Source organism: Primulina tabacum, chromosome 15, assembly GCF_025594145.1.
Source record: "Primulina tabacum isolate GXHZ01 chromosome 15, ASM2559414v2, whole genome shotgun sequence".
Classification (NCBI taxonomy): domain Eukaryota; kingdom Viridiplantae; phylum Streptophyta; class Magnoliopsida; order Lamiales; family Gesneriaceae; genus Primulina; species Primulina tabacum.
Window position 1 is genome coordinate 23,945,596 of NC_134564.1, and position 72,089 is coordinate 24,017,684.

The window sequence follows — 72,089 nt, forward strand, 5'->3', positions numbered from 1 at the left end:
CTCAGTTCGAAGAAAACGATAGGTGGCTCGATGGGTAATGCTAGGGTCCGGTTCTAGGGTTTTCTATGGCTAAAGGGTCCGAACGTGGTTCACGGGGGTCGAATCATGGTTCACGAGGGTAATTTAAATATAAAAAGTCTATGTTTAAAATTTGGGAAATTTATATTAAAGTTTGAATTAAATCCGAATTAAAATGCTCTACGAATTAATAATTAAGAAATAATTTGAAAGCCTCGAACTTAAGCTAAATAAAAATATGAGAAATTTAATTTAAGCTTAAATAATTATTTGGGATGATCTAGAGTCAATGAAATTAAGAAAAAGTCAAAATCGAGGAATTTTACGTCTATGGGTAAAACGGTCATTTTACACCTGAAGAATAGTAAATGTCATGGCAGTGCCCCAAATGATGTAATATATGTTAAATTGTCTATTTTAAATGTTTATGAAATTTTATGATATAACGTTAATGCTAAAAGATTTGTTGCATGCTTGGTTTAAAATAAAAATGATTTATGCATGTTTAATTTTTATAAAGTGATGAAAATATTAAATGTTGAAGGAAGTGAAGTAATTGTGACTAATACAATGATACGATTATGATGATACGATAATATGTAAGGCCAAGACTCAGTTGATGGGTGAGAGTGTCGCTAATGTCCTCGCCGCCCAGTACTGTGGTAATACGTAGATGGATCCATCGACCTTCAGCTAATACGAAAGACACAATTAACGATCTGAATTCAACGAAAGGAAAACGTATATGTATATGATGAAAATGAATATGTTTATGATGATATGAAAAATGTTTAAGTTTATGCATGTTTATGAAATGTTATTTTAAGTAAAAGTATTTTCACTGTTGTATGTGATTGTATACGTATTACTTGCTATTATGGTTATAGTTTGCTGAGTCAATAGACTCACTATGTGTGATCGATGCAGGTGAGCATGATTTTGATGTTGTTTAGGGTCTTGATAGTTGATCTTATTGACTGAAGGTACACATAACCCGAGAACCAGCGCTAGTTTTTCCGCAGTTATGATTTTTAGTTTATGTTAAAGATTTTTACGACTTTTATTATGCTTTTGAGTGATTTTGAGAGGTTGTTAGAGTTAGCTTTATTTTGAAATATTGCTAAGTTAGGGTTGGCAAACGTTTGACGATTTTGATGTTTAAACTCTTTCCTTTGAATTTTCAAATATAGTTCGTTGGTTTATTTTTAAAATGGTGTCAAAAATATTTTAAGTACATGTGCATGTATTCGGCCGAGATCTAGTATAGGAGAAAAAAAAATTTTCTAGTACTTTTAAGAAAAATGAGTAGTGGACGTTTCAGATAGAGTTCAAATTATTTTACGAGACGATCACAATTTTATCGCGAATGTCGGTTTTGGGCAAACGAGGGACTTTTAAAATATCAAAGGCATTATTTTTGAAAACTAATTTTTATGAACTTTTATTTTTCAATTAAATAGGTGTTATTGGGCCTAATTTACCTAGGATGTGTAGGCCCAATCGCTCATAAACATAAAGGCCCAAAACCCAAGCCTATTATCATGCAAATTAAAATCTATAAAATAAAAAACATTGGCTTCTAAACCCTTCAATCAGCCGATCCTCACACACAACACGCACTGAAATTTTGTAAATCTTGAAGAGGAGAAAACTAGGAGTCTTCGTCGCCCGTTCATTCTTCTTCGCACCCCACGCTAACGATCACATATTCGAGCGTTCTAAAACGTAAAGGCACGTTTCTAAATTCTTTTGACGCATCATTCAAACTATATTATGCATGTTTTGATTATTTTTGCATGGAAAATATTTACGCTCGATTGGTTTAATGATAGAACGATTATTTTCAAAGTTTTGACGATTGTACGCTTGTTTATTAAACGTTATGATTTTCAAGGGATAGACTGCAAACTTGGGATTTTTTATGGATAGAATGAGGACAATTTAGGAGTGAAACGAGGGCTGGACATGAGCTGGAAGGGGCTGTGCACGTGGGAGAGTAGAACCCTAGGGTTTGTGGGACTTTCCTTGTGCACTACTGTGGTTTTAGCCTCGGCTAGGTGGAAGCACGGGGTGTGGCTTGATCAGGGCTCGTGCTGGTCATGGCTTGGACTTAGGAAGAGTCCTAGCATGGCTAGGACTCTTGGACGGCAGCCAAGGAAGAGTCTCATAGGGCTAGGAATCTTCCCATGTGCGTGCGGCTTGAAATTCTAAAGGTAGGGCGCATGGCGCGGCGAAGGCTGGTTCGTGGGGGGTCTAAGAGGGTGTCTCAGGGATGGATAGGTGCTGGAAGGGCGTGGCTCGAAGGAGAGAAGCCGCTGGGCCAGGGATATTTGCGCAAAGGCTGAGCGGTTGCAGCGAGAGTCGATCGGGGCTGGGGGCTTGTGTCTGGTTCAGTTCAGGGGTGGTCCAAGAGGGTCTAGGCAGGGTGTGGTCCATGCTGGCTCGAGGGTGACTCGGGTTTAGGGGCTATGTTTATATATATATATATATATATATATATATATATATATATATATATGCTAGGACTCCTACAAAGACTAGGAAGGAACTCGCGCGGCTATGTCTCGATCAAGGGGCTAGGTGCGTGGGTTAGGGTGAGTCCAGGGTGGTCAGTATGGTCCCTTGATGGTTTGGTCAGGGGATGGCTCAAGGTGGCTCAGGTGTGGTTCGAAAAAGACGAGAGTTGGCTCGAGGGAGATTGCATGGGTTCGAACTATGGTTAGGTAGAAGGGAATTGGTTCGAACCATGGTCCACGGGGGTCGATTCAGGGTTCACGAGGGTCCTTTAGGTATAAAAAGTCTATGTTTAAAATTTGGAAATAAAATATTAAAGGTTGAATTAATTCGGGAATTAAACGCTTCACAAATTAGTAATTAAGGAATTAAATTGAAATCCTCGAATTTACATTAAATAAAAATATTAAAAATTATATTTAAGCTTAAATAATTATTTAGGATGGTCTAGAATCAATAAAAGTAAGAAAAAGTCAAAGTCGAGAAATTTACGTCCAGGGACAAAACGGTTATTTTACAACTGGGTAGTACGAAAAGAGTTGGCAGCATCCCGTAGGATCATAACACATGTTAAATGAGGGAGTCCGACGATCGTATTTTCATTTTACGTCGGTGTCTAGTGCCCGTCCCCATATGTAATGGTGAGCTAAAACTGATCAGTCGACCAGAGGATAAAAGGCTAGTCACTTTCAATTATCAAACTTCACCCAAAATGATAAATAATTGAAAGCTTTACGATTTTACGATTTATGATTTATTTATGCTTACAAATTATTTTGAATAAAAGTATGATTTTAAATGCATGTGCTTGTATATGTGTTATTTGCTACTCATGTTTATAACGCGCTTAGTCATTATACTCACTAAGTTTGAATGTTGTAGGTGATGATGTTACTGAGGGAGATGTTGACGCTTGAGTAGATCGAATCCGGCAACACACTCCCGAGGGCCTTTATTTTTTCGCATTAAATTGATTGGCAAAGTTTAAATGATTTTTGTTAATGATTTTTTAGAGATTTTTACGATTTATTTTGAAGTAGGATGATCATCATGTTTAAAGTTGGAGTTGAATATTGGCAATTGACGATTTAGGGATTTTTATGCACTTGAGATTTTAAATGTTAAATTATTTTGATTTATAAAAATTTTAAGTTATTTTAATTATTAATTTTCGAAATAAAGTTTATAAAAAAAATTTAGTAGGATTTTAAAGTTAAAAAGTAGAGGACGTTTCAATATAATATGCATCATGCAAGCATTTAAAATTAATTATGCAAAGCAGGTAAGCAATTTAAATTGTTTGCATGCATATGGTTTACGTAGGTTGGCTTTTTGTACGTTACATAAATCATGCAATATAAACGTATGATCGTGTCATAACCATGCATTTAACGCATTAAAATAATTAAATAAGCATTTTTCTAATACCTCAGATTTGCATGCAGTCAGGTTACATCGTTTGAATTTCTAGGCCTTACATTGGATCTTTCAGAGTATCCTGTAAAATAACAAATGACCGTCCTTGAGTCCAGTTTCTTTTATTAGGTTTGTAAGGCCTTGCCTCATCTGTACATCCCCAAACGTGCAATGTTTAAGACTGGCTTTTTTCCTGTTAAAAGTTCGTAAGGGATTTTTGTCGCTGCCTTAGTTGGAACTCTGTTAAAGGATATATGTTGTGGTCTTTAGTGCATCTTCTCAGAGTGATTCTGGCAAGGTAGAATAACTAATCATACTCTTCACCATGTTCTTAAGCATTCTGTTTCGTCTTTCAGCAACACCGTTCATAGTGAGAGAACCCGACATAGTGTATTATGGGACGATACCACATTCCTCTAGGAATATTGCAAAAGGTCTTGGACGTTCTTCGCAAGAACCTTCATATCTACTATAGTATTCACCACCAGAGTTAGATATAATGTTTTAAATTTTTAAGCCAAGTTGATTTTCATCTTCAGATTTATAACTTTTGAACACATCTAATTACTGTGCTTTTTATTGATGAGATAAATGAAGTCATATCTTAAAAAATCATCTGTGCAAATTATAAAATATTGTTGACCATTCCAAGAAGCTGAACGGAATGGTCCACAGGAAATGATCCACAAATATCAATATGCATAAGTTCTAAGACGGAGGAACTCCTGTTGGCTTCAAATCTTCTTTTGTTGGTTTGTTTTCTATTTATATAAATGACACAATTACTAAAATCTGTGTAATCTAAAGGTTCAAGAATTTCATCAGATACAATTCTCTTTATTCTCTTTTCAGATATATATGACAAAATCTCTTGTGTCATAACACAGCTGAATTCTCATTAGTTAATTTTCTTTTAGAGCATTTACTTGATTGCAAGGATTCTTCATTAAATGAAGCAATATCATCCAAAGAATAAAGATTATTGTATTCTAATAAAGAATTAGAACCAATCAATTTTGAATAATGAAACAAACTGAATATTCTATTTCTAAATGAAAAAAAATAACTGAATTTTTCCAGTGCAGAAATTAAAAAAAACATTTCATCTAAAAGATAGTGCAACGAATATTTAAAAATATCCAAATATATTTCGATCTTTAACAATAAATTATATTTTCCTATTGTCTAAACTCCAACTTTGTTGTTGTCACCAACGTAGATGAATCTTTCAGCATCACTTGGTTTTCGGCAATCTAGACAACCCTGCATAGACACACTGATGTGAGTTGTTGCACCAGAGTCTATCCACCACATGTGTCTCGGCATTGAAGTAAATTAACCTCAAAACAAACTATATTTAGAAATATAACTTTCTTAGCATGCCAAGCGTATTTTGATCTTCCAGATCTACATACTCTTTTCATTGAGTGAATCATTTAGTTTTTTCTTCTGAATTATTTTCTTAATGGGAGAAAGAATAGGTAACTGATTGCGCGCGATCTGTGCACCATAACCTATATATAGATAATGTTTATCATTATCTTCTAATATTTCTGTTTTAGGTCATCATAAAAACAGAAATTAAAATTATCTATCTACACATTAAATGCTCATAACTTATTAGATATATTAAAGCCCAATTGCCAAAATTTTAATCGACCACTTAAATTCTAAACTTAACTTAATAAACAACCAGCACTTTGAGAATCATTAGGATTCTTCTGTTATTTCTTTGGATGTTTTGTATCCATAGCTTCCTTATCCTTTCTTTTCTTTCCTTTATCCTTCGAGGTAGAGACATAATGAGCACTTTCTATTTTGTCTTGCTTCAGCATTTTCTCTTCCTAAACACAAGGCGAGATCAGCTCATTCAGAGACCAAGTCTATTTTTGAAAGTTATAGTTCACCTTAAATTGATTAAAATGTGGTGAAAAAAATATCAAAACTAAATGAACCAGCAAGTCCTCAGAGATGTCAAGCTTCAGTGCTTTCAACCTTGAAGCAAGATGAAACATCCCCATGATGTACTCCCTTATGTTGCCTTTGCCTCTATATCTCATTGAGCGAGGCTTGCCTAAAGTGTACCGATTTTAGACTTTTCACTTTCAGCAAAACTTCTTTTCGAGGTCCTGAAGGAAAACCTCACCCATAGCAATGTCACTAGACATTTTCTATAATGACCCTCTTCATGATCATCTTACACATGCGATTCGACCTCTGCCACCTTTCAAACTCCTACTTCTCATGAGATGTACTCTTATCAGTAATGACAAGAGGAAATTCAACCCTTATTGTAAGGTCTAAATCTATGACTCCGAGACTATCAGTAAATTCTCTTATCACGATTTTAAGTTCGAGCCGTTTAACATAGGAATAAAATTTATGTTGGAATGATTATTTGCAAGAGTCAAATCTAAACAGAGAACAAAAAATCAAATATACATGATCAACCAAATATCCAAATAAAATAATCAATAAATTCAAATAATGTAAACAACATAAGCAGGATACCGAGCACTCCATTAATGTTTTATCTTTTAACAAAAGATTAACTCATAAATGATATTCTTGCACATCAGTCAAACACTGATAGTAATTATAATGTCAACTAACAACTTTCATTTGAGCCGATTTATTATTCACGTGAAAAATCAAACAACTACCACGTGTTTACCACCACAGGCGCATATGTAATTATATTAAATATTGAACTTCCTTTGGGCCGAAAAATATCCATACATATTACATATACCAAAATCATTTTGCATTTCAAAATAAGATTAATCTCTATAAAAGAAGTATCTTTGACTGCATTTTATTTCAATAAACCTATTTTAAAATACATATAACATTATCATTATTTGAGTAATTGAAAATTAACTTTAAACCTGAAGCGTCAAAAAATCCGGTTAAGTAAACTGCATGCATGAAAATTATTAAATTTCTAAATTATTTTATTTAAATGATTTTGTCTACATGAATGATAGATTTTGAATGACCAAATGATTAATAATGTAAATTTTCTTGATTTCATAATTTAAAAATTTTCAGTCGAATATCAGTGGTCGATTGGGGACATAGAACCGGAGATGATTAAGGTGTTAAAGATTTAAAAGTTAAATTTTTATTTTTAGTTAAGAAACTATTTATTTTAAATGATTAAAGAATTTTAGTATTTTTGGGTTCAAATATAAATAAATTAGTTGGAGCAAGGAATTTATGTAATTTATATGGGATTTTGGAAATATGTGTTTTTAAATCTTTTAATTTGAGGACTAATGATATTATTAATTTTATGGACCTAATTTATTATTTAAAAACTAGGGTTAACTTAGCTCATTAATTAAGTTCAGACAAGCCTTTTTATTTTTTTAAGCCCTAAACTGCGCGCACACACACACCCTAAACACCTAGCGCACGCACACACAAAATTCACGTACCATCAAAGGAGCCACACATCCAGATTCTTGCCAAGGGACTCTTCGATTTTTCTTCCTTGTTCTTCCTTTCAGTAATGAACATTCGACTCCCTTGCACCCTAAGGTAGGTTCTCCTGTCGGTTTTGTCGAGAAAAAAGGATAGAAATCGTCATTTATTCGTCACAACGCTCCACCACACCAATATTCGTATTTCGAGCGTTTTAAACGCGAAAGAACGTTCTAAACCCTTCTTTTTGTACCATTCAAACTATATTATGCATGTTTAATGTTTTCTCGCATGAATAACGTCTATTGTTTCGGTTTTATAAAGTTGTAATGCATTATACATCTTATCGACATTTTAATGAATGTTTTGGACGGTTATTGATGCAAATGAACGTTGCTGCCATAGGGGACGCTTGGGAGAGATGTTTAGATGCTATATGTATGGTTTTACAAGGTCTTAGTCATCTGGAAGTCGAGCCAAACTGCTGGGAGGCTGACCTCAACAGCCGCACACATGTGGTTGCCGAGGGGCTGCTCGCGCGACTTCGATTCCTTCGAGCTTCTTGTCACGGTTGGCCAATGTCTTGTGGCTAGAGAAGGTCTGCATGGGGGCTTCGTTTAGGGTTGAGGAGTGTCTAAGGTTGTGGTCAAGGGCTGGAGTCAGGAAGGGTTACGTGGAGTGCAAGGGTTCGGCGCATAAAAGCTTGGGGCGCGCGGGTTGCAGACAGCTGCTTGGGACTGGATTTAGGGACTTCCAGGAGATAAAGAGAGGTCGAGGTGCTCGTTCTAGGGCTGGTATGTGTCTTAGGAAGCTTCTTAGGGTTTGATTGTGTCTAGGTTCAAGTTGGGAGGAGTTAGAGTAAAGGATATACGCGTACAGGTCGAAACGAGGCTTAGGTAGAGTCATTTGTCGTCGAGTCGTGGGTTGTTGCAGCAAGCTTAGTCGCGTTATATGCTGTAAATTAATTTATGGGATGGCTTAGAAAGGACTCGGGTAGAGGTTGAAAGTATAAAATCGAGGAATGTAAAGTTTAGAGGTTTTGGGCAACGTTCCGAGCAAATTCGATAACCCAAAAAATATATTTTGACTCGTATGTAAAGTCTATGATTTTATAACGTATTTTCGACATAGGAAATGTTTATGGTGCAAAAATATTTTAATTATGTGTTAAAATCTCGAGGCATGCTTATTTTAGGATTTTTGAGCAAACGGTATTTATTATATAAACAGAAGAAAAAGAAAATATTTTGAAGAATGTGATTTGACTGTAACACAGAGGATATGTGAGGGATCCGTCGTAAAAGAAGGCGGCGAACTTACTTTATTTTAGGCCACAGCCTAATGACGAGAGTTGTTGACACCCCACCGCTGGGTATCATAGTTTATAGATTGATCAACCGAACAGAGCATATTTAATAAAGGATAGTTACTTTCAATTATCAATCTTCACAAAAAATAATTTATGATAATTGATGAGAAAAATATAATGTTAAGTATTTTAAATGAGTTGTGAAAATATAGATGCTAACGATTTTTAAGTTAGAAGTATTTTATTAAAAGTATTATTTTTAAATGCATGTGCTTATATAGGTATTATTTGCTATCACGATTGGGATGTGTTGAGTCATTAGACACAATAGGTTTGAACGGACTGGGCTGGACAGTACACACCCGTAAACCTCTCGTTTCCGCATTGTTTTAAAGGATTGAATGAAAGTTGATTTTTATTTTGAGGAGTTTTTGATACTTGATTTTATGGTGGTTTGAGTAATTTTTCAGGACTGTTAAATTTATTTTGATATGATATCAAATTAACTTTTTATTTAGCAATTTACCAAATTGAAATTTTTATTAATTACTTTTGGTGAACATTAATTTTCATGATTAGTATATATATAAAAAAATTCTAGTCTTATTTAATTAAAATAATAGTGAAGAACGTTTCAAAACCGAACAAACCTGAACCGTTTTAAAAAAAAATTAGAAAATTCCATACAAAATGTGTTGGGACGCCCGAAAAAAAAACACAGTAGTTTCAATTTTCTGAAGATTTTTTTTAAAGAAAAAACTGAAACGTTAAACCTAAAATATTTTCTAGGTCTGAAGTTATTTTTTCCAAATATCCAAAACTTAAACAAATCTCAATGATTCAAGCATGAATGATTATGATACCACTTGCTGGGAAAAATCCACATAAACCACAAAATCTGTCATACTAAATCATTAAAAATTTGACTAAAAACTTAAGCGTAAACGTACCTATAACCATAATCCTGAATTCTTTAAAACACGTTTTGGTTTTCCAAATCTACGTACTCTTTTCCTTAGGAGAATCATTTAGTTTTCTCTTCTGAATTATTTTCTAAATGAAAAAGAGGATATAGAACGTGATTGCACGCGATTTGCGGACCATAACCTATATATAGATAATATTTATAATTATTTTCTGATATTTCTATTTTAGGTTATCATAAAAATAGAAATTAAACTTATGTCTCTACATATTAAAAGCCTACAACATATTAGATGCATTAAAGTCAATAAGAAAAACTTTAATAAATCACTTTAATTTTGGATTTAACTTAATAAACTACCCACAACACATCCATGTAAATAAAATTGATCCAACATTTCTAACTTGCAATAACGAGAATCTGAACATAATAAAGGCTCTGATATCAAATGCAAGAATCAAGGTTGTGTGCATATTGAAAGAATTGTTTATGGCGATGGTTCAAAATAGTAATTTGAATCTGTGCAACGACCAGAACTATATATTTTGATCGGTATGACACGTAAATTACCATATCTGACAGCAGTAATAGTTATTGTCCTCCAACAATAATTACACGACATAATAAGTGAGCATAGAGTCATGCATGTGGTATAAATTTGTGAGGATAAAATCATGTAAAGACCAACCTAAGTATAAGTTCCACCTTTCGCTCAATATTGCTATTATTTACCTATACAATTCAAGCAGCAAGGACCAGCACTTTGATTGTTCCTTTACTATTGGCAGCTAACATGGTGGGGCTTTCGCTCTTCCAGCACACCGCACTGATGAAATAAGATCCCGCATCTTCGTCGTTGTCATCCAAATCAGGAGACCCAAATCTATGCCATGTCGCAGGTTTGGCGATAGCCTATGTTTTTCGAATTGTCCCGGATTTTTCACAAAGAGAAACAATAAAACTCTAGCAAGTGACAAAACAAGAGCAACTTTAAGTAGGATACCATTACCTTGTGGTAGATAAACACTTCATTTGTTTCACTGCCACAAGCTAGGAACTCATTGTTCCCTGTAAGACCAACAAAATTCTTCTCATTTGTGTGCCCTCTAAAGGTCCGGACCTGAAATACATCAATCTGTGTTTCACAAATACCATAATACAAAAGAACAATAACATGGGTGAAAACCGATCGTAGGGGGATAGGATCTGATCTCTCTTTAATGAGAAACTTACATGCAGATTGTTCTTAACATCCCATAATTGCAGAGTATTGTCCGTTGATGCAGAAGCAAGCTCGTTATTGGATAAAAATTTAACATGTGATACTGTCCTTTTGTGTCCGCCAAAAATATGGAGTGGATGGCAGGTGTTTCTCAAGTCATAATAATGGATGTGATGGTCAGCAGAACCAACCTGCACAGACAAGGTAGGTATTAGGATTGCTTCAAGCAAAAGTTATACTATGAAGGTTGTGTAGGAAATATAAAATTAGGTTGATAATTATCATATTTTTTAATTAAAAAGGTTATATCAATAACAAAAATATAAAAATAGGTTGATGGTAGCCCATCAGGGTTGACCTGACCCGAAATATTTGTTTTTTTAATTATTTGGAGGGAATAATTTGCTCTATCCAATAATTCCCATCAACTTCCATTATTTTAAAATAAATATTTATGGAAAATAAAGTAAGACGATGATCATTTTATCCTAAAGCAAAAATAGCAACATTATTGAAGCATCTGGATTATGATAATGACTCGTTTTCCTTTTCGGGATTGATATAAGACCAACGAAAAATTAATGTTTATTTATCAGAAAACGTTTGTAATTCAACTATAAATATCCTACAATAAAACATTATTTTATGAAAGAAATTCATTTTATTTTCCGCATGTTACAAATTTTCTTAAAAAGCATGATTGTAAATGTTTTGGACAATGCTTTTCTAACTGGGCTGGTGATCGAACCGGCACACATTAAAATAAAGGTTCAAACGATTGGACAAGTTTAACAGAACAGTCAAACCCAACAATGTTATATCATATAAAATAATAGTATGAACATCTTAAATGTATACATAAATAATAAAAATATATATATATATATTTTCTCAGGTTTAAAAAATCAAATAAGCTCTAATAAAACTAAAATAATATTTTTAACAAAGTTCAAAATTCAAATAATCATATAAATAACAAAAAATATATTAAAAAATTAAATCCAAAAAAATACTAAAAAAATTGTGAACTGGTCCAACCGGGTTTTGACCGGTTCAATACCTGTCCTCAAATCCTTGAACATGTTAAATAATATAATTCATGTTATCTAATACGGTGAACTGTATTCATTTCCTCCATCTTTTAATCAAAGATTGCATTTTCAAGGGCCATTGATTCAACTTGACTAAATATTTTAAAATTAGACGAATTTAATTATAAACAAAATAATGGCCGAAATGAATAAATCCAAACATTTATTTCCCCAAATTCAGAGAAATCATGGAAGGAAATCCAAATTATTCATTTTATAATGCTTAAAATTATTCAACTTTGCCAAACATTATGCAGTTCTCTCTTTGGCCCCTCCCAAAGGATGCCAAGAGCGTGTCTAAATACCATATTTTAAAAATGAGATAATATTACATATGATACAAAGTCAATCTTAATATTTATAATTCAAAATGAAAACTTTCAAACATCATTAATCCAATCATGCTCAACTAAATTTTCTTCAAACTAATTCAATGAGCATATAATTCAAAAAAAAATTGTAAGTATCCATTCAAATAGCCAAAAGTTTAAAAAAAAATTCTGAACAAGAAAATTATCCTTCCTTTTTTCATTATTTTTGTAAAAACAATTCTACTTCCGTTTTGCAACAGGACAATTACAACTCTCGATTTGGATCACATTATGTCATGACCAAAAATGGGATTCCAAATATACTATACATCAACTTCAAAATTTGTCAAGGAACTAGTAAAAAAACCTTGATCCAAGACCCTCACTTCAAATGACTATTTTTCTTATTCTTCTACTTCATAGGTTTTGGTTGTATACTATAATATATATCTGACAAACATATTCATAAGTAATCTAATCAACTAAAGTTCAAAGAGAAAAATAAACTCGATTATGAAAATGTATAAAAAAAAAATAGCAATTTTCTTAAATCAAATCAAATTTCTTTATCATATATAGAATATGAATTCATTGGATATTAAACAGGCTTTTCAAACATATATAATCATATTTTCAAAAATATGGCATGAAACGAAGCATTAATGTATTTAACATTAAGATCTAGTAGGAAATTATTGAAAAAGAAAAAATCTTCAACATGATAGACAATATAAATGTACTTCAATACATCAAAATTTAGTTAGCAATTACAGCTAGCTTTGGGAAAAAAAAATAAGAATATCAACTCACACAACCAAAGACGGAAAAATGATATGATTTTTTTGGATAAAATTATTGAATAAAAACTTATTTTGTTCTAGATTGTTATAATTAAACTATTAACCATTTTATGAACGATCATTCTTCAGTGATCTAATACGAAATGGGAAGGAACCATTTTCATAATGCATATGCTTCAATAATGGTTCTATCTTTTCTTTATGACCTCTTACTTTTATTTTCTATAACCATTTTGAAACTACTTGCTCCAAACAGTTCAAAAAGATGTATTTGAAATATTCTGGCTCAGGTCAACCCTCGTGGACGACCAATCAACCCATTTTTATATTTCCTACATAGTTTGTCTATAGATATGGCGGGTTTTGGATATTTCCACTCAATTTTGCTACTAAGCCCACCACCACATAAATAAGGATAATGGGAAGAAGTTGGAATACGCTAACAAAGAGGAGAACTTACCGCAACAAATTTACTAGACTCGGGACTATACTTTACACAGCATATATTTGCCTTCATATCAATATTGAGAACACTAGCCTCTTGATTTGTGCACCACACTTTAACCTGAAATTCCATCACTTGCTGACATCAAAAGGGACACTCAGGAATGTTTAGATCCACAGAGTTAAACGTTGACCACTAAAACAATCTCAGGCTAGAAAAACATTTAGCAGTCTATACAGTCCATATTTTTGTTAAACGCCAACGAGGTAGATATGGATTTGCACCAAAACAAATAGAGCGAGTAAAATAGTTGTTATGCACCAAATCTTTAAAAAACATGCAAACTTGTTTTTAGTATTACTACAAAGGGGATAACATGGAATTGAACTCATGACCACTCCCAACCAAGAGACTGATGGTGTCATCCAATCCATGGTTAATAAAAAAGGTTTAAAGCAAACTTGATCCTCCAGTTTTTGTTCATCCATGGTCAATATCACGCATTATTAGCATCACTATACAGGCAAAAGGCAACCATGACCAACAATATTTAAACATTAGTATGAGACATAGAACACCATTCACTTTAATTAAACATCAGCCAATATCGTGGAGGGTAGCAAACCCCTATTTGTTTATTAACAAAAAATAAACCTTACAGGAAGGGAATAAATCTGCATTTTAAGGAATATAGATGCCACTTGATAAATTACAAAAACTATTCAACATTTTTCTAGTTTAATACTCGATAAGTGAATATCGTTAGTCTCGTATCTAGACATTCTCATGTTTAAATGAGTAAAAAACTAATCATTCACATAATTTTTACGAAGATTTGACAAATATTCGAGAATTGAAAATGAAGTGCTTAACTATTTTATTATTTACTGTATATATTTGGGAGAAAATGGAAGGAATTATTGTGTTTGTGTAGAGATATTCTGTGAATATTTGCTTCTTAGGTACATAGGCTAATTAAGGATAATTATTGTCAAGTACCTAAACTTAAGGGAATGTGCCTAGATTTAAGTCAGATTATTCTGTATAAATTATCAGACCCAGTGCTATGTAAAACCAGAGAAAAACTTATCATATTTTCAGAGACATACTTCTCGCCTTTATCTGATGGATTTGATTCTTTCTTTTTCTTCTTCTAGTTCTCTCTACAATATTTTTAAATAATAAAATATCGTGAGACATGCATAAGCTGCCATGCTATATCATTCTCTAACAAAAAGGCACATGATTAACCTTCGTCGAGTTTTATTATCTCAAAGAGGTTCTTAAAGTAGTTCAGTGTGGTGGTTTGGAATTGAACTCCCAGCCATTAGATCAATTTAATTTGAAGACAAATACATTATTTCACTGATATATATCTAATGCATTTATCCAAGTCATATAGTAACTTGGACATAGGTTTATTATCATTCAATTAACTAAGTTATGCATATGAATCTTAACAATCATGAATTCCAAGGATTTTATTTGTTAACAGAAATTGGTTGGTCTATATTTTGTTACCTCGAGCACTGATGCTCTATGCCAAATCAATGTTGAATTATTTAAATGTTCTTATTTATGAGTTTCTCAGGTTACTTGTGTTGGAATATTCCAAACAGCTTTAGTAGTTACCAAGAAAACATCAAATATGAACAGAAATTTGATCAACAGGATTAGAGGTGATAAAACAACCAAACTTTGAAGCATGTGAAGGCAACTAAAACGAGAGTTCAGTCCATTTGTATAATTCTCAATCAAATTATTCATTTTCTCTCTGGCCTATAGTGTCTGCCAGAATTAGTTAACCATTACTCCAGTTAGATAATGAAAATTGTTCTTACTTCACCTTGCAGTCGTCACTACCAGAGACGAGCATCGACGGTTCAGTTCGGGAAAAATCTACACTCCATGCACGTTTTTCATGCTCCTCATATTCCACAACACTCTGGATAAAGCCAGAAATTTTAACTATTTTCCAAGTAACCAAAAAAACATCAAATAACACAAATTTGAGCACCACCATTAAGCCGATGAGGATTTTTGCTTCGTGGCAAGAAGTAATATATAATTCATGGCTCAGCTGGATACCTGTCGTGTAGTCACATCCCAAACAGTGACTATTCCTTCGTAATCACTGCTAGCTATAATGTTTTTGGCAAATTTGTTCCAGGTCAAGCAGCTAAGCTTAGATCGCGTCGACATTTCCACAACTGGGCAGTGCACGTCTGTAGTTTCATTGACAACCTGATTAAAAAGGCATGTTCTTAAGTCTCATAAGCTGCTGCAAAAAAGGTAAGATTCACTTATATGAATTAAAGTCGCGCAAGCCCGGTAGAGTGTTGTTGCTCCCCAACAATCCTTTCTTAGCAATCATATTATCGTGAAATCATGAAAATCAAACATGTGATCTTATTAGCTCTAATATCAAATGTAGAACCCTCTGTTCCAAAAATTGATTATTAAAGAGTTAGGAGGGGATTCTATAAAAACTTGAGTTGACCATTTAGTACCATTTGGAGTAGCTGTTACTGGATCTGATTGTGCAATCACACTTGCACTGGTGTGGACCTGGGCTTGACAAAAATTGTCACCTCTAGATTCCAAGTGCAAGTGGATTGATTGGGTTAATTAGCGAAATGAATGTTGCATTCTGAAAGAGGGGTGATTGTGTAACCCCTGTTCCATATTGGTTGGGAGAAGAGTTTTAATTGATTAATAAGGAGTTATAACAGACTCCTATAGAAACTTGGGCTTACCATTTTTATTACGAGAACGGATACAGAGTAGATGCTATAGGAACTCAATCTGCAATAACATCCAAGCAGGCTTGGATCTATGTCACAATAGAATTGTTGCCGTTTACTGAGATAAGAAACACTGGAAGAAATATTTTTCTCATTCAATTAATCTAAAATGAAAAGTTACAGACTGATTTATAGAAATAACAGTTTTTATTGACATCATGTAATCTTGGATTTTATTCATGTATATCAAGCTTCCAACACGAGGAACAGAATCCAATCAATTCTCCTGGATATAGTTTGGTTATTAGGGTTAAATTACTTATTTATCCTGCATCATCCTGTGTTTGGCATGATTGTTTAAGCCTGAAAAATTCCATTGGCCCGGCAGTGATTTAAGTTTTTGGATGTTTACTTAAGCCTCATGCCACTTTTGCGCAATCATTAATATTGAAGGGCAAATACCCAAAATACTCTCTTTGTTATTATTTTCTTTTCCAATTACTCCTCAAGTTCAACAAACCCCATTTGTAACGCCTCTCCTCTTTGAGTTTAGTCTTTGTACATACTCTCACTTCATTTTGTATGCGCCTGCCTAAATATACATAAAACAAACAAGGCACATGCAATGGGAAGAAGGGAAGGGATACAGGGGAGAGAAACCTACTGAAGAGAAATCAAAGACTTTAATGCGCCGTGACACCCCAGCAGTGGCAAACAGTTCATCATCTCGATCAAATTCTATACTGCAATAATTACGGAGCACTCTTACATATTCAAGCAGAAACTACAATTGATAAAAAGGCTAGGGAATCAAAATTTATAACGGATATAAAACAGAAACGGTTGAGAAAACCATGCAACATGAAAAAAGATGCACGAAAATCTCTTAAAATCAGATCAAACATAAAAGCAGGTTCAGGAGTATCCTGTTGATAATGGCAACAGAATGAGCAGGATAGTAATATCAGAATCCCATGACCAATTAGCATTAAATCTAATCCATGACAAATGCAGCTTAGGACTTGATTAGCCAGAGACAAATGAGACAAGAAACTTGTTTATCCCAAAACAAAGAATTCCTACAGTTAATTTTTTGACAAAAAATTAAGAATAATTAGCACTGAATAGTAAACTTTCTTCACAATTTTTTTGCCAGGTGGGGGTTTTCTTCAACTGACTTGACAATTAGCGATTGCCATGAAAGTCCATCTTTATTCAAGTGGATGTGGTGATTCAATCAACTTAAAATAGCAAATGTTTACACTACATCGATTATAGATTAAATTATGCAAAAGATAAGCTAACCATTTTTTACCAACATCTTCATACCTTGAAACAATATTATTGCCATGATGAAACAGATCTTCATGCCTAAGCTCAGCAAGTACTCGCAATCGACTGTTCCAAAATAAGGTCACTAAAATACATTAGAAAAATAGCTTGAAAAAATAGAAAATGAAGACCAAGCATGCTTGTATGATACTTTATGGAAAAAGACTCTAGATCTCTACCTGTACCGTGTGAAAGTACTTAGAACTGTCTGAAAATCAACTAAACCAACACTATAGCCTTCTCTATTGAATTTACTTTTGTCTTTCTTTAATTGGTTCAGCAATTGGTTGCTTGCCTGGCGTCGTGTTTGTAAATAAAAGTCTTGAAGATCATTAAACTACAAAGAAAGATAATAATTTCACAGGAAGGAGGTGAACATGAGGTACAAGAAAATTTCAGTTCAAAAGTGTTACCGGGTATCCGGTTAAAATTATCAACCTATCCATATATCTATTGTTCTTCAACTTAACAAAATAAAAGTAAAATATGTGAACAAATCCTGGACCACAAGCAAGAAAGCTATTTAGAGATAAACAAATCAAGCCCGTAGAAGACATGAAAATAACAAATGTTGTTTTCCAAGTAAAAATAATAATGCATCGTCCTCCAAATTAACTATATGGAATTCCATATGGCGAATGTAAGGTTTTGAAAGGTCAAGAAGAGCATTAGGAGGGAAAATCAAGCTTTCATTTATGGCCACTAGTCAAGTACACAACGCTATAAGAATATAGAAGTAAGAATCCATATCAAGTGCCTCTCTTGTTATAAAAAAAACAAGGAGCCCGTCATCATTCATTTCAAAATTTTCAGCAACACAAGTACAAAAACATTAACTATGTACTTATAAGAACCTAAATAAAACTTCTAAATTAAATTTGCAAATACCTTTTTCCCTAGCTAATGAACTTTCTAGTCGAAGCCATAACTACATTCTATGCTCATGTAGCAACACCGCTATCATTGATGTATTGTAGTAAAACAACTAATCAAAAAAAGATATAATAATAGCTAAAAGATAACAAGACATTTGAAAAAAAATCCTAAATGAAATTTGAGTTGAAACATATTTTAACTGTCAATTAACAAAATTAACAAATGAGATAACCCTACTGCAATCATCCCCCATTGCCAGGATAAAAGGAAAATGACACTTTAAGTTTATTTATGAGGTATGCAATCTCTTTCACAAGAAAAAATGCTACTGAAAATAACCAAAGTTCTAAATCAGATTTTACTGCCTTTACAAGATACAACAGGGAAAAATCTATATATCACACTATCTTTGTACCGGGATCCTTTCAAATAAATTCCACATCTTTGACAATATAACATAGAATTTCATTCCCCGAAAAGATAATTATGTCGGTATCAATTGAAAATTTTAAATCGAACAATTATTTAGGTAATAAAATACTTGAGTTGGATCAAAAAATTTCAATGAAATTGACAAATTATTCAAAGTTGCTTTTCCATCATTTCATTTAACCATCCAAATTCAAGCCTCTCAAATACTCAGTTACCGATAATATGACTTTCTGAGGTCCAGAATTTTAGAGTTTCATAAGAGCAATGAAAATCGCGCAATTAAATTAACTGAACAAAAAGGTATCGCAGAAGGATAATAATGACTATTATCTTTAATTAGTTGTTAAGATAGCAGATTTATATTTAAATTATTAGATTAGGCTGTTATCAGTTTATCTTTATAGGGAAGTTAGGCAGATCAGATTTTTATACAAGTGCATGATGTATCTCTTGATTTAATCACCAATGAAAACACGTTCCCCATACCGTGCAGTCTTCTACATTTACAACAGGTATATAAAGTAATTTGTGGGCAGACTGCTTAATAAATGACAAGAAATTACAACCGCAGAATGAAGAAAAAGGTTCCAAAGATACAAAATGATGGAATTTGTATGTCTTCACTCTTCATCTTTGGAAAATTATGAGCCACATCAGGTAAATTACCAAAATGTTGCATGCACTTCCACAATGAAGTATGATCAAACTATTGGAAGCAAAAATAAGAATCACAGCTGTAGAGCTAACGGACATATATCGAAATTGCCAACATCTTTTTTAAAATATTACACGCTACCCAATGCTTGTGGAAGATTCCCTTGAGATTGTAATAGATTAAAAACCAAAAATCTTAAAAAATAAAAAAAAAATTGCACAGAGAAATTATTTTGATATCTATTTTTATTTTTTTACTATTTCTTGACATTTACAATGTGCCACCAGTATGAACTGAAAGACGGATCTAAATCTTGGAAACAGAGTCTGGCCCAAATCTTAAAAAAGTAAATCACTAGCAATTCACTAAATTCGGTTTTTCTCAGAATAATCAAAGAGCACAACAAAAACATAATATTGTTTTCCCAACCTGTGCATGGACGCGCTTTTTCCGAAGTACGGCCAAGCCAGACTGACTTATATGCTGTGAAGTTGGCCCATTAAAAGAAGCATCCTTGCTCTCGGTTCCAAGGGGGTTAACTTGAGCCTTTTTCTCCTCTTTCTTGTTTTTGAAGTTAACAGAAGTTATTACTCCTTTTGCATCACAAGAGTTAATAACAATGCCGGATGTATTTCTATCAACTGAAGAAGCCTGAGATCTTGTTACCACTGGTTCATAAGAGATCATCTGTAGATTACTAGAAGACCTGTCTCTTGCTCTGTAAAGCTCTATTCTGTGCCTTTCAACAGCATTTATGTCCTCTTTGATATACCGGAGATCGTGTTGCACCTAAAAAGAAGATAGACGTTACAGTTTTTACAAAGCATTTTATAAACTATTGCTAGAAATACAATAGACTATAGAAAACTTGAAACTAAATGAGACTATTTCACAAATATAGCCACTCAATTAAAATTATTAATGGAAGTACCAAAAACTTCGAAGATAAGTGTTAACTCCCATTTGAACTCGAGATGGATAACATAATTACTTAAGAAACACATAAGAAAATACTAAAAACTGGACTCAAATTAAAAATAAGAGGTAAGATAGTAGAAGACTCCATCAATTTTGAGGGATGATAGCTCAATCTTTGAGAACTTATAGCTGTAAACCATAACATGCATATAGTTTTACAAACACATACTTACAAAAACCAATGTACCCCCCTCTAAACTATAGTATAGTCAATTTTCAGCTAGTCCACACTAGAACATCCTCGTATCTGATGCCTGCACCATTTTATTCAATTAACTTCGCCACATCAAACTCTATCTCTCAATCCAAGTCAGCAGTTCACAATGTGAATGGTTCCTTGCCTTGGCCTTATTTTCAAGCATCATTATTGTGGCTATATCTGGAATAGTCATTGTATCTCTACATTGCAACATCATTTTAGAACTCAGATTTTCAGAACTGGTGATCCTGCTCATTTCCATTCTATTCCAAGTTTATGTCTGCTATCAGGTAAGATGTTAGCTATCATCTTCTTACATATTATGTTTTAGCCTAGCACTAAAATATCTTACACATTCAGAACAAATGTGATGATATTGATTCAAACATAAACAAAATATTCTGAGGGTTACATCTGTAAACCACTCCCGCGGCTGGGTTACGCAATAAGCTCCACCATCTCATCTATGGCAATCGAATATATTCGAACTTTCCTTAAGTATGGATTCTACAGAACTTATCATTCTCATTAGCATCTTAGATGATCAATTAACAATTAAATCTATGAAATTGTCTCCAAGTGTGTTAAAAGTAATTTTTAAAAAATTGACTCAATATTCAGTTTAGATCCATTATTTTGTTACATGCATGGTCACTCACTCAGACAAGCTCCACTTAGAAAGATCCACCAAAACCTCTTGTTCTTTTAATTTTTCCTACCTGTCAACTTCTTCAATGTCAATTGAATAATCATTATATCATTCAAATATGTCCCATACCGGCATTTTATCAATTAGCCGACGTCTTATTAATTGGATTTTAATTGTCTGATCCTCCATATTTGATGCAATGGAAACAATGCCGCAAAACAAAAGGCTAACCCAGACATTTACAAGTAAAAAACAGTGTTCTAAATTGCGTCCTAGGCGGCCGCCTAAGCGCTAGGCGGAGACCAACCGCACCTTTTTCGCCCCAGGCGGAGGCCAGCCACCTAGGTGGGCCTGATTTTTTTAAAAAAAATGGGCTGTTAAAATTTAAAGATCCGCTAACAAGCCCATTTAAAAAAATAAAATTTGGCCTCACTAGTTCTGCTGGCTTTCTTTCCTTCTCGTTATTTTCCAGAGTCTCGATTCAGAGACTCCTTCTCGGCCAGGACTCCTTCTCGTTCCAAAGACTCCTTCTAAAGTTCACGCCATTCCTACAGCCTACAAGCCGGGACTCCTTCTCGTTCCATCTCTATTTTAAATTTTTAATACAGCACTTCTAATTTTTGCTTTCTGGAAATTTGATGGAACCAAAAACCAGTAGCACCAAGTAATGTTTCAAAACCAATAGTGGATGATTGTCTGGACTTTGATTTTGTGGTATAGATTCAGAGTTTAAGTGAAAAGGTTACATATCAGTTGCTTATGTATAATGGATGATTGAATGGACTTTGGTTTTGTGGTATAGATTCAGAGTTCTTGTAATTCTTCAGCTGTTACATATATATTCTTGGTGCTGGTCTATTGCTGAAAAGGTTCAAGTGTTTCGTATTCAGCAAGATTTGGAGGGTAACAATCGCAAGCAATCCATCGTCGACTGCATCCATCACTCAGCCCGAATCTCGGATTCTTAAGAGAAAAGTCAAATGAAATCGGATGGGAGTTTGGTATGTTGATTGATCCTAAGAACCTCGACAAAGTTAAATGTAAGTTGTGTGAGAAAATGATGTCCGGTAGAGCGTATAGAATCACGAGCACATAGGAAATATACCTAGAAATATATCTGATTGTCGAAACGCATCACAAGAAGATTGTAATAAGTGCAAACAGGCTATTTTGAAGGGACGAACAAAAAGAAAAACAAAATACTGGAAGAAGAAAGTTGTAGAGCACAGATGAATATTTCTCTAGACGGAGAAGAAGATGCTGAAATTGAAGGGATAGATGAAATTAAAAAACCTCATCTACTTGGCCCCATGGATAGATATGCATCGATGATTGCTCCAGAAAATGTAAGTTCAAGTAGGAGTAAAGTGCTTCGCCAAAAAAATATAATTGAGGGTCTATTCAAAAAGAGAACTCAACAAGTTCAACAATATGTTGGGAGATGGGCTTATGAAAATGGAATCACGTTCAATGCTCTTGATAATGATAACTTCAAGCAACTAATAGAGGCAGTAGGTCAATTTGGACCAGGGTTCAAGCCTCCAACTCGATATCAACTTAGAGAGCCACTTTTGAAAGCTGAAGTTGAAAGAACAAAGCAACTGTTGAAGAAGCACGAAAAAGAATGGGCAAATAATGGATGCTCAATTATGACAGATGCATGGAATGATAGAAAAAGACGAAGCATATTAAATTTGTGTGTTAATTGCAAAGAGGGTACTGTATTTTTAGAGTCTAAGGAGTCTACAGACGAGGCACATGCAGCTGGACTTATTTTTGTGTTGAACAAGTAGGAGCTCAGAACGTTGTTCAGATTGTAACAGACAATGCCACCAACAATATGGTTGCGACTAAATTGATGAAAGAAAAGTGGCCTGAGATTTTTTGGAGTTCATGTGCAACTCATATTGTTAATATCATGCTTGAAAGTATTGGTAAGCTTCCAAGATTTAAAAAGATTATCGACCAAGCCAAGTCTTTTACAATTTTCATTTATGCTCACCATAAGACTTTGTCATTGATGAGAAGTTTTACGAAGAAAAGAGACATAGTCCGGCCAGGAGTTACCAGGTTTGCATCAAACTGCCTCACATTGCAAAGTTTGATTGAGAAAAATCTAGTTTAAGGGCCATGTTTACAAGTGATATGTGAGAGAACTGTAAATGGTCAGAAACAAACAAAGGGAAATTGGCTTACTCTACTGTGATGTGCATGAGTTTTTAGAATGGTGTGACACTTTGTTTGAAAATATTTGCTCCTTTGGTAAGAGTTTTCCGATTGGTTGACGGAGCTAGAAAGCCACCCATGGGGTTTCTATATGGGGAGCTTCTTCGAGCTAAGGAAGATATCAAGGTGGCCCTGAACAATGTCGAATCAAATTATCAACCTATCGTACTGATTATTGAGTCAAAAATGAAGAATAGACTTGATACATCATTGCATGCCACATCTTTTTTGTTGAATTCCTACTTCTACTACAAAGATAGTTCTATTGCTCTTTATAGAGAGTTCGCAGCAGGGATTTTTGAATGCATGGAAGTTTTGTATGCCGATGAGTTTGAACTGCAAGATACAATTATTAATAAGGAATTTGCAAAATATAGAGATAAGACTAGGTTATTTGGGAAAGCATTGGCTGCAAAATCATGTGAAAAAAATAACGATACTTTTGATCCATGTGCATAGTGAAGTACCTACAGTGCTCACACACCTAACATACTAAGAGTGGCATTGAGGATTCTTTCATTAACTACAAGTTCACTTGTGAAAGAAATTGGAGTGCATTTAAAGGATTAAGTTTAAACTTTAATTAAAATAAATTATTAATTTTTAAAGTGTATGTTCATATTCCTAACTATACAAATTACTTTCTCGGCTTTTTTTTAGATTCATACAAAGAAAAGAAATAGGTTGGATGCCAATAGGCTGAACAATCTAGTATTTATCCAATTATATGCTAGATTGTTTAACAAGAAAAAAAGAGATAAAGAAAGGAACGTCGACGTCATTCTTGAAAAAGATGCTTCAAATGCACAAGGTTGGATTGTGGATGGTGGGGAAGAAAATGAAGTTGAACCAGGTTCGAGGCTCACTTGGCAAATAGTTGATGAAGCAACTGGGGCAGATGAAAATCTACAACCCCGAAGAAGCACTAGAGTTAGAGAATTTCACGAGCATTACACTAGACGTATAAAACTAATTTCAAATCTATGTGTTCTCAGAGTATTTAAAGATTTTTATTTGTGATGACTTTTCTTATGATGGTTTTACCCAAGCATAAATTATAGGTTAAAGCTAACATATTTTCATCGCTAATGATTAGCACCTAGAGAACTGTTTCCTTTTCTCCAACAACAAGTGCCAAGTTCAATCTTTGCATATCACCGAAGTCACACTTACACATAAAATAGATCTAGCCAGGCTTTAATTTTAATAAAAATAGGGAAAGATTGGACTTGGCACTGGTTGTTGGAGAAAAGGAAATAGTTCTCCGGAGAAAATAACATGGATATGATTAAAATATGCTTGGTTCTGTCGAGAACTGCAAACCAAATAATCTACAACTTGAGCTAAAATTCTTAACACAAGAATCAGAATCCAAATGAGCTGAACCAAGTATAACACTCTGCTTTAATTGAGTTTGACTCAATAGTATGGCTTTGGCTTCTGCTCATCCACCCTAAATCAATTTAATGCATGAATCTGATACCCAATATCTAACATCGTTTGGTTTCGCAGGAACTGGGAGGAACAAAGTTCTACTAGAGCTACCTGACATTATTAGCACAAGAGTACGACATTTAGATGAAGTAAAATACAAATGCCAAACAATTATTTTGTTATCAAGATTTCTCAATATCATGGAGCAATCCCTTCTTCAACACTGAATATTATAATGGACAAACCTCATTGAGTTCAGAAACTTTTTGCTTTCTTAAACAGTGTAAGAAATCAAGTAAAAATTGCATGTTTCTCTCAGCTTCTTCCTGTTCCATTACTCTCTTTTTCTCTGACACCAGAACCAACAGAGTGTCTAAGTCCTTTATTGTTGCTTCACAACCCTGGATAAGAACAAAAGATGTCAAGCCTCTGCACAAAACCATAGATAAGAAACACATCCTAGCACTTAGGGGTGTCGGATGCATACTTCACTGAATCAGCAGAATAAATTGAAATCAAATAGAATGTTCTGGTTTACTTCATATTAGATGTCATTAGATAGTAAGAGAAATCAAGCAGTTGCTGGATGCATGTTATTCCATAGACATTTCATACGCTTAACAAAGGTGAGCTAAGAAGACACATAAACAATGAGTTTTACAAAACTATTAAGAAACATAAACATGAAATTCAACAAAAAAAAATTCAGCATCCAAATGGCTTTACCTTTACTTCGACTTCTGATCAGATAAAGAATCACATACAAGGCTTCTTTATACTCTGAGCGATTGATTATACTAAAATTTGTTATCTCATGTTTTAATCTACAAGTTCTTTGAAAATATAGATTCAGAATTTTCAAATCCAAATTTGAAAACAATTACGATTTAGGTTTTGATAACCAAATTTCATTCAAACAAAGAAGAGGGGAGCGACAAAATATTCAAGGGTAGCCAATATCCTAGCCTTAATAATTCTGGACCTAATAATAACTACTTTCTAGGATTATATAATATTAACCAGAATTCACCTGTTCCAGTGACTGACGAAATTGTTCTAAGGGAGTTGCACTTTTCGACAACTGGTGAGCAAATGCCTTCTTCAATAGCTACAAATGTGGCACAGAGAACCTTTTAAAGATAAGCTGCGGTATTAAGTACATCATTTCAAGATGCTAATTCACCGAAAACAGGCAACAAAGGGACAAAATGCTGAATCATAAACTGTTGCATGCTCAAGTATAAAAGGGAATTGCAAGTATTGGTATAATAGATTGTAGAATAGATAATAGACTTCCAAATATTTAAGGTTTTTTTCCCTGCAAATCCAAATGATTAATTAGAACATCTTTAGTCTAACAACGTTATAGTTGTACATCTGGTAATCATGGAAGAACAGACTCAAGGAAATTGTCTTAAATGATTTATTATAATCATCACCACCAAATTTGATATTCTGATTTCACGTGAATTAAATGATTTATTATAATCATCACCACCAAATTTGATATTCTGATTTCACGTGAATTAAATGATTTATTATAATCATCACCACCAAATTTGATCTTCTGATTTCACGTGAAACTTAGCTTAAGGTAGTTAGATAAATTAATGATGGCAGTTTGAGAGAGTATTTATATGTCCCCATGAATTTAGCAAGTCTTCCAGTGGGAAACAATGCAGCTCTTGTCAATGAAGTCTGGCTTCAAATTACAGAAGTAATCTGTGACTCAATCAAGGTCCATTTATTGTTTTAAAGTAGAATGGGTGGTTAAGATAGAGAAACTGAGTCAGTGGTATTAAAGACTTAAGGATACATATTCAATACTGGTGCTTTTGTCTCCTCTGGCATCAGGCAAACAATACTATAAATGGAGTTCTGATACATGGAAAGATGATGCTTGGGCAGAACAAGCCACCGATCCATCATCATTAAGGGTCTATTTGGATTGAATTTGAAACCAGAGACTGATTTAAATCCATAATGTTTATTTTGCTTTCAATGTCATGAATTTAAAATTCGTTCTTTAAGCTTGTGACTCAATGTCATGATAAAAGTGAGTGACTTGAGACAAATTCATAAAATTTTTATCTTAATTTAGATTGAAAATTTCTGGTAGATGGATCGGTGGTTTTTGGTTTCAGTTTGTGAGTTGGTTGTCATTTTGATTTGCTTGGTTTTGTTAATTTAAATCACAAAACCAAGCAAATCAAAATGACAACCAGCACCCAAATTTAAATCACAAAACCAAGCAAATCAAAATGACAACCAGCACCCAACTCACAAACCAAAACCAAAAACCACCGATCCATCTACCAGAATTTTTCAATCTAATCTACACAAAAATCACAAAACAAATTCAAACCACAGGTAGTTTTAATCGCACCTTATCCAGTAGGAAATTGGGGAAGAGTTGAGAAGTCGTTAGAAAATGAGCGCAGCAGGGGCAGTCGCTCTTGTTCTGCAGATGAGTGATAATGCACATATAGCAGAAGCTGTGGCCACACGCCGTTAAGAAGGCGTCCTTAATCATCTGCATACATATTGGGCACAGCAGCTCTTTCTCAGACGCAGACACCGCCACAGTTTGTACATTTGGAGGCGTCTCCGCCTTGCCCACCGCCGTCTCCACCATCCCCATTAAAGTATCTCCCATAGCACCACCTCCTAGAGTAAAAACTTGGGAGAGTGAGATTGGAAATGAGAGAATTGGTGAGGATATGCGTGGGCTTCGTGCCTTGGTCTGATTCGAAAGACAAATGAAAACGTGGAAAGAATAAATTATTTATTTATTCATCTGATAATTAGATTATAAAAATATTTTTTACATTATTCTTTTTTTAGTACTTTTTACATTCACTTTAATATTATTTTTTATTTCATATATTATATATTTAATTTATGGAAAAAAAAATTATACTCATGGATATTATTATTATATGAAATATTATATATTTAATTTATGGAAAAAAAAATTATACTCATGGATATTATTATTATATGGGGGCCAATGGAGTTTGGCTTTTCAGGTCAAATGATTGTCCTTTAGTACAAGGGAATTAAATATATATGATCGATCAAATTTATTTGTTTAATAATTTTTTTAGAAATAATAAAAGATGCACATATGTGTTACATGAGAAATATATATTCTATTAAATTTGAAACACTTAGAGTAATTAATTTTAGTGTCATGGTCTATTTTAATATTTATATATATTAATAAAATGTTAAAATTTTAATATAAGATTTACGTAGTTCAGCATACAGAGTCATTGTTTCTTAGAAATTAAGTTATAGGTTCAAATCTTATTAAAATTATTTTTTTATTCTTTTATTTTTTTATTTATTTTTTAATTTATATATCAAAATTACAGTTTAGTCCTCACTATTTTTTATAATTATATTTTGATTCTCATTTAAATATAAATCACATTAATTATAAAAAATTATATTTTGATCCTCATTTAAATATAAACCAAATTAATTAAAAAAAATATTATACAAGCACGCAATGCGTTCGTCGGTGCACTAGTTATATGAATTATTGTGAGGTTGTGAAGGATTTTCAAGGGTGGTTTTATAATTTTGTTTGTAACTTGGCGTACTTTAAAATTATGTTTGGTGTGAGATATATTACTCGTCTTTTAATTTTAACTGATATTTGATCTATAAAATACATAATAAATTGATTAGTGTACAAATAGATTCTTATGAGACAAAAGATTCAATTCAAAAACCGCATGGTAAATTCAATACAAAATCTCATGATATAATAAAAAATAAACACGTTATAATTATTGTAAATATCACGAGATTTATAAATGTAATGATATTATTATTTATAAATAAGACATCCAATTAGTACTTTAGCCTTGGGTATTGGCATCTTCCGTGCATGGATGCATTCGGAGTTTTGCCAAGTTCTCGTTAACAACAACGATGAACATTATTAGTCAAAAAGATTTATTAGAACACAAATAGTTTTTATCGTTAATATTTTCATATAGGAGTACATTTATTGAGAATAATATAACAAACATGTATCATTGTTGTTTTCAATTATATTTATTTTCATATAAGAATACATATTATTGTAAATTAATTCTGAGATAAGAAAGATTCTCAATCTTAGCAGATGAGAAATCATGGAAGTCACATAGCCAAATCTCAAGAGTTAATTGAATTGTTTTTTAGCGTGTCGGAAGAAGAAGAAAATCAGTTGGTTCAAACTATTATTAATGGTGACATATTAAGTTTTTTTAAGAAATAAAAGAGTAATTGACTCGTATTTTGGGTGATGATCGACTAGAAACATTTTATATTTTTGCTCTTTGGAAATCAACAATACATTATTAAATATGTTGGTTATTTGATATTTAGTTGAACTTTATGGTTTTTATAGAGTTGAGTTTTTTTTTAAAACACACTTTGAGAATTTATTTTCTCATTTCTTAGAAGAAAAAAATCATAAAAATAAAATAGAGTGAATATACATATTATATACTTGGGTTGCGTTTGGTTGAAGGATAAAATAAACTAATGATTATTAAGTAAATGATAAAGAAAATGATTGTCGTAGAAATGTAATATATGGTGTAAAATAATATTATGTTTGGTAAGATTTTTAAGTGTAGGATAATTTTGAATTTTTTTATGAAAGGACAAAATTGCACTTTCTTTTTTTTTCTTCTTCCACTTCGGCTGCGGCGGTCCGGCGGCGTCGATGGTCCGACGGCCGATCCGGCAGCGGAGGTGTCGGCGACGGTCCGGCAACGTCGGTGCGGCCGGCAATCAGCGGCGTCGACGGCTGCCGGCCAGCGGTGGCTGCGGTATGCCGGTGTCGGCTTGTTCTCGACGGCGATCGGCCGGCAATCGACGGTGGTGGGGCCTGCAGCATCGGCGGTGGTCGTCCGGCGGTGTCGACGGCAGCAGCGGCTGCGGTCGGTGGTCGGTGGCGGCGGTCGTGGCGGGAAGTGGTGGTGAGTTTGGATATAAAAGAAGGGTAAAATTGGAAAAATAGGAAGGATTAAAAGTTGGATAAATAATCCTAGGAGGTGAGAAGTGATTATTTTAACCCACCTAATATAACCTAATCATTCATAGGAGGGATTGACTTGGTTAAATAAAAAACGTACTTGTTTGTCACGAAAATTTGCGGGCGTGCCAGGCACATGATCGTGCCAAAGTTGTGAATGATCTGACTCCGTTTACCAAGCGTTGCGAGTCTCGATTCGGTCGTAAGTTCTAACTCCTTCGAAATGGCTCAAAAACGCAAACACAAAATGAGGAATAAGACAAAATTACAGGAGGAATCCATGAACAACATCAAATTTAATTACGCTGTTATGAATTTGAACGACATTATCACAAGAAAGTTGAAGGAATATGTAAAAATCTCAAGGAACTAAAATACTGGAAATTTGAAAAAGATGAACTATTGAGAAGAATTCTGCAGAGCTTTGATGTAGATTTGTTGTGTTGATTTTCAAACTCCAACGCAGTAGAAGCTAGATATTATGATGGAGCCTTCGGACCTATCAGAATTCGTGATTACAAGGTGAATGGGCAGCAAGGAGTAGTCTACATGGACACCAAGAAAATAAGGGAAGCAGTTGAAATAATTCTCAAACCCACTGCCATGGTCTCTCCTAGACCCATGGTTCGACCTATTATCGAGGGGGTAGATGATTAAGTTCACTAAAGAAGAAATGGAAGTGGCTGCAACTTCCGAATGGAAAGCCACATTGCAGCAGCTGGTGAGTGAAGTACAATCTCAGGAATTATGGGACATTGACGGAACTGAAGTATTATTTGAAGATGAATTTGACAACGGTGAGGAAATAGAGTTACAGCAGGAAGATTTAGTCTTAGCACCGGCACAGATGGAAGATCGACAGCCGGAGACTCAGTACCCTTTGAAAGAGGTGAATCTGGGGACTGTGGAATGCCCTAAACCCACGTACATCAGTGACTTATTGGAGGAAGAGATGAAAGGGGAAATAGTGAAACTTCTCGTGGAATTCAAAGATTGTTTCGCATGGGAATATGAAGATATGCCGGGTTTAGATCGTAAATTAGTGGAACATCGACTACCAATTAAAGATGGTTTCAAACCATACCAACAGCCGGCTAGAAGGATGTCCAAGGCGATTGAAGCAAGAGTAAAAGAAGAAATTGAAAAATTACTCAAAGCAAAATTCATTCGTCCAGTAAGATACACGGAATGGCTGGCAAATATAGTCCCTGTCACGAAAAAGAATGGGAAGCTTCGAGTTTGCATAGATTTCAGAGATTTAAATTGTGCTACCCCGAAAGACGTTTATGTCATGCCAGTAGATGATATGTTAATCGATGCAGTGGCAAGAAACGAGTTGATGTCATTTATGGACGGTTTTTCAGGATACAACCAAATAAAAATAGCCGAGGAGGATGTATCCAAGACAGTCTTTAGAAGCCCTGGAGCGACCGGCACGTTCGAATGGCTTGTTATGCCACTTGGATTGAAAAACGCGGGGGCAACTTACCAAAGGGCCATGAATACCATTTTCCATGACATGATCGGTCAGTGCTTAGAGGTATACATTAATGACATTGTTGTAAAATCTAAAAAAGCAGCAGATCACCTTGGCCATCTTAAGAAAAGTTTTATAAGGATGAGGCAGCACAACTTGAAGTTGAATCCTTTGAAATGTGCTTTCGTGTACAGGCTGGGAATTTCCTAGATTTTTGGTTCACCAGCGGGGAGTAGAGGTGGACAAAAATAAGGCTAAAGCCATTATGGCAGCGATGCCACCGAAGGATAAGAAGGAGCTACAAAGATTCCTCGGTCAGGTAAATTATTTAAGAAGATTTATTTCAAACCTGGCAGGTAAAACTCGTGAATTTTCTCTATTATTAAAGTTGAAAGACTCGGAGGAATTTAAATGGGAAAAACATCACCAGGAAGCCTTTGATAAAATAAAAGAGTATTTGTCTAAACCTCTTGTTTTGATGCCCCCAAAACATTGTTTTCCCCTCAAATTGTATATATCGGCCGCTCAGGATTCTATTGGGTGTCTTTTGGCACAAAATAACCAAGAGAATCATGAGCAGGCCATTTATTATCTGAGTCGATCATTAACAGAGGTGGAGGTTAGATATTCAGTCATAGAAAAGCTGTGTTTGGCGTTGTATTATTCATGTACTAAATTGAGGCATTATCTGATTCATTCAAGAGTTTATGTGATTTCGCAGACAGATCTTGTCAAGTACCTGCTTCACAGGCCTGTCTTGACTGGGAGAATTGGCAAATGGTCGCTGGCATTGGCCGAATTCACCTTGATCTATTGCCCCCAAAAATCGGTGAAAGGCCAAGCCGTTGCTGGTTTCCTAGCAGACCATCCTATGATTGATGTGACAGGGAATGTGCCAGGAGATATACCAGTTTTCTGTATTAATCAACCTTGGATTTTGAAGTTTGATGGTTCCAGCACGGAGATGGCATCAGGGGTTGGAGTCGTGATAACATCCCCAACAGGAGTCAAGACGGCTTTGTCGTTCAATCTGGACTTTCAATGCACCAATAATCAGGCTGAATATGAAGCACTAGTGATTGGTTTGGAAATTTTACGAGATTTGGGAGCTAGAGATGTGCTGATTATTGGGGATTCCCAGTTAGTCCTCAAGCAAATGTCAGGGGAATATAAATGTTCAAGTTTGGCGTTGGCCCCTTACTTTACTGCTGCTTCACAGCTCCTTGATGATTTTGAGGATGTGACATTCCAACATGTGCCAAGGCAAGACAATTGGGAAGCTGATGAATTGGCTCAAATTGCTTCTGGTTTAAAGATGTCGTCCGAGCTCACCCACAAACTCTTGTTGATACAAAAAAGAAATCATCCTTCTATCCATCAGCGAGGAATACAAGTGGATACCTTTGACATTGATGTTGACCTCGCTGGGGATTGGAGAGATGAAATAAAAAATGCATTGAGGAATCCTGAGCAGAGGTTGCCTCATGGTTTGAAGATGAGAATTCTGCATTATGTCTTGATGGGAGATGAACTGTACAGGAAAGGATACGATGGTTTATTGTAGCGGTGTTTGGGTTTGCCAGAGTCCATGAGAGTTATGCAGCAAGTACATGAAGAAATATGTGGGGCACACCAGTCAGGAATCAAGACGAGATGGCTAATCCGCAGACATGGCCACTACTGGCCATCGATGCTAAAAGAGTGTATGAGATATTCGAGGGGTTGTCAACAATGTCAAAAACACGGAAATATTCAGAGGATACCAGCCGATGAAATGCACGCTGTCATAAAGCCGTGGCCATTTCAGGGGTGGGCCATGGATTTGATAGGTAAAATTTATCCTCCCTCGTCTAAAGGACACTCCTTTATAATTGTGGCAACCGATTTCTTCACCAAGTGGGTTGAGGCTCTCCCCATGAAAAAGGTAGAGCAGAAAGATGTTTTTCTGTTTGTAAAAGAACATATTATTCACAGATTTGGAATCCCGCAATCGATCACTACCGACCAGGGAACTATGTTCGTGGGGTCAGAAATGAAGGAATTTGCCGAAGATTACGGAATCCAGCTGATTAATTCTTCACCTCATTATCCCCAGTCCAACGGTCAAGCTGAAGCTTCAAACCAAGTATTGATCAAGATGTTGAAAAAGATGAACTATTGAGTGTCCCTTTCTTTCAATTCCTCCCTAGTGGGCAGCTTGTGGTCTGAGGGGAATGTTATAAACTTCTCCTTCACCAAGTGATCGAAAATTTTCTCCGTCTATGATGCATCAAAAGTATAGGGTGTTTGCACTGGATGAATGTTTTTCTTGGAAAGTTCTTCACTTTTGCGTTTCAAGAAAGGGACAATCCGTGATCCGGAGTTTGCTACTTCTGCCAATGCAACTTCCTCCACTTCCTGGAAATAAGAGCCCACTGTAGACTTTCTTTTATGACTCTCCTCTCGTAATAATTCCTCATACTCTGATACCTTGGCAGCAAGTTCATAAAAATCACGGAATTCCATCCCTTGGAACTTCTTTCTAAGTTCAAAATCGAGTCCTCGCTGTGCCATCTTCACGTATTCTGATTCAGAGAGGAAAACTCGGCATCTGCTCCTCACCTTCTTGAACTTACAAATGAAATCATCGGCAGATTCCCCCGGGTTTTGGACCACCCTTGACAGTTCCGCTATACTAATCTCAGGTACTGTCCGGAAGAATTGTGTATGGAATTGACGTTCCATATCGTGCCAAGTCATAATAGAATTTCGAGGTAATGTTGCATACCATGTGAAAGCAGTACTGGTCAGGGAATTGGGGAACAAACGTAACTTGTAATTAGAAAAGTTCTCCAAATTTGCCAATTCCCCACACTGAATTGTAAACCTGGCCACATGTTCCACGCTGGATTGGCCGTCTTCCCCGCAGTATAAAGTGAAGTCTGGAATGCGGTATCCTCTTGGGTAAGGGGTTTCATGATCCACAATATCAGGATACGGTTTATGGAATTCTGGTCGGTTGATTGGCCTCACCACTGGGCCATACAACTCTTGAATCACATCACGTACCATCTCAAAATCCAACGCTGGAGTTTGTCTCAAATGGTGAGGAGGATAGATTGCCCCCCCGAGTGTTATTCCCCAAACCTGGCGCTGAATATCCACGCATTCCCCCATTAACATACATCCCTGGATGTAAGTTAGGAGACGTCATAGAGAACACGTTACCAGCCATTTGTTTACTGTTGCTGCAGTTTTGGAATTTCAACCCCAACTCCTCATCCCTTTTGTGCGGAGGAGTGTATCTCCCTTCCCTGGCAGATTCAGGAATTCGTGCTTCCCCCAAGCGGCGACTTTCACCTGCCTGAGACACTCCTGAACCTTGGCCTTGATCTTTCAGCAGCTTGACGTCATTCTCTTGAAGTTTATCACTCTCTGGTATAACCACTTCGTCTTTTGCAGACTTTCTCCATTCCTTCATTTCTGCCACAAATTCCATCATGACAGTAGCGAAAGTTTGAGTCATTTCCTTGAGATCGCTGCGGATATTTTTCTCCATGGCCAACATGAAGTTCGGCGAAGACCCATCACCACCAGAAACATCAATTCCTTCCTTCATAGTCTCTTCCTCGAACTGGTGTACTAGTCTTTCAATAGTTCTTCCATCTGCATCATTTTCTTCTATCTGTGAGCGATGAACTTTCCCCTGTGATAGAGGAGAATTTCTTTTGAGACAACTCCGCTTTAATCATTTCGTTCAGGGGGCGAGGCAGATACAATGCGTTTGAAGGCACGGTTGGACACAAACCTAGCTGGGAGGGGTACAAGGTTGGATTGTAAAACTCAAAAATATGGGTACTTTGATCACGTGGGGACACCCCGTCATGTACTAGGAAACGAGGATGTAGGGTGGTAATCCGCACATTTTTAACCAAGGAAGATACGTCTATCGCTTTATTGGTAGCCATATACCCAATCCACGGGTAATCATCGGCTGTGATCGTAAGGAAAGGAGGCCGATGAACTGCTCGAGAGAAGGGCAGAGATCGCATAAATTCTTGAATGAATCAGATAATGCCTCAATTTAGTACATGAATAATACAACGCCAAACACAGCTTTTCTATGACTGAATATCTAACCTCCACCTCTGTTAATGATCGACTCAGATAATAAATGTCCTGCTCATGATTCTCTTGGTTATTTTGTGCCAAAAGACACCCAATAGAATCCTGAGCGGCCGATATATACAATTTGAGGGGAAAACCATGTTTTGGGGGCATCAAAACAGGAGGTTTAGACAAATACTCTTTTATTTTATCAAAGGCTTCCTGGTGACGTTTTTCCCATTTAAATTCCTCCGAGTCTTTCAACTTTAATAATAGAGAAAATTCACGAGTTTTACCTGCCAGGTTTGAAATAAATCTTCTTAAATAATTTACCTGACCGAGGAATCTTTGTAGCTCCTTCTTATCCATCGGTGGCATCGCTGCCATAATGGCTTTAGCCTTATTTTTGTCCACCTCTACTCCCCGCTGGTGAACCAAAAATACAAGGAAATTCCCAGCCTGTACACCGAAAGCACACTTCAAAGGATTCAATTTCAAGTTGTGCTGCCTCATCCTTATAAAACTTTTCTTAAGATGGCCAAGGTGATCTGCTGTTTTTTAGATTTTACAACAATGTCATTAATGTATACCTCTAAGCACTGACCGATCATGTCATGGAAAATGGTATTCATGGCCCTTTGGTAAGTTGCCCCCGCGTTTTTCAATCCAAATGGCATAACAAGCCATTCGAACGTGCCGATCGCTCCAGGGCATCTAAAGGCTGTCTTGGATACATCCTCCTCGACTATTTTTATTTGGTTGTCTCCTGAAAAACCGTCCATAAATGACATCAACTCGTTTCTTGCCACTGCATCGATTAACATATCATCTACTGGGCATGACATAAACGTCTTTCGGGGTAGCACAATTTAAATCTCTGAAATCTATGCAAACTCGAAGCTTCCCATTCTTTTTCGTGACAGGGACTATATTTGCCAGCCATTCCGTGTATCTTACTGGACGAATGAATTTTGCTTTGAGTAATTTTTCAATTTCTTCTTTTACTCTTGCTTCAATCGCCTTGGACATCCTTCTAGCCGGCTGTTGGTATGGTTTGAAACCATCTTTAATTGGTAGTCGATGTTCCACCACTTTACGATCTAAACTCGGCATATCTTCATATTCCCATGCGAAACAATCTTTGAATTTCATGAGAAGTTTCACTATTTCCCCTTTCATCTCTTCCTTCAATAAGTCACTGATGTACGTGGATTTAGGGCATTCCACAGTCCCCAGATTCACCTCTTTCAAAGGGTCCTGAGTCTCCGGCTGTCGATCTTCCATCTGTGCCGGAGCTAAGATTAAATCTTCCTGCTGTAACTCTATTTCCTCACCGTTGTCAAATTCATCTTCAAATAATACTTCAGTTCCGTCAATGTCCCATAACTCCTGAAATTGTACTTCACTCACCAGCTGCTGCAATGTTGCTTTCCATTCGAAAGTTGCAGCCACTTCCATTTCTTCTTTAGTGAACTTAATCATCGACCCCCTCGATAATAGGTCGAACCATGGGTCTAGGAGAGACCATGGCAGTGGGTTTGAGAATTATTTCAACTGCTTCCCTTATTTTCTTGGTGTCCATGTAGACTGCTCCTTGCTGCCCATTCACCTTGTAATCACGAATTCTGATAGGTCCGAAGGCTCCATCATAATATCTAGCTTCTACTGCATTGGAGTTTGACTGATACGGCTGTGAATCAGCCTATACCACTTCCACCTCATCTCCTTTCCACATCAACAGCAACTGGTGCATAAATGATGGCACACAATGATTGGTGTGAATCCAATCCCTCCCTAACAAAGCGTGGAAACTTGCACTGGAATTTACCACGAAAAAGGCTGACAACGAAGATCGGGACCCTACAGTGATGTTTGCTGGCAATACTCCCAAAGTTTTTGTAGACTCCCCAGTAAAAGCCGCCACGGAAACTTCGGTGGGAATCAAATCCTCCACCTTCTTCCCCAATTTCTGAAGAATTCTGTACGACAAAATATTCATAGCAGACCCATTATCTATTAACACTCTAGACAACGGCTTTCCATTCACATGCGCTACAATATAGAGTGGCTTGAGATGCTGAGTCATTTCATTTGTGGGTCGCTTCATCAATACTCTTTTCTCTTCATCGACAAAAACACAGACGCTTTCATTCAAAATATCAGTCTGAATAGGTTGTGTACCATTTTGATTTCCAGCGAACACCTCGGATTCACACATCCTTTTGTGTTTGAATTCCTCTAGCAACATTAACGAGCCAGTGGCACACTCAAATGAAACCAAAATCTGCCCCACTTTGAAAGTAGCCCTCTTGACTGGTTCACTGTCTTCCTCCGATAATAGATCATCATCTTCCTCCTCATTATCTTCAGTAGCCTTCCTCCCAAATTTTTTCTTCTCTTTAAATGACTCCTCTACCCCAGACCTACGTTCAGCAGCTTTTTCTCTCAACAAACGTCGTTTTTGGGTTCTAGAAAGAGGCTTTGGGAATTTTCGATGTTCTACTCGCCTCCATACACCATCAGGGATTGCTCTGAGAGGAACAATAAAACGAGGTTTCCTTTCATATTTTCTATCAGAGCTCAGAAGAGATGGCCTCTGTATTATCTTATGAAATAACTGCTGGCCACTTCTTCTCTCGTTATTCATCGACCAAGAATATGGGCTCCTTCTGAGGTACTGGTTCTCCGGCCTTTTGGCCATGGATTCTCTGTCATACCTCATATTCCTTCCAGTATAATGCAGATACTCCCCACTGTAATAGCGATCTTTCCCATGAAAAGTTTCTGTTTTCTTCTCCCTAACCTCAAACATCATTTTTCGAGGTACCCAACACTTCTTTATAGTAATTCCTGGCCTAATGGATATGTCCCTGTTTTCACTCCTTCTCCTCTCATTGATCAAGAAGCGCAAATAAGTACTGCTCATGTTCACATTGGCTATCGGGGGAAAAGGATCTTCATCCACTATCATTGCTTCCTTTTTCTCGGGGAATTTCAGGATACCCTTGTTGATTCTTTCCTGCAAGACATTCTTGAAAGCCCAACAAACATTAGTATTATGGTTGAAGGAGTTGTGGTACTTACATTAATACCTTCCTTTCAATTCCTCCCTAGTGGGCAGCTTGTGGTCTGAGGGGAATGTTATAAACTTCTCCTTCACCAAGTGATCGAAAATTTCCTCCGTCTTTGATGCATCAAAAGTATAGGGTGTTTGCACTGGAGGAATGTTTTTCTTGGAAAGTTCTTCGCTTTTGCGTTTCAAGAAAGGGACAATCCGTGATCCGGAGTTTGCTACTTCTGCCAATGCAACTTCCTCCACTTCCTGGAATAAGAGCCCACTGTAGACTTTCCTTTATGACTCTCCTCTCGTAATAATTCCTCATACTCTGATACCTTGGCAGCAAGTTCATAAAAATCACGGAATTCCATCCCTTGGAACTTCTTTCTAAGTTCAAAATCGAGTCCTCGCTGTGCCATCTTCACGTATTCTGATTTAGGGAGGAAAACTCGGCATCTGCTCCTCACCTTCTTGAACTTACAAATGAAATCATCGGCAGATTTCCCCGGGTTTTGGACCACCCTTGACAGTTCCGCTATACTAATCTCAGGTACTGTCCGGAAGAATTGTGTATGGAATTGACGTTCCATATCGTGCCAAGTCATAATAGAATTTCGAGGTAATGTTGCATACCATGTGAAAGCAGTACTGGTAAGGGAATTGGGGAACAAACGTAACTTGTAATTAGAAAAGTTCTCGAAATTTGTACTGGGGAGTCTACAAAAACTTTGGGAGTATTGCCAGCAAACATCACTGTAGGGTCCCGATCTTCGTTGTCAGCCTTTTTCGTGGTAAATTCCAGTGCAAGTTTCCACGCTTTGTTAGGGAGGGATTGGATTCACACCAATCATTGTGTGTCATCATCCATGCACCAATTGTTGTTGATGTGGAAAGGAGATGAGGTGGAAGTGGTACAGGCTGATTCACAGCCGTATCAGTCAAACTCCAACGCAGTAGAAGCTAGATATTATGATGGAGCCTTCGGACCTATCAGAATTCGTGATTACAAGGTGAATGGGCAGCAAGGAGCAGTCTACATGGACACCAAGAAAATAAGGGAAGCAGTTGAAATAATTCTCAAACCCACTACCATGGTCTCTCCTAGACCCATGGTTCGACCTATTATCGAGGGGGTAGATGATTAAGTTCACTAAAGAAGAAATGGAAGTGGCTGCAACTTCCGAATGGAAAGCCACATTGCAGCAGCTGGTGAGTGAAGTACAATCTCAGGAATTATGGGACATTGACGGAACTGAAGTAATATTTGAAGATGAATTTGACAACGGTGAGGAAATAGAGTTACAGCTGGAAGATTTAGTCTTAGCTCCGGCACAGATGGAAGATCGACAGCCGGAGACTCAGGACCCTTTGAAAGAGGTGAATCTGGGGACTGTGGAATGCCCTAAACCCACGTACATCAGTGACTTATTGGAGGAAGAGATGAAAGGGGAAATAGTGAAACTTCTCATGGAATTCAAAGATTGTTTCGCATGGGAATATGAAGATATGCCGGGTTTAGATCGTAAATTGGTGGAACATCGACTACCAATTAAAGATGGTTTCAAACCATACCAACAGCCGGCTAGAAGGATGTCCAAGGCGATTGAAGCAAGAGTAAAAGAAGAAATTGAAAAATTACTCAAAGAAAAATTCATTCGTCCAGTAAGATACACGGAATGGCTGGCAAATATAGTCCCTGTCACGAAAAAGAATGGGAAGCTTCGAGTTTGCATAGATTTCAGAGATTTAAATTGTGCTACCCCGAAAGACGTTTATGTCATGCCAGTAGCTGATATGTTAATCGATGCAGTGGAAAAAAACGAGTTGATGTCATTTATGGACGGTTTTTCAGGATCAACCAAATAAAAATAGCCGAGCTCACCCACAAACTCTTGTTGATACAAAAAAGAAATCATCCTTCTATCCATCAGCGAGGAATACAAGTGGATACCTTTGACATTGATGTTGACCTCGCTGGGGATTGGAGAGATGAAATAAAAAATGCATTGAGGAATCCTGAGCAGAGGTTGCCTCATGGTTTGAAGAGGAGAATTCTGCATTATGTCTTGATGGGAGATGAACTGTACTGGAAACGATACGATTGTTTATTGTTGCGGTGTTTGGGTTTCCCAGAGTCCATGAGAGTTATGCAGCAAGTACATGAAGGAATATGTGGGGCACACCAGTCAGGAATCAAGATGAGATGGCTAATCCGCAGACATGGCCACTACTGGCCATCGATGCTAAAAGACTGTATAAGATATTCGAGGGGTTGTCAACAATGTCAAAAACACGGAAATATTCAGAGGATACCAGCCGATGAAATGCACGCTGTCATAAAGCCGTGGCCATTTCAGGGGTGGGCCATGGATTTGATAGGTAAAATTTATCCTCCCTCGTCTAAAGGACACTCCTTTATACTTGTGGCAACCGATTTCTTCACCAAGTGGGTTGAGGCTCTCCCCATGAAAAAGGTAGAGCAGAAAGATGTTGTTCTGTTTGTAAAAGAATATATTATTCACAGATTTGGAATCCCGCAATCGATCACTACCGACCAGGGAACTATGTTCGTGGGGTCAGAAATGAAGGAATTCGCCGAAGATTACGGAATCCAGTTGATTAATTCTTCACCTCATTATCCCCAGTCCAACGGTCAAGCTGAAGCTTCAAACCAAGTATTGATCAAGATGTTGAAAAAGATGATGGAAGACAATCCCCGAGATTGGCACCGACTGCTATCAGAGACTTTATGGGCTTATCGGACCTCAAAGAGAAGTGCTACTGGTACAAGCCCTTTCACCTTGACTTATGGGCATGATGCAGTATTGCCTATGGAAGTGGTAATCCTTTCTTTGAGAGTGATGAGGCAGAATTATTTGGAACCAGAGATTTACATGGAAGCTATGATTATGGAACTTGTGGATTTGGATGAGCTGAGAATGCAGACATATAATGCTTTGATGCTTCAGAAATCCAAGGTGGAAAAAAAGAGTTTGTGGGTGAGCTCGGACGACATCTTTAAACCAGAAGCAATTTGAGCCAATTCATCAGCTTCCCAATTGTCTTGCCTTGGCACATGTTGGAATGTCACATCCTCAAAATCATCAAGGAGCTGTGAAGCAGCAGTAAAGTAAGGGGCCAACGCCAAACTCGAACATTTATATTCCCCTGACATTTGCTTGAGGACTAACTGGGAATCCCCAATAATCAGCACATCTCTAGCTCCCAAATCTCGTAAAATTTCCAAACCAATCACTAGTGCTTCATATTCAGCCTGATTATTGGTGCATGGAATATTCCTTCAACTTTCTTGTGATAATGTCGTTCAAATTCATAATAGCGTAATTAAATTTGATGTTGTTCATGGATTCCTCCTGTAATTTTGTCTTATTCCTCATTTTGTGTTTGCGTTTTTGAGCCATTTCGAAGGAGTTAGAACTTACGACCGAATCGAGACTCGCAACGCTTGGTAAACGGAGTCAGATCATTCACAACTTTGGCACGATCACGTGTCTGCCGCTCAGGATTCTATTGGGTGTCTTTTGGCACAAAATAACCAAGAGAATCATGTGCAGGCCATTTATTATCTGAGTCGATCATTAACAGAGGTGGGGGTTAGATATTCAGTCATAGAAAAGCTGTGTTTGGCGTTGTATAATCATGTACTAAATTGAGGCATTATCTGATTCATTCAAGAGTTTATGCGATCTCTGCCCTTCTCTCGAGCAGTTCATCGGCCTCCTTTCCTTACGGTCACAGCCGATGATTACCCGTGGATTGGGTATATGGCTACCAGTAAAGCGATAGACGTATCTTCCTTGGTTAAAAATGTGCGGACTACCACCCTACATCCTCGTTTCCTACTACATGACGGGGTGTCTCCACGTAATCAAAGTACCCATATTTTTGAGTTTTACAATCCAGCCTTGTACCCCTCCCAGCTAGGTTTGTGTCCAATCGTGCCTTCAAACGCATTGTATCTGCCTCGCCCCCTGAACGAAATGATGAAAGCGGAGTTGTCTCAAAAGAAATTCACTTCACTATCGTTGATCGAATTATCGGAGCAAGCCGAATATTTTAAGACCCCTGTTGTGGAGGCCCCCATTTCAGTCTCTGATGACTACCTTGCATGGTGGACTGCAAGATATCGTTGTCTTATCCCTGCAGAGCTGGACATATCAGGTATATCTCCTCCTGCTTTTTGTATGATTTGCTACTCTCAGATTTTAAATATTATATGTTTGGATATGTAGACCCTCAAAGTCCTCGACAAGCCTTGGATCTGTCGGTTGCAAGGAATGAAAGAAAAGGCAAGGAGGGGAAAGCAAATCCTACTCAAGTGACTCCGTCTGCTCAAGTGAAACAAGTACCTGTTCCTTCGCCTTCAAGACGGCGGACCCGATCCACCGCTCAATTGTCTCGGGCAATCCAACCACTCACTTCCATTCCCTCAGCTGGCCCTGTGACAGTAGAAAATCTTGACTCCTCCTCAACCTCCAGCCCTTCCGCAGAAACCGAGTCGGATGAGCATGTCCCTTTGGCCACACTCAAGCGTAGGAAAGTTCTCCCCGGGAATTCTTCCGATGATGTGGCAGAGAAATCTCCCTCGGCTGGCTCCCACTTTCTGGTAACAACCATACTACTCCCTCTTTAATTATCAGTTTGTTGTTTGTGTCTCACCTTCTCCTTGGCATTGTAGGATCTATCGGCACGGAGGGCGATGGTCTCTTTGGTAGAGGAGACTTTGGATTTTGATTTCAGCTTTTTGGAGTCAGGACCCTCTCATATGGCCTCCTTTTTGAATGTCCCCTCTGGTTTGGAGCTTGCTACCGCAAAAGCTTCACTGAAGCATTTCTTGAATATGAACCTCAACGCCTTAGGGGATATGGAAAAAACCACCATTTTATCCGCTGTGTCTATCCTGAAAAGCCGCCCAGATTTCTCGTCATCCCCAATTCATGAGGTGTTGGCTGCTTTACCAAACATATTCTCAGCTTTCCAGGACTCGAGTTCTATATGTTCAGAGACACTAATTCGGGTGAACAACTTCAAGGAGCAAAAAAGACATTTAGATGGTATGCTCTCTGAACGGAAAGTTGCTCTTTCTGATTTACATCAGAAAAATGAGGAGTTTGACGCCAAAGAGGAATTGGTGAAGAAGCTAGAAATGGAAATCGCCCAACACAAAGCTGATATGGTAACTCTCCTTCATGACAGTGAGGTGTTAAAGACTTCCTCTGACAGACTCAAGGCAGACCTCCAAAGCTTGGGCGACAGTTTGGTAACTCAAAGGCGTGCCTATCAGCAGTGGGAGGATACATTGAAAACGGCTGAGCAGACTCGGGTTGAATGCTTGTCCAAGTGGGAAGAGCTACGTCAACTTGGTTACTCTTGAAGACTCCATCTCATCTTTATGGCGATATTGGTTTATGTTTTGGTATTTTGTGGAATTTCTGGACCATAGAGTGGTACATTCTTGACATATTGCACCTGTCTGCCATGATTTGGCTTGTTCTTTTTCTGTTTCGTGAATGTTGGGGAATGTTTAGAAACTCAGCTCTGTTGTTATAATGCACTATTCTCTGGATATCTGTTGCTTGGGGCTTGTTTGTAGGTGTTTTTATATTTTTGGCAAATTATACTTACAAGCGAAACTCTGCCAAAATTTTTTCTACAAAGTGAACATTTAATAACGACGCAAACAAACGCAAATCAACATAAATTCCCAATGAACGGCCAAATCAAAAAAGCCCAAAATTCGGCCAAAGTGAAATTGCAGTTGGCCCAATGAATCAACGTGATATCAGTTGCTGCCAGTGCCCGGCGTGAAAGAACGTGGAGTGATGGGGGAAGGGAAAACTGCTGTGCGGAATGTAACAAAAGCAAAAAGAATCATCAGAAAGAGGCCCCCGACAAAATCAACACAACAAATCTACAGCAAAGCTCTGCAGAATTCCTCTCAATAGTTCATCTTTTTCAAATTTCCAGTATTTTAGTTCCTTGAGATTTTTACATATTCTTTCAACTTTCTTGTGATAATGTCGTTCAAATTCATAACAGCGTAATTAAATTTGATGTTGTTCATGGATTCCTCCTGTAATTTTGTCTTATTCCTCATTATCTTCAATCTTCAAGAGAAATCAAGTTGACGTAGCTCTTCCCACTTGGACAAGCATTCAACCCGAGTCTGCTCAGCCGTTTTCAATGTATCCTCCCACTGCTGATAAGCACGCCTTTGACTTACCAAACTGTCGCTCAAGCTTCTGATGTTTGCCTTGAGTCTGTCAGAGGAAGTCTTTAACACCTCACTGTCATGAAGGAGAGTTACCAATTTCTAGCTTCTTCACCAATTCCTCTTTGGCGTCAAACTCCTCATTTTTCTGATGTAAATCAGAAAGAGCAACTTTCCATTCAGAGAGCATACCATCTAAATGTCTTTTTTTCTCCTTGAAGTTGTTCACCCGAATTAGTGTCTCTGAACATATAGAACTCGAGTCCTGGAAAGCTGAGAATATGTTTGGCAAAGCAGCCAACACCTCATGAAGTGGGGATGACGAGAAATCTGGGCTGCTTTTCAGGATAGACACAGCGGATAAAATGGTGGTTTTTTCCATATCCCCTAAGGCGTTGAGGTTCATATTCAAGAAATGCTTCAGTGAAGATTTTGCGGTAGCAAGCTCCAAACCAGAGGGGACATTCAAAGAGGAGGCCATATGAGAGGGTCCTGACTCCAAAAAGCTGAAATCAAAATCCAAAGTCTCCTCTACCAAAGAGACCATCGCCCTCCGTGCCGATAGATCCTACAATGCCAAGGAGAAGGTGAGACACAAACAACAAAATGATAATTAAAGAGGGAGTAGAATGGTTGTTACCAGAAAGTGGGAGCCAGCCGAGGGAGATTTCTCTGCCACATCATCGGAAGAATTCCCGGGGAGAACTTTCCTACGCTTGAGTGTGGCCAAAGAGACATGCTCATCCGACTCGGTTTCTGCGGAAGGGCTGGAGGTTGAGGAGGAGTCAAGATTTTCTACTGTCACAGGGCCAGCTGAGGGAATGGAAGTGAGTGGTTGGATTGCCCGAGACAATTGAGCGGTGGATCGGGTCCGCCGTCTTGACGGCGAAGGAACAGGTACTTGTTTCACTTGAGCAGACGGAGTCACTTGAGTAGGATTTGCTTTCCCCTCCTTGCCTTTTCTTTCATTCCTTGCAACCGTCAGAACCAAGGCTTCTCGAGGACTTTGAGGGTCTACATATCCAAACATATAATATTTAAAATTTGAGAGTAGCAAATCATACAAAAAGCAGGAGGAGATATACCTGATATGTCCAGCTCTGCAGGGATAAGACAACGATATCTTGCAGTCCACCATGCAAGGTAGTCATCAGAGACTGAAATGGGGGCCTCCACAACAGGGGTCTTAAAATATTCGGCTTGCTCCGATAATTCGATCAACGATAGTGAAGTGAATTTCTTTTGAGACAACTCCGCTTTCATCATTTCGTTCAGGGGGCGAGGCAGATACAATGCGTTTGAAGGCACGATTGGACACAAACCTAGCTGGGAGGGGTACAAGGCTGGATTGTAAAACTCAAAAATATGGGTACTTTGATCACGTGGGGACACCCCGTCATGTAGTAGGAAACGAGGATGTAGGGTGGCAGTCCGCACATTTTTAACCAAGGAAGATACGTCTATCGCTTTACTGGTAGCCATATACCCAATCCACGGGTAATCATCGGCTGTGACCGTAAGGAAAGGAGGCCAATGAACTGCTCGAGAGAAGGGCAGAGATCGCATAAAAGTACACACCCCTGCAACAGTGAAAGTACTCTGACAAGTTATGAGTTCCTTCCATGACAACCTCTCAGAAAGAAGGCCGGGCGGGGATTTCAACTCAGGAAAGTAAGAGAACAGCCACATTTGAAGAAACCACATAACCCCATTAAGTCTAGAGAGGGGCACATCATTCACGGCAACGTTCAACCAATGGTAGATCGATCCCAAAAACATTACACCAAGACCGTGTACATTTCCAATGCTCAGGGACCTGGCAAGGGCCAAGTATTCCATAGTCGGCTTACCAGAAGAAGGACAAAAAAGATACTTACATATCAGTACCCACATAAAGGATATACGTTCTTCGCTGGTAGGGGAAGTCCTCTTGAGAGCGCTCCAAGACCTGATAATCTGAGAGTAAGAAGAAGGACTCGAATATTGTTCAGAGAGCTGAGGTATGTCCCGGGTATCCACCAGGCTGGCAAATTCATTTCCAATAATGTGAAGACCAGTGAGATGCAAAACGTCTTGAAGAGTGATGGACATAGGGCCACAGGGGAGAATGAAAGAATTACAAGGCGGTGCCCATAACCGAATGGCACCCTCGATGAGGTCTAGATTAAAAGTACGATCGGTGGTGGACATTTGGATGAATTGGTAAAGGCCCTGTTTTCGCCACATTCCCCCATCAAACTTTTTCAACCTCTCAACCCAAATATTTCAGTTAACATCTTCCCTGGGTAAAGATTTAAATTTGGCAAACTCAAAAGGTGGTACAACGGTGCGATTTAGCAATAAAGCACTTGGCTCAAGGATGGAAAGAGGAAATAGCATGTTGGTGGCCTCGGGGGATAAGGGAATATGACTATAGGAAGGATCAACGGTATAACCAAAGACTTCCACCAAGTTAGAATCACCCTCAGTGATCATCGAAAGTCTGCAAATGGCATAAGATTCAAAGTAAGGGGAATTAATACTTAACAAAGTACACCCAGACAAAGAGGAAACATACCCGGGGGTAGACATCCCAATAACGAATTCGTCGCTAAGCGTAGAGGATTGGTTTCGATACCCTGACGAGTGTGCGCCCACGAGTGAAAGATCACCGGTTATCCCTACAAGGTGAAATACGAAAGGCGTTTCACGTCACAGACAAGAAAATCGAAGAAATATACATTGGCACTGAGAAGGATCACGTGAGCTAAAGTTACGTATCTAACGAGCAAAGAGGAATTGCCAATGTGCAGTAGTCATCCTTATAAAGCACTCAAGAACACCTAGCCACACAGAGCAAAACTCCAACATAAATTTGAATAGACACAAAATACCATCCGATCGATTCAACCGAGATAATGAAACAAAAAAGGGGATATCTACCTGTTCCTTTTAGTTGCCCGGACGGGGGACGGCGAGTGAAGGAATCACAGACCCGTGAAGAGGAGCTTACACTATTTGGATAACGGCGTGGCGATGAGAGAAAACCAAGAGAGGAGAAGGAGGGCGGTGGTGCACGCGGTATATCATAGACCGCAGGTCCCAGTAAACCAAAAGGATTTGGGCGATGGGCAAAATCGAGGAACGTGGAATGATGAGGCAAATCAATGCTTTTGTTATCCAGCGTAGGCGAGGAGTTGGAGAAGAAGACAATGGAAGGAACGAAGGGAGTGTGGAGGATTTTTAGGGATCTGACGCGGAGATCGAGGAATAAAGCTTGGAAATGAAAGTTGAGATAGAAACATAAATAAGCCAAGATCTTTTATTGTGAAGGGATTACATTTGTTAAAATCATTTTGAAGGACTCCAGGAAGATCGGAATGCTTGGGAAATGTGCGAGGGAATTCCATTTGTTTTGAAAAGGGACATGCGAAAATATAGCCAAATTGGCCCATGGGCATGGGCCAATTTGGCTACGGGGGGCAATTGTTGTGCCTAATATTTCAGAAGCCCAAAACAAATTCAACAGATGAAAGCCAATTGTTATGTCCAGAACTCAAAAAAGCCCAAAATTCGGCCCAAGTGAAATTGCAGTTGGCCCAATGAATCAACGTGATATCAGTTGCTGCAAGTGCCCGACGTGGAAGAACGTGAAGTGATGGGGGAAGGGAAAACTGCTGTGCGGAATGTAACAAAAGCAAAAAGAATCATCAGAAAGAGGCCCCCGACAAAATCAACACAACAAATCTACAGCAAAGCTCTGCAGAATTCCTCTCAATAGTTCATCTTTTTCAAATTTCCAGTATTTTAGTTCCTTGAGATTTTTACATATTCCTTCAACTTTCTTGTGATAATGTCGTTCAAATTCATAACAGCGTAATTAAATTTGATGTTGTTCATGGATTCCTCCTGTAATTTTGTCTTATTCCTCATTTTGTGTTTACGTTTTTGAGCCATTTCGAAAGAGTTAGAACTTACGACCGAATCGAGACTCGCAACGCTTGGTAAACGGAGTCAGCGAAGAACGTATATCCTTTATGTGGGTACTGATATGTAAGTATCTTTTTTGTCCTTCTTCTGGTAATCCGACTATGGAATACTTGGCCCTTGCCAGGTCCCTGAGCGTTGGAAATGTACACGGTCTTGGTGTAATGTTTTTGGGATCGATCTACCATTGGTTGAACGTTGCCGTGAATGATGTGCCCCTCTCTAGACTTAATGGGGTTATGTGGTTTCTTCAAAGATCGACAGCCGGAGAATCAGGACCCTTTGAAAGAGGTGAATCTGGAGACTGTGGAATGCCCTAAACCCACGTACATCAGTGACTTATTGGAGGAAGAGATGAAAGCGAAAATAGTGAAACTTCTCATGGAATTCAAAGATTGTTTCGCATGGGAATATGAAGATATGCCGGGTTTAGATCGTAAATTGGTGGAACATCGACTACCAATTAAAGATGGTTTCAAACCATACCAACAGCCGGCTAGAAGGATGTCCAAGGCGATTGAAGAAAGAGTAAAAGAAGAAATTGAAAAATTACTCAAAGCAAAATTCATTCGTCCAGTAAGATACACGGAATGGCTGGCAAATATAGTCCCTGTCACGAAAAAGAATGGGAAGCTTCGAGTTTGCATAGATTTCAGAGATTTAAATTGTGCTACCCCGAAAGACGTTTATGTCATGCCAGTAGCTGATATGTTAATCGATGCAGTGGCAAAAAACGAGTTGATGTCATTTATGGACGGTTTTTCAGGATCAACCAAATAAAAATAGCCGAGCTCACCCACAAACTCTTGTTGATACAAAAAAGAAATCATCCTTCTATCCATCAGCGAGGAATACAAGTGGATACCTTTGACATTGATGTTGACCTCGCTGGGGATTGGAGAGATGAAATAAAAAATGCATTGAGGAATCCTGAGCAGAGGTTGCCTCATGGTTTGAAGAGGAGAATTCTGCATTATGTCTTGATGGGAGATGAACTGTACTGGAAACGATACGATTGTTTATTGTTGCGGTGTTTGGGTTTCCCAGAGTCCATGAGAGTTATGCAGCAAGTACATGAAGGAATATGTGGGGCACACCAGTCAGGAATCAAGATGAGATGGCTAATCCGCAGACATGGCCACTACTGGCCATCGATGCTAAAAGACTGTATAAGATATTCGAGAGGTTGTCAACAATGTCAAAAACACGGAAATATTCAGAGGATACCAGCCGATGAAATGCACCCTGTCATAAAGCCGTGGCCATTTCAGGGGTGGGCCATGGATTTGATAGGTAAAATTTATCCTCCCTCGTCTAAAGGACACTCCTTTATAATTGTGGCAACCGATTTCTTCACCAAGTGGGTTGAGGCTCTCCCCATGAAAAAGGTAGAGCAGAAAGATGTTGTTCTGTTTGTAAAAGAACATATTATTCACAGATTTGGAATCCCGCAATCGATCACTACCGACCAGGGAACTATGTTCGTGGGGTCAGAAATAAAGGAATTTGCCGAAGATTACGGAATCCAGTTGATTAATTCTTCACCTCATTATCCCCAATCCAACGGTCAAGCTGAAGCTTCAAACCAAGTATTGATCAAGATGTTGAAAAAGATGAACTATTGAGTGTCCCTTTCTTTCAATTCCTCCCTAGTGGGCAACTTGTGGTCTGAGGGGAATGTTATAAACTTCTCCTTTACCAAGTGATCGAAAATTTTCTCCGTCTTTGATGCATCAAAAGTATAGGGTGTTTGCACTGGATGAATGTTTTTCTTGGAAAGTTCTTCACTTTTGCGTTTCAAGAAAGGGACAATCCGTGATCCGGAGTTTGCTACTTCTGCCAATGCAACTTCCTCCACTTCCTGGAAATAAGAGCCAACTGTAGACTTTCTTTTATGACTCTCCTCTCGTAATAATTCCTCATACTCCGATACCTTGGCAGCAAGTTCATAAAAATCACGGAATTCCATCCCTTGGAACTTCTTTCTAAGTTCAAAATCGAGTCCTCGCTGTGCCATCTTCACGTATTCTGATTCAGGGAGGAAAACTCGGCATCTGCTCCTCACCTTCTTGAACTTACAAATGAAATCATCGGCAGATTCCCCCGGGTTTTGGACCACCCTTGACAATTCCGCTATACTAATCTCAGGTACTGTCCGGAAGAATTGTGTATGAAATTGACGTTCCATATCGTGCCAAGTCATAATAGAATTTCGAGGTAATGTTGCATACCATGTGAAAGCAGTACTGGTCAGGGAATTGGGGAACAAACGTAACTTGTAATTAGAAAAGTTCTCCAAATTTGCCAATTCCCCACACTGAATTTTAAACCTGGCCACATGTTCCCCGCTGGATTGGCCGTCTTCCCCGAAGTATAACGTGAAGTCTGGAATGCGGTATCCTCTTGGGTAAGGGTTTTCATGATCCACAATATCAGGATACGGTTTATGGAATTCTGGTCGGTTTATTGGCCTCACTCCTAGGCCATACAACTCTTGAATCACATCACGTACCATCTCAAAATCCAACGCTGGAGTTTGTCTCAAATGGTGAGGGGGATAGATTGCCCCCCGAGTGTTATTCCCCAAACCTGGCGCTGAATATCCACACATTCCCCCATCAACATACATCCCTGGATGTAAGTTAGGAGACGTCACAGAGAACAAGTTACCAGCCATTTGTTTACTGTTGCTGCAGTTTTGGAATTTCAACCCCAACTCCTCATCCCTTTTGTGCGGAGGAGTGTATCTCCCTTCCCTGGCAGATTTAGGAATTCGTGCTTCCCCCAAGTGGCGACTTTCACCTGCCTGAGAAACTCTTGAACCTTGGCCTTGTTCTTTCAGCAGCTTGACGTCATTCTCTTGAAGTTTATCACTCTCTGGTATAACCACTTCGTCTTTTGCAGACTTTCTCCATTCCTTCATTTCTGCCACAAATTCCATCATGACAGTAGCGAAAGTTTGAGTCATTTCCTTGAGATCGCTGCGGATATTTTTCTCCATGGCCAACATGAAGTTCGGCGAAGACCCATCACCACCAGAAACATCAATTCCTTCCTTCATAGTCTCTTCCTCGAACTGGTGTACTAGTCTTTCAACAGTTCTTCCATCTGCATCAGTTACTTCTTCCTGTGAGCGATGAACTTTCCCATGTGATGGGGGAGAATTTCTTTTGAGACAACTCCGCTTTCATCATTTTGTTCAGGGGGCGAGGCAGATACAATGCGTTTGAAGGCACGGTTGGACACAAACCTAGCTGGGAGGGGTACAAGGTTGGATTGTAAAACTCAAAAATATGGGTACTTTGATCACGTGGGGACACCCCGTCATGTACTAGGAAACGAGGATGTAGGGTGGTAGTCCGCACATTTTTAACCAAGGAAGATACGTCTATCGCTTTACTGGTAGCCATATACCCAATCCACGGGTAATCATCGGCTGTGACCGTAAGGAAAGGAGGCCGATGAACTGCTCGAGAGAAGGGCAGAGATTGCATAAACTCTTGAATGAATCAGATAATGCCTCAATTTAGTACATGAATAATACAACGTCAAACACAGCTTTTCTATGACTGAATATCTAACCTCCACCTTTGTTAATGATCGACTCAGATAATAAATGGCCTGCTCATGATTCTCTTGGTTATTTTGTGCCCAAAGACACCCAATAGAATCCTGAGCGGCCGATATATACAATTTGAGGGGAAAACCATGTTTTGGGGGGCATCAAAACAGGAGGTTTAGACAAATACTCTTTTATTTTATCAAAGGCTTCCTGGTGACGTTTTTCTCATTTAAATTCCTCCGAGTCTTTCAACTTTAATAATAGAGAAAATTCACGAGTTTTACCTGCCAGGTTTGAAATAAATCTTCTTAAATAATTTACCTGACCGAGGAATCTTTGTAGCTCCTTCTTATCCTTCGGTGGCATCGCTGCCATAATGGCTTTAGCCTTATTTTTGTCCACCTCGACTCCCCGCTGGTGAACCAAAAATCCAAGGAAATTCCCAGCCTGTACACCGAAAGCACATTTCAAAGGATTCAACTTCAAGTTGTGCTGCCTCATCCTTATAAAACTTTTCTTAAGATGGCCAAGGTGATCTGCTGCTTTTTTAGATTTTACAACAATGTCATCAATGTATACCTCTAAGCACTGACCGATCAAGTCATGGAAAATGGTATTCATGGCCCTTTGGTAAGTTGCCCCCGTGTTTTTCAATCCAAATGGCATAACAAGCCATTCGAACGTGCCGATCGCTCCAGGGCATCTAAAGGCTGTCTTGGATACATCCTCCTCGGCTATTTTTATTTGGTTGTATCCTGAAAAACCGTCCATAAATGACATCAACTCGTTTTTTGCCACTGCATCGATTAACATATCAGCTACTGGCATGACATAAACGTCTTTCGGGGTAGCACAATTTAAATCTCTGAAATCTATGCAAACTCGAAGCTTCCCATTCTTTTTCGTGACAAGGACTATATTTGCCAGCCATTCCGTGTATCTTACTGGACGAATGAATTTTGCTTTGAGTAATTTTTCAATTTCTTCTTTTACTCTTGTTTCAATCGCCTTGGACATCCTTCTAGCCAGCTGTTGGTATGGTTTAAAACCATCTTTAATTGGTAGTCGATGTTCCACCAATTTACGATCTAAACCCGGCATATCTTCATATTCCCATGTGAAACAATCTTTGAATTCCATGAGAAGTTTCACTATTTCTCCTTTCATCTCTTCCTCCAATAAGTCACTGATGTACGTGGGTTTAGGGCATTCCACAGCAAAGGTTCCTGAGTCTCCGGCTGTCGATCTTCCATCTGTGCCGGAGCTAAGATTAAATCTTCCAGCTGTAACTCTATTTCCTCACCGTTGTCAAATTCATCTTCAAATATTACTTCAGTTCCGTAAATGTCCCATATTTCCTGAGATTGTACTTCACTCACCAGCTGCTGCAATGTGGCTTTCCATTCGGAAGTTGCAGCCACTTCCATTTCTTCTTTAGTGAACTTAATCATCTACCCCCTCGATAATAGGTCGAACCATGGGTCTAGGAGAGACCATGGCAGTGGGTTTGAGAATTATTTCAACTGCTTCCCTTATTTTCTTTGTGTCCATGTAGACTGCTCCTTGCTGCCCATTCACCTTGTAATCACGAATTCTGATAGGTCCGAAGGCTCCATCATAATATCTAGCTTCTACTGCGTTGGAGTTTGACTGATACAGCTGTGAATCAGCCTGTACCACTTCCACCTCATCTCCTTTCCACATCAACAGCAACTGGTGCATGAATGATGGCACGCAATGATTGGTGTGAATCCAATCCCTCCCTAACAAAGAGTGGAAACTTGCACTGGAATTTACCACGAAAAAGGCTAACAACGAAGATCGGGACCCTACAGTGATGTTTGCTGGCAATACTCCCAAAGTTTTTGTAGACTCCCCAGTAAAAGCCGCCACGAAAACTTCGGTGGGAATCAAATCCTCCACCTTCTTCCCCAATTTCTGAAGAATTCTGTACGGCAAAATATTCATAGCAGACCCATTATCTATTAACACTCTAGACAACGGCTTTCCATTCACATGCGCTACAATATAGAGTGGCTTGAGATGCTGAGTCATTTCATTTGTGGGTCGCTTCATCAATACTCTTTTCTCTTCATCGACAAAAACACAGACGCTTTCATTCAAAATATCAGTCTGAATAGGTTGTGTACCATTTTGATTTCCAGCGAACACCTCGGATTCACACATACTTTTGCGTTTGAATTCCTCTGGCAAAATTAACGAGCCAGTGGCACACTCAAATGAAACCAAAATCTGTCCCACTTTGAAAGTAGCCCTCTTGACTGGTTCACTGTCTTCCTCCGATAATAGATCATCATCTTCCTCCTCATTATCTTCAGTAGCCTTCCTCCCAAATTTTTTCTTCTCTTTAAATGACTCCTCTACCCCAGACCTACGTTCGGCAGCTTTTTCTCTCAACAAACGTCGTTTTTGGGTTCTAGAAAGAGGCTTTGGGAATTTTCGATGTTCTACTCGCCTCCATACACCATCAGGGATTGCTCTGGGAGGAACAACAAAACGAGGTTTCCTTTCATATTTTCTATCAGAGCTCAGAAGAGATGGCCTCTGTATTATCTTATGAAATAACTGCTGGCCACTTCTTCTCTCGTTATTCATCAACCAAGAATATGGGCTCCTTCTGAGGTACTGGTTCTCCGGCCTTTTGGCCATGGATTCCCTGTCATACCTCATATTCCTTCCAGTATAATGCAGATCCTCCCCACTGTAATAGCGATCTTTCCCATGAAAAGTTTCTGTTTTCTTCTCCCTAACCTCAAACATCATTTTTCGAGGTACCCAACACTTCTTTATAGTAATTCCTGGCCTAATGGACATGTCCCTGTTTTCACTCCTTCTCCTCTCGTTGATCAAGAAGCGCAAATCAGTACTGCTCATGTTCACATTGGCTATCGGGGGAAAAGGATCTTCATCCACTATCATTGCTTCCTTTTTCTCGGGGAATTTCAGGATACCCTTGTTGATTCTTTCCTGCAAGACATTCTTGAAAGCCCAACAAGCATTAGTATTATGGTTGAAGGAGTTGTGGTACTTACATTAATCCCTTCCTTTCAATTCCTCCCTAGTGGGCAGCTTGTGGTCTGAGGGGAATGTTATAAACTTCTCCTTCACCAAGTGATCGAAAATTTCCTCCGTCTTTGATGCATCAAAAGTATAGGGTGTTTGCACTGGAGGAATGTTTTTCTTGGAAAGTTCTTCACTTTTGCGTTTCAAGAAAGGGACAATCCGTGATCCGGAGTTTGCTACTTCTGCCAATGCAACTTCCTCCACTTCCTGGAATAAGAGCCCACTGTAGACTTTCTTTTATGACTCTCCTCTCGTAATAATTCCTCATACTCTGATACCTTGGCAGCAAGTTCATAAAAATCACGGAATTCCATCCCTTGGAACTTCTTTCTAAGTTCAAAATCGAGTCCTCGCTGTGCCATCTTCACGTATTCTGATTCAGGGAGGAAAACTCGGCATCTGCTCCTCACCTTCTTGAACTTACAAATGAAATCATCGGCAGATTTCCCCGGGTTTTGGACCACCCTTGACAATTCCGCTATACTAATCTCAGGTACTGTCCGGAAGAATTGTGTATGGAATTGACGTTCCATATCGTGCCAAGTCATAATAGAATTTCGAGGTAATGTTGCATACCATGTGAAAGCAGTACTGGTCAGGGAATTGGGGAACAAACGTAACTTGTAATTAGAAAAGTTCTCGAAATTTGTACTGGGGAGTCTACAAAAACTTTGGGAGTATTGCCAGCAAACATCACTGTAGGGTCCCGATCTTCGTTGTCAGCCTTTTTCGTGGTAAATTCCAGTGCAAGTTTCCACGCTTTGTTAGGGAGGGATTGGATTCACACCAATCATTGTGTGTCATCATCCATGCACCAGTTGTTGTTGATGTGGAAAGGAGATGAGGTGGAAGTGGTACAGGCTGATTCACAGCCGTATCAGTCAAACTCCAACGCAGTAGAAGCTAGATATTATGATGGAGCCTTCGGACCTATCAGAATTCGTGATTACAAGGTGAATGGGCAGCAAGGAGCAGTCTACATGGACACCAAGAAAATAAGGGAAGCAGTTGAAATAATTCTCAAACCCACTGCCATGGTCTCTCCTAGACCCATGGTTCGACCTATTATCGAGGGGGTAGATGATTAAGTTCACTAAAGAAGAAATGGAAGTGGCTGCAACTTCCGAATGGAAAGCCACATTGCAGCAGCTGGTGAGTGAAGTACAATCTCAGGAATTATGGGACATTGACGGAACTGAAGTAATATTTGAAGATGAATTTGACAACGGTGAGGAAATAGAGTTACAGCTGGAAGATTTAGTCTTAGCTCCGGCACAGATGGAAGATCGACAGCCGGAGACTCAGGACCCTTTGAAAGAGGTGAATCTGGGGACTGTGGAATGCCTTAAACCCACGTACATCAGTGACTTATTGGAGGAAGAGATGAAAGGGGAAATAGTGAAACTTCTCATGGAATTCAAAGATTGTTTCGCATGGGAATATGAAGATATGCCGGGTTTAGATCGGCAATTGGTGGAACATCGACTACCAATTAAAGATGGTTTCAAACCATACCAACAGCCGGCTAGAAGGATGTCCAAGGCGATTGAAGCAAGAGTAAAAGAAGAAATTGAAAAATTACTCAAAGCAAAATTCATTCGTCCAGTAAGATACACGGAATGGCTGGCAAATATAGTCCCTGTCACGAAAAAGAATGGGAAGCTTCGAGTTTGCATAGATTTAAGAGATTTAAATTGTGCTACCCCGAAAGACGTTTATGTCATGCCAGTAGCTGATATGTTAATCGATGCAGTGGCAAAAAACGAGTTGATGTCATTTATGGACGGTTTTTCAGGATACAACCAAATAAAAATAGCCGAGGAGGATGTATCCAAGACAGCCTTTAGATGCCCTGGAGCGATCGGCACGTTCGAATGGCTTGTTATGCCATTTGGATTGAAAAACACGGGGGCAACTTACCAAAGGGCCATGAATACCATTTTCCATGACTTGATCGGTCAGTGCTTAGAGGTATACATTGATGACATTGTTGTAAAATCTAAAAAAGCAGCAGATCACCTTGGCCATCTTAAGAAAAGTTTTATAAGGATGAGACAGCACAACTTGAAGTTGAATCCTTTGAAATGTGCTTTCGGTGTACAGGCTGGGAATTTCCTTGGATTTTTGGTTCACCAGCGGGGAGTAGAGGTGGACAAAAATAAGGTTAAAGCCATTATGGCAGCGATGCCACCGAAGGATAAGAAGGAGCTACAAAGATTCCTCGGTCAGGTAAATTATTTAAGAAGATTTATTTCAAACCTGGCAGGTAAAACTCGTGAATTTTCTCTATTATTAAAGTTGAAAGACTCGGAGGAATTTAAATGAGAAAAACGTCACCAGGAAGCCTTTGATAAAATAAAAGATTATTTGTCTAAACCTCCTGTTTTGATGCCCCCAAAACATGGTTTTCCCCTCAAATTGTATATATCGGCCGCTCGGGATTCTATTTCGTGTCTTTTGGCACAAAATAACCAAGAGAATCATGAGCAGGCCATTTATTATCTGAGTCGATCATTAACAGAGGTGGAGGTTAGATATAATGTTTTGATGCTTCAGAAATCCTAGGTGGCAAAAAAGAGTTTGTGGGTGAGCTCGGACGACATCTTTAAACCAGAAGCAATTTGAGCCAATTCATCAGCTTCCCAATTGTCTTGCCTTGGCACATGTTGGAATGTCACATCCTCAAAATCATCAAGGAGCTGTGAAGCAGCAGTAAAGAAAGGGGCCAACGCCAAACTCGAACATTTATATTCCCCTGACATTTGCTTGAGGACTAACTGGGAATCCCCAATAATCAGCACATCTCTAGCTCCCAAATCTCGTAAAATTTCCAAACCAATCACTAGTGCTTCATATTCAGCCTGATTATTGGTGCATGGAATATTCCTTCAACTTTCTTGTGATAATGTCGTTCAAATTCATAACAGCGTAATTAAATTTGATGTTGTTCATGGATTCCTCCTGTAATTTTGTCTTATTCCTCATTTTGTGTTTGTGTTTTTGAGCCATTTCGAAGGTGTTAGAACTTACGACCGAATCGAGACTCGCAACGCTTGGTAAACGGAGTCAGATCATTCACAACTTTGGCACGATCACGTGCTTGCCGCTCAGGATTCTATTGGGTGTCTTTTGGCACAAAATAACCAAGAGAATCATGAGCAGGCCATTTATTATCTGAGTCGATCATTAACAGAGGTGGAGGTTAGATATTCAGTCATAGAAAAGCTGTGTTTGGCGTTGTATTATTCATGTACTAAATTGAGGCATTATCTAATTCATTCAAGAGTTTATGCGATCTCTGCCCTTCTCTCGAGCAGTTCATCGGCCTCCTTTCCTTACGGTCACAGCCGATGATTACCCGTGGATTGGGTATATGGCTACCAGTAAAGCGATAGACGTATCTTCCTTGGTTAAAAATGTGCGGACTGCCACACTACATCCTCGTTTCCTAGTACATGACGGGGTGTCCCCACGTGATCAAAGTACCCATATTTTTGAGTTTTTCAATCCAACCTTGTACCCCTCCCAGCTAGGTTTGTGTCCAATCGTGCCTTCAAACGCATTGTATATGCCTCGCCCCCTGAACAAAATGATGAAAGTGGAGTTGTCTCAAAAGAAATTCACTTCACTATCGTTGATCGAATTATCGGAGCAAGCCGAATATTTTAAGACGCCTGTTGTGGAGGCCCCCATTTCAGTCTCTGATGACTACCTTGCATGGTGGACTGCAAGATATCGTTGTCTTATCCCTGCAGAGCTGGACATATCAGGTATATCTCCTCCTGCTTTTTGTATGATTTGCTACTCTCAGATTTTAAATATTATATGTTTGGATATGTAGACCCTCAAAGTCCTCGACAAGCCTTGGATCTGTCGGTTGCAAGGAATGATAGAAAATGCAAGGAGGGGAAAGCAAATCCTACTCAAGTGACTCCGTCTGATCAAGTGAAACAAGTACCTGTTCCTTCGCCCTCAAGACGGCGGACCCGATCCACCGCTCAATTGTCTCGGGCAATCCAACCACTCACTTCCATTCCCTCAGCTGGCCCTGTGACAGTAGAAAATCTTGACTCCTCCTCAACCTCCAGCCCTTCCGCAGAAACCGAGTCGGATGAGCATGTCCCTTTGGCCACACTCAAGCGTAGGAAAGTTCTCCCCGGGAATTCTTCCGATGATGTGGCAGAGAAATCTCCCTCGGCTGGCTCCCACTTTCTGGTAACAACCATTCTACTCCCTCTTTAATTATCAGTTTGTTATTTGTGTCTCACCTTCTCCTTGGCATTGTAGGATCTATCGGCACGGAGGGCGATGGTCTCTTTGGTAGAGGAGACTTTGGATTTTGATTTCAGCTTTTTGGAGTCAGGACCCTCTCATATGGCCTCCTCTTTGAATGTCCCCTCTGGTTTGGAGCTTGCTACCGCAAAAGCTTCACTGAAGCATTTCTTGAATATGAACCTCAACGCCTTAGGGGATATGGAAAAAACCACCATTTTATCCGCTGTGTCTATCCTGAAAAGCAGCCCAGATTTCTCGTCATCCCCACTTCATGAGGTGTTGGCTGCTTTGCCAAACATATTCTCAGCTTTCCAGGACTCGAGTTCTATATGTTCAGAGACACTAATTCGGGTGAACAACTTCAAGGAGCAAAAAAGACATTTAGATGGTATGCTCTCTGAATGGAAAGTTGCTCTTTCTGATTTACATCAGAAAAACGAGGAGTTTGACGCCAAAGAGGAATTGATGAAGAAGCTAGAAATGGAAATCGCCCAACACAAAGCTGATATGGTAACTCTCCTTCATGACAGTGAGGTTTTAAAGACTTCCTCTGACAGACTCAAGGCAGACATCCAAAGCTTGGGCGACAGTTTGGTAAGTCAAAGGCGTGCTTATCAGCAGTGGGAGGATACATTGAAAACGGCTGAGCAGACTCGGGTTGAATGCTTGTCCAAGTGGGAAGAGCTAGTCCCCTGATTCGCTAAATTTTGCGTACCAGTTAAAAATATGACCCGGCGGGTAAAAATACTCCAACAAGGCTCATTTTCAAAAATCACATTTAATTACACCATATATTAAATAATTAAAAATAATTATTTAATAAAAATATTTTTCTTTAATTATCTCCGGTCTCCATTCTTCGTTCGAGAGCAAAAACTATTAAAAGCCCTTTATGCATGAAACTTTAATAAACCAAGAATTAAAAACATTTTTTATATTAAAATCATACATTTAATGAATTAAAATACATAAAAAAAATTGATAACTTGCATGCGTGTAGTTTACGCGGACTTTCAAATTTCGGGACGTTACAATATATCCCTCTTAAATTGAATTTCGTCCCCGAAATTTGCTTATCCTCGATAATCAAAAAGTTTAGACTCTTAATTCTAGTATATCAATAATCCACAATTCCGCTGTGCCACTCTGATAAAATAAGTTTAGGCTGTTCTTATGTCTCCTCAATACTAATTAAATTTGCCTTCAAAATCCTTGTTTGCGAATCGTAACTTAGAACGACTTATGGTGACTTAATTATATTTTTCTATGATATCAAATTTTGACTTTTCTTGCAATTCCTAGTACTAGAAATGGAAGTTCAAACTTATTGCACCTTACTTTTCTTATACTATACCCAAGATATTCATCAACCTATTACATTAGCCTTTATGCATTTCAACTTATGAGATCTTAGCACTAAAATTTACTGATCAACTTCTATCATGGGTAATACACTTAGGCTACGTTTGGTTGGAGGATAAAATTATGAAATGATTAAGAGATAAATGATAAAAAGAATGATTGAAATAGAAATATAATAAATAATGATAAAATAATATTTTGTTTGGTATGATTGTTAAGAATGAGATAATTACGAATCTTTTGATGAATTGACAAAATTGTCCTTCCACTTTTGCGGCGGTGGCGGTCGGCCGGTGGTGCGGTGGCCCGCGGCAGCGGCAGCAACAGTCGATCGGTCGGTCGGCCGGAGGCGGTGGTGGCCGGCCCGAGGTTAGCCGGCAGGAGGAGGGTGGTCGTCCTGCGGCTGCGGCGATGGTCGGCCGGAGGTCGGTGGGCTGGGGTCTTCGGCGGCGGGTCGGTGGCCGGCCGGAGGAGGGGTAGTCGGCCGGCGGCCGGGGGAGGGGTGGTCGGCCGACGAGTGCAGCGGTTGTCGGCGGTAGGGGTGGTCGGCCAAGGGTCGGTGAAGAGAAGTGGAGGTGAGTTTGGATATAGGAGAAGGGTAAAATTAGAAAAATATGATGAATTAAGAGTTGGATAAATAATTTTAGGGGGTGAGGAGTGATTATTTTATCATAGTTAATATAACCTAATCATTTATAAGAAGGATTGACTTAGTTAAATAAAAATCCTACCAAATATGGGATTAGGTGGGTTAAAAAACCATAAACCCGCCTAATCCCTCGTACCAAACGCCCCCTTAATTGTTAAACCTTATCTCAACCCCATAATAATATTATTCTAAGATCCTTGAATCGGACATCTATCTTAAGGCCCCAAACTATCATAACTTAACTATTTACAAGTACATCCCAAATATAAAATTGTTGCAAATCTTTAAATTTCGAATAACGTTAATCCATAAAACCGAAATATATAGTATCGGTCTTCTACCTATATAATAAAACCTTTCTAACATCAATACATGCTTAAACTATTTTCTTCCTAGTTACAATTTAGTTGAGGCCTAAGACAAGACACTTGGGTTTTCCTTATTAAAACGAATGTCGCGTTCTGACATACCCTTAATGCTTAATTAATACTAGCATATAAAACTTTGTACGTTATCCCATGTTTAATATTGGACTAACTCCAGTAATTCGACTTCATTTATAATCTGTAGAATTCTAGCATCCTCATGTCCAGATTTTGAATTACTTGCTCGATAAAAATCTTAATATTTGTTCATTGGTAACCCATGTTGAGCAAAACTAATTACTTTTTGTTGATTTCACCCAAAATTTTCATAAAAAAACCTATCCCATAAACTTGTAATTCACTTACACAACCCGAATAATTTTAGATAATACAATTCCAACACACATATCTACTTAATCCTCAGTTTCTTAATGACTTTCAAAGAAATTCCTCAAGGCAAGGTGTCTATCTCTCTTATTACACGCGTTTTCTGAGCAACCTAACCAATAATAATATCCAACTTTCTAAAAAAAATTTGCTCTAACAATGGTAAAATTTTAACTCTTAAGATCATGACTAAAACTTACGATACATGTAAATCAAATCTTATGTTCATGAAAGTACATTAACTTAACGTGTAATCATATAACTTTACTAATTGATCAACTTTACTTTAAGTTGTCAGCACTCTAAATTCTTAATTTGCCACAACATTATTCCACTAACGCTTAGATTTTTCAAGCCCCAAAATTGATTCATTCTATCATGCCCTCAATTATCATTCCTTATATCAGTATAACCAAGATATCTCAGGGCTCTAAATATCTCTTCAAGCCTAAATCATCGAAAATTCCTATCATTTAAATCATTCAATTCTCACTTACTGCTAATCTGATCCTCAAATTTCTTAACAATTGCAAAAATTAATTCCTAATTTCCTCGAAAATTATCCAATTGGTCCTTAATTTCGAAAATTCTACAATTAACCCATAAGTTCTTTGCATTCATAATTTCATTCTATAGGTTTCCTGTAACATAAGTTTCAATAATTTTAAGCTTATTAAACCCGAAATCAATTCTCAGAATCACTCTTACCTTTCCATCGAAACCTAATATCCCAAATTTTCCATTTTCATCCTTCTAAAGAGACCCAGTCTTCGAATTATTATTCCTTCTATGAAATTCTCATAATTAAACTCAATTAGTACCCACAAACCATCGGTATTTTCTTAGAAAATCTACATGTCTCGAAAGCATTCAAAACCTTCATGATTAACTTATGACCCAAAAGTAGAACGTCAGTACTAAAACCCAAAAATCAATATAGTCAAATCATTTTCAACCTTTCCTAACGCCAATTAACCAAATTCTTAAGCATGTTCACTTTTAAACGTAACCACCATGCAATCCAACTTAGTTTTTAAAACATTTAATCCTTAAATCAAATAAGCAGCTAAACATGTGCTGTAAATCGCTGTAACATGTATCGTGTAAACAAGCATGTGATAGCAGTAAACTATTTAAAACACTTAAAATCATAAAACTTACAGACTTGAGGCTTGAAAACTGAGCTGTAGAAGCTGGCGGTAGCACAACCCTATACAGGACCTTTGCTCTGATACCAACTGAAACGACTACTACTTAAAATGCTTAATTTTTTTTTGTAACCTCATTTTCCAAATTCATAAATCATGCATGCATGCAATACTGCTGAAAATTAAACCTTTTAAAAATAATAGTAATCAATTACCCGATAAAAAATAGTGCAGCTAGAATAATGACAAATCGTCAAACCTAGACTTACGTATTAAAATAATGCAAATATACAATGTATAAAAATCCTGATAACCATCAACATAATAAAACGAATGCGTATAAAATATTCATGTCCACTCCTAACTCAAAACATGATGTGTGGATAATATGGTCCTCGGGTTCGCGAGCACACATCCAACTCTTCCCACTCAGTCTTCGGCACCTCCAATATCCTGATCAAAATGCTCACCTACATCATTCACATCTAGTGGGTCTAAAGACTCAACAAACCTGTAACGTGATAAAAAATACATATACATAACATGCAGCAGTGAAAAATACTATAATCAACATACATTTCATGATCTTAAAAGCATAAACATAAACACGTCGTATAATAGCATAATGTGTGAAAACATGTTTCATCATATCATCATGTACGTATGTATTTTCTTTAATTGAATTCAGTTAATTAGTTGTGACTTTCGTATCAGCTCTATTCGATGGATCTATCAACGTATAACCGCGGTACCCGGCGGCAGGGACATCAGCGATAGTATTATCCGTCCACTGGGCCTTGGCCTTAGCTCATAATATCTCATATCAATGTATTAGTCACAATCAACTCACATCCTTCAAAACGTGTCATCTTGTCCATCACTTATAAAAAAACATGCATAAATGTAATTTTCCTTAAAACCAAGCATACAACGTAATTTTCATATTTACAAAAAAGGTCATATACGTGATACATAAAAATTTAAAAACATGTCAAATTGTGATCAGGGCGCTGTCAGGGCTTAAAAGCTCGACCCGTGTGCAAAATGACCATTTTTCCCCTAGATACCCAAAATGATCATTTTGCCCCTAGATACCCAAAATGATCATTTTACCCCTGGACCTCAAAATTTCGACCCGAAGCCAACCGAACTCTTTAAAACACCTAAAAACATAATAATAAGTATTTCTTAAATGTAACTCGAGCCCGTTTCAAAACTTAAATGATTCGTTTTAAATTTGGACCGGGGTCCCGGTTTTAACACGAATCAACCCGAAACTTAACCAAATTTTTCCCAACTCGAACCATTAATTGAACCTACAAGACCAGCCTCTAAACAACTTATTTAAGACCACCTAGGACCTAGAAACCACGCCCAAAGGTTGCTGGAAATTTCCAGCGCATGCATACTCGAATCCCTAATGCACCAAGCTCGCAAATATTCGATCCTAGGCCGTACCAACTCGAACCAGCCTTGAACCAAACCTTCTGAGCCCACCTTAGGACCCTCTTGGACCGACCTAACCCAAGCTCACAGCCCCATGCATGCTTCAAGCCATAACCACTCGCTAGTCACCAAATGTACCCAACGGAGCCAATTCTCTAACCCCGCGCACGATCGACCTCCTTACTAGTTTCAGCCACGTTCGAGCCATCCCATTCCACGGATCAGATCCACAAGGGTTTGGATGGTAGGGGACGGTCCTTGCACAGCCGACGCACCGCAAACCCAAGGTCTAGCCATACCTAACCCAAACAAACACTAACACCGATCGGCCCTCAAGCATTCTCACCTAAACCGACCAAGCTTTCACTCCAGAACTAAATCCTCATCACTCTCGACATTATCAGCTCCCTAGAAACGTAGTTCAGCAGTCCCTTACACAATAAATCAAGAAAATCGTGAGTTATGCGCAAGAACATGAGTAACCTTGAACCACCGAATGCTAAAACATTTTAACATTCAATATCTATAAAAACTTCATACATGGCACACATTTTAGCATTTATACAGCATGAATGATGAGAAAATAAAGATATATGGCGTGCCTTAGCGTTTATATGCTTGAAAACTCTAATATCTACACACGGGACGTGAACCGGAGAGGCGGGAAAGAAGTTTCTTGAAAGAAAATCAAAGGCCAAAGCTTGCTACTGCTTGGTCTTAAGTAGGTTAAGGTTTAGTTTAGGTGGTAATTAGGTTAAATAATGTGCACTAATAGGCCCTAAATAAAATTTAAGTGGATTAAAAGGGTTTTGAGCCCATTAATCATTAAAATAAATCCATCAAGCCCAAAAACACTCCCGAAAAATATTTTTTTAGGTACGTTTTTTAAAATATTGCCTGAACCCTCAAAATGTTCCCCGATTCGCTAAATTTTGCGTACCGGCTAAAAATATGACCCATCGAGTAAAAATACTCCACCAAGGCCCATTTTAAAAAATCACCTTTAATTACACCAAATATTAAATAATTAAAAATATTTATTTAATAAAAATATTTTTCTTTAAATATCCCAGTCTCCATTGCTCGTTCGATCGCGAAATCTACTAAAAGCCCTTATGCATGAAACTTTAATAAACCAAGAATTTAAAACATTTATTCATGTTGAAATCATACATTTAATGTATTAAAATAATTTAATTAAAATAAATAATAAATTGATAACTTGCATGCGTGTGGTTTACGTGGACCTTCAAATTTTCGGGACGTTATAATATGCATTGTTATATATTGTATTTTACTTGTAATATGATATATGTTTACTGTCATGGATATATATACAAAATTTTCATATCACGTCGAGTCTGTCATCTCTTGAGATAGCCTTGTTGAGTGGGGCTGCTCAGCCCTCATTTTCTTGGACTATCGGGTACTTGGAGCCACCCATTGATGCTATGGCACGGAGTCCGATGGTGACCAGGAAATCTCAGGTCCAAGATCTCGTTTAATTGTGTGAGTGCCAACTGATTCGACGGAGCATCGTGATTCACACTCAGGGTACCCCTAGACTGAGAATAAATTTCCACTATTGATCCCTAATCACCAAATCATGATTCATGTGTATGCATATATTTTTTCATACTCATACATTATGTATTGGACGATTAGGTCGCTCACGTCCTTGCTTTTATATTGGACATCCTATTCTGACAGGGCAAGTCTCAGGTTTGATGTGCTAGCAAACAAGGTAGTGGCTAGTCGAGACCTAGTTGTTCTTGAGGATGTTTATCTGGTATTTTATTAAGTGATTCGATATAGTCGTATAACGTTTTAAGACTTCCAAATTTTAGTTATATTGCTTGCATTATGGGATTCACTTACTGTTTAAGATTATGAACTCTAATTATCGTGATTATGATTTAATTAAGTGTTACTATGCATGTTAGTTATGTTTAATGTAGGCGTTACGGGTCAATGGCTGAATTAAATTATGAAATCAGTTAGTGATTCGAGGAAAAGTGACATGTTCGAATCTCTATTGGATATTAACAGGAAAGATGAGTCTAGACTAAGAATTCTTTACATTAAGCATCTAATTGTGGTGAGTATAATAAATGATCAACTTATTAAACGATGAATTTAAAAAATAGTCATGTAAGTTTAACATGTATATGCAAGCAGTAAAATTTTGTTTACGATAAGTAATTTTCTTTAGAATGCTGATAAGGGGTCGGATACATGAGGCAGAAATCTTTAGGTTCCACAGCCAGCATTGTGATAAAAATATTTAAAGAGAAAAAAACCAACTTATTATACTAAAAAATATTGAATAGTTAAATGTCGCAAAACAAAAATTGAGCAAGTTACATACATTTTTTTTTCAATTTTCCACTTATTAAAAACATGAAAGTAGTGATTATGTTCCTCTATGTGGTCGGATTCGATTATAAAAAAAATTGAAATTTACTTTGTGTTGGAAATGGGGAATTGTCTAGGGAAAAAAATTGAATTTCACGGTCTAGTGAATTTGGTCAAACACCAAGATTTTATTAAAAAAATTATGCACTTTTTTTATGCATCACATAAATTACTTATAGAGGGTTGATTAAAAAACTAAACTAATGAATTTGATGTAAAAGATAGAGTTTGTTAGGAAAGATGAGGTGATTTAGAGGGGGTGAATAAACACCTCCTCAAATTCTTGGTTATTCTTCAAATGGCTTCTATTGGAGTTAGCAGCAGAATTATGGTTCTTGACCATCAAAGCTCAGTAGATAATTGAAATAAAATGCGGAAGATGTCCGCAAAGACATTGTGAGCAATAAAATTCAGTAGCATAGAATATAAGACACAAGAGCTTGTTTTTTGAAGTACGAAGGCTGAGTCATTCTACGTCTCTCCTTCTTATGTTTTCAGAATGTATTACTAAATTTTTTGATATGACAGTACTTTGTAACTACCCACTTCAATTGGACTTAACACTGCATACTAAAACTCTTAGTACAATACGAATTTTCTCACATAGGTCATGAATAGAAGTACTAGTTCTATCAGTATAAAATAACTCACACTTTATTGAAATGAATGAATTGTTGTTAGCGTTTGAATAGCACAATTTGATCTCCGAAAAAATCTGATATAAATTTGAGTGAGTATGCTTTTGAGCACAAAATGATTGATCATGTAAGTGTTGTTTTTGCACTGAAGGTTGTTTTTGGCCTTTTATAGTTGATCTCCAATGATGGAGTCTGGAGAGTTATAAAGCCATCATACAAGGGCCATGAATGTTCTCACTGTAAGAAAAACGTGACACATATTAAAAAAAGTAGCGTGTACAAATTGATATTGGCGAATGCCAAGAAAATTTAGATGCGTACACGATTCTCCTTCTGAATCTTGGCTCCCGATACACTCATCGATAGTATGAGAAACGCCTATAAATAGAGCGATTGAGGTCCCTAAGCATACACACCTCATAAGAAATATACACCATCTATTGAGAGGGTGGAGTGCTTAGAAGGCATCAACCGAGAAGAAAATCAAAGAAATCAAAATTTTCAATGGCCGTAGGTAATACTCGATCTATTTCCGCATATAGTTTTTTCATGTTCATTTATACGTAAAAAAACATGATTTTGAGAAAAATCTCTAACATTGGTATCAGAGCAGTGATACCTCTGCCTTGAAAATTTTGATTCTGGAAATTTACATAAGAAGTTTGAAGATCGGATAAAATAACTTACCTTAGAATTGTGTTCTCGATCGGAGTTTGAATTTCTTCTTGAATATTAAAAAATAAGATTTTTTTTTGGAGCGAAATATTTTCGGTGAAGTGCTAATGGTTTTTTCTGCAAATGGAGAAATCTTGAAGAAGACGAAGTAATAATTGAATTCCTTATGATAAGCAAATTTAATATAAATATAATTTGCATGGCCCATGTGAAAGAATCTGTGGTTGAAAATTTTCAAAGCTTTACATTGTTGTGAAAAAGTAAAAATTTATGGTAAAAAGTAAAAATCTCAAACTCTCAAAATTTACCAAACTACACACTTTATAATATTTTTCTCTCTACTCAATTGTGTTTTTCTTCACAAATGAGAGATCTATTTATAGGAAATCTTTACAAATAATCCAAAAATAAAATACATCATTACCTACATCATCACACACTAATTTTCAATATTTACAACTCTTATTTTCAACATTCAAATATTCAACATTCAAATATTCAATACTCACATTTTAAATATATTTTTCAACACTCTCCCTTGTGATGATGATCATAATGATTGTCTTCATTACGTGTTTTTATACTGACTCGTTAAAAACCTTACTAGGAAAAACCCATTGGGATAAAAACCATAGTAAGGGAAAAAGAGTGCAGTCACGTAAACTCCCCCTCATGTTGACACGAACAATTCTTCACAAATTTCGTAGATTGCGCATCCCAATATTATATATGTGCTTTCTGAATATTGACGTAGGAAGTGCCTTTGTGAAGAGATCTGATGAGTTTTCACTTGATTGAATGTGACGAACATCAATATATTTATTCTTCTCTAGCTCCTTAGTGAATGCGAAAAACTTAGGAGGAATATGTTTAGTTCTGTCGCTTTTTATGTATCCTTCTTTCATTTGAGCAACACATGCAGCATTATCTTCATATAGTATCACAGGCTTCTCATCAGATGATAATCCGCATGAAATTTGGATATGTTGGGTCATTGATTTTAACCACACACATTCACGACTTGCTTCATGTAGTGCAATAATCTCGGCATGATTTGATGAAGTTGTTACGAGCGTTTGTTTCTGAGAACGCCAAGATATTGCAGTGCCTCCACGAGTAAATACATATCCAGTTTGGGAACGTGCCTTGTGTGGATCAGATAAGTATCCAGCATCAGCATAACCAATTATACTTGGATTAGCATCTTTTGAATACAAAAGTCCCAAGTCTGTCGTTCCTCGTAGATAACGGAATATATGTTTAATTCCGTTCCAGTGTCTCTTTGTTGGATATGTGCTAAATCTTGCCAACAGATTCACGGCAAAAGATATATCAGGCCTTGTACAATTTGTAAGGTACATAAGGGCACCGATGGCACTTAGATATGGTACTTCTGGACCAAGAATATCTTCATCATCTTCACATGGACGGAATGGATCCTTTTCTATGTTTAATGATCTAACAACCATTGGAGTACTTAAAGGATTTGCTTTATCCATATTAAAACGTTTAAGGATCTTCTCTGTATAATTTGTCTGGTGAACAAACATTCCACATTCTTTTTGTTCAATTTGTAAACCCAGACAGTACTTGGTTTTTCCAAGATCCTTCATTTCAAATTCTTCCTTCAAGTATGACACAACTTCTTGAATTTCTTTATTCGTTCCAATGATGTTTAAATCATCAACATATACAGCAATAATTACGCATCCGGATGTTGTTTTCTTAATGAAAACACAAGGGCATATTGAATTATTTACATATCCCTTTTTCATCAAGTGATCACTTAGTCGATTATACCACATTCGACCTGATTGCTTTAACCCATATAATGATCTTTGTAATTTCACAGAATAACATTCCCTGGGTTTTGAACTTTGTGCTTCAGGCATCTTAAATCCTTCAGGGATTTTCATATATATATATTACTATCAAGTGATCCATATAAGTAAGCTGTAACAACATCCATAAGACGCATTTCTAAATTTTCAGATACCGCCAAGCTAATCAAATACCGAAACGTAATTGCATCCATCACAGGAGAATACGTTTCTTCATAATCAATTCCAGGCCTTTGAGAAAAACCTTGTGCAACAAGTCGAGCTTTATATCTTACTATTTCATTTTTCTCATTTCGCTTTCGAATAAAAACCCATTTGTATCCAACAGGTTTTACACCTTCAGGTTTAAGGACTATAGGTCCAAAAACATTACGTTTATTTAGCGAATTTAATTCAACCTGGATGGCATCTTTCCATTTTATCCAATCCTGCCGATTTTTACATTCACCAAAAGATTTTGGTTCATGATCTTCGTTATCATTTATGATGTCGATTGCCACATTATAAGAAAATATATCATCAATTTCATCTATATCTTTTCGGTTCCATATTTTTCCAGTATTAATATAATTGATAGAGATTTCATGATTCTCGTCAGTTTGTGGTTCTGACAGAACATTTTCATCATCATGTGTTTCTTCAGGAACACCATTCTCTATTTTGTGATCATCATGTGTTTCTTCAGAAATGTCATTCTTTATTTTGTGATCATCGTGTTTCTCTATGAATTTTCTTTTTCGAGGATTTTTATCCTTGGAACCGACTGGCCTTCCACGCTTCAGGCGTTTAATGACATCATGAGTATCTTCCATTTGTTTCTTTGGAATTTCAATTCGAGCAGGGGCATTTGCAGCATGTATATATGATTTAGTTACCCCTTTTGTGTCTGCAAATGCATCTGGTATTTGATTTGCTATTCTTTGTAAGTGTACAATTTGTTGTACATCTTTTTCACATTGTTTTGTTCTTGGATCCAAATGTAACAATGATGATACATACCATGTAATTTCTTTTTCGGTATGTTTCTGTTCTCCCCCTAACATTGGGAAGATTTCCTCATTAAAATGACAATCAGCAAAACGAGCTGTGAACACGTCGCCTGTCTGAGGTTCAAGATATCGAATGATTGATGGACTATCATAACCGATATAAATTCCAACCTTTCTTTGAGGTCCCATTTTCTTTCGTTGCGGTGGTGCAATAGGCACATACACCATACATCCAAAAATTCTCAGATGAGAAATGTCTGGTTCTTTACCAAATGCAAGCTGCAATGGGGAGTATTTATGATATGCACTTGGTCTGATGCGAATTAATGAAGCAGCGTGTAAAATTGCATGTCCCCATATAGAAATAGGGAGCTTTGTTTTCATAATCATTGGT

At 37.7% G+C, this 72,089-nt stretch overlaps 2 protein-coding genes and 1 pseudogene across 2 annotated transcripts; 2 read left to right on the plus strand and 1 right to left on the minus strand.

Moving 5' to 3' along the window:
* Positions 1-10,149: 10,149 nt before the first annotated feature.
* Positions 10,150-27,762, minus strand: LOC142526627 (E3 ubiquitin-protein ligase COP1-like). Its single transcript, XM_075631140.1, has 13 exons — positions 27,389-27,762; positions 26,033-26,110; positions 25,248-25,403; positions 19,946-20,305; positions 17,733-17,890; positions 17,551-17,619; positions 16,886-16,964; positions 15,566-15,721; positions 15,324-15,422; positions 13,493-13,597; positions 10,842-11,021; positions 10,618-10,728; positions 10,150-10,520 (listed from the first exon to the last, which is right to left on the minus strand). Exons 1-13 carry the CDS (start codon positions 27,656-27,658, stop codon positions 10,350-10,352), a joined length of 1,992 nt encoding a protein of 663 aa, XP_075487255.1. The 5' UTR covers positions 27,659-27,762; the 3' UTR covers positions 10,150-10,349.
* On the plus strand, positions 22,530-23,971 carry LOC142527872 (uncharacterized; annotated as a pseudogene).
* Positions 27,763-30,689: 2,927 nt separating the features above from the next.
* Positions 30,690-33,081, plus strand: LOC142525978 (uncharacterized). The gene is made up of 3 exons (XM_075630257.1): positions 30,690-31,566; positions 31,712-31,836; positions 32,239-33,081. The coding sequence occupies exons 1-3, from the start codon at positions 30,690-30,692 to the stop codon at positions 33,079-33,081; spliced, it is 1,845 nt and encodes a 614-aa protein (XP_075486372.1).
* Positions 33,082-72,089: the final 39,008 nt, after the last annotated feature.

Excerpts from the sequence above, each read along its gene's own strand:
- LOC142525978 (XM_075630257.1), top strand. The coding sequence starts at position 30,690 with ATGATTAAGTTCACTAAAGAAGAAATGGAAGTGGCTGCAACTTCCGAA. Across the intron at positions 31,567-31,711 it reads CATTTTCCATGACATGATCG|GCTGGGAATTTCCTAGATTT; the intron begins GTCAGTGCTTAG and ends TTTCGTGTACAG. Across the intron at positions 31,837-32,238 it reads TACAAAGATTCCTCGGTCAG|ACAGATCTTGTCAAGTACCT; the intron begins GTAAATTATTTA and ends GTGATTTCGCAG.
- LOC142526627 (XM_075631140.1), bottom strand. The coding sequence starts at position 27,658 with ATGGGAGATACTTTAATGGGGATGGTGGAGACGGCGGTGGGCAAGGCG. Across the intron at positions 26,111-27,388 it reads CCAATTTCCTACTGGATAAG|CTATTGAAGAAGGCATTTGC; the intron begins GTGCGATTAAAA and ends CCACATTTGTAG. Across the intron at positions 10,729-10,841 it reads ATGTTAAGAACAATCTGCAT|GTCCGGACCTTTAGAGGGCA; the intron begins GTAAGTTTCTCA and ends GATGTATTTCAG.